At 38.9% G+C, this 72,089-nt stretch overlaps 1 protein-coding gene across 2 annotated transcripts; it reads right to left on the reverse strand.

The window, feature by feature from the left end:
- Positions 1 to 328: 328 nt before the first annotated feature.
- Positions 329 to 33,451, reverse strand: LOC140787396 (uncharacterized). 2 transcript variants are annotated; one of them, XM_073136293.1, is made up of 14 exons: positions 33,268 to 33,451; positions 33,058 to 33,133; positions 32,666 to 32,966; positions 31,131 to 31,320; positions 30,992 to 31,041; positions 27,775 to 27,867; positions 27,607 to 27,695; positions 27,370 to 27,448; positions 16,088 to 16,170; positions 4,516 to 4,594; positions 3,713 to 4,433; positions 2,482 to 2,574; positions 867 to 1,455; positions 329 to 711 (listed from the first exon to the last, which is right to left on the reverse strand). In XM_073136293.1, the coding sequence occupies exons 2-14, from the start codon at positions 33,087 to 33,089 to the stop codon at positions 570 to 572; spliced, it is 2,541 nt and encodes an 846-aa protein (XP_072992394.1). In that variant the 5' UTR covers positions 33,090 to 33,133; positions 33,268 to 33,451; the 3' UTR covers positions 329 to 569. The 2 variants fall into 2 exon arrangements, with proteins under 2 accessions (XP_072992394.1, XP_072992393.1); XM_073136292.1 differs by having other exon boundaries at positions 33,214 to 33,332.
- Positions 33,452 to 72,089: the final 38,638 nt, after the last annotated feature.

Raw genomic sequence — 72,089 nt, forward strand, 5'->3', positions numbered from 1 at the left:
CAGAGTTGAACCATGCAGCAATAATTAAAGCCAATAGCTGTTGCTTGCTCTGAGCGTAAGAGTACACTGATATTCTCAACACAAAATAGTAGAAAACCCAATAAGGAACACTCCGACCAGACCAGCATACGATTACTTCAACCAGCCAAGGATGAAAAATCTCGAATAAAAGGAATTTATGAGTCGACCTCGATTCAATTTTGTTCTGTTGAACAGATTTCCTAGAGAATATATTCAGATAAAACTGCAAATTCCAGTACATTTTATGGGATTCCGACCGTCGAGATGCACAGATTCAAGAGTATTAAAAGCCTCGGGCAATGCTGACTGGAATAAATCGGTCAAAAAGATATTATTCCCAGAAAAAATAATGACAGATTATACAATTTAATAGTGGTAACAGCAGTGGCCTCCCGGTGATAAAGAGCTTGTTTGGATTAAGAGGCCAATTAAACAAACAGGACTCTGATCAGCTTAAATCAAATAGCTGCAGATCCATGTAACCGTTAAACTTCCAGAGGTCCAATTAAAGTGAAAATGTCAAAGATAAAAAGTGTAGCACAATGGTTTCATGTCCTTGCCCTATTATGTCTTTGAGAGATAAAACGTATTCCTTGCTTCCCGAGCTCCAGGGTCGTAGATCTTCCATCATCTAAATGAACTGACAAAGATGAAGTGCCTTGAATGATATCAGAAACCATTCCTTGATGCCTGCGCGAGGATATAGCAGTAAGCAAATTTGTCTGACATAATTTAGGTAGGCAAAAATCTTCAGTTTAAGCCATTCTTCTTGAATCATTTCTTGCAAGTTGTGAAAAGTAGATCAAACTAGAAGTATCACAAGAATGCCATGGAGACAAACTCACCAAGAACTGTCAGATGATAGACGGACTTCAACTCTTTTTCCAATTGCATCCCTACCCAGCTTCTGCAGTATCCAGTTAGCATCCATTGCTTCATCGATTGTATTTTCTTGATGATGCTTTGTAAAATTTTCATCTTCAGAACTACCCATTTTCTCCGTGGACGGCCTCTTTCTCTTTGATCTTTGCCCTTTGACAGAGTTCTCTACTCCTGAAGGAGCCCAGGAGCTTGGCTGTTCAAAATATGGATTTTTAAATTTCAGCTTCAGCAATGGCTTCGGGTTGGAGGCAGAAAGTAATGAAGGTTTGCCATCACTATTATTTCGTACATCAGCATATGCATCCACAAATTGTTTATTTTGGACAATCTCATTTCTTGCAGTCCCTTTCCCCACAGTTTCTGCAGTTGGGTCAAACTTGTTGTTCCTTTTTCCAGCTATAGGACTTCTGCATGCCTCTGTAAGTCCACTTTCCTCAGCATAGCCAACATTGCTCTTCTGTTGCATGTCAGATGCCTTACCGGGCTTTACGTCATCATTTTTGTTCCCATGCCTTGAAAATCTTATATAGCTTTTACTGTCAATTTTAGCTCCTGAAATGAAGAAAATATTAGGTACACCAAACTTGCAGTCAAGGAATGTCTCCAACAACAGTAAGAAAACACTGTTATGATCTTAACATATCCAACTCATGTTAATCAAATACCATAAGTAGCATTCTGTCAGCAAACAACGGCAGCATCAAGCAACAACCAAAACTAAGCTCCAAAAAAAAAATATCCAAAGGACCTTCTTCCCCAAGTTAAAATATTAGGTACACCAAACTTGCAGTCAAGGAATGTCTCCAACAACAGTAAGAAAACATTGTTACGATCTTAACATATCCAACTCATGTTAATCAAATACCATAAGTAGCATTCAGTCAGCAAACAATGGCAGCATCAAGCAACAACCAAAACTAAGCTCCAAAAAATAATATCTAAAAAAGAACCTTCTTCCCCAATCGAAAACACTGAGAGGCCTTTAGTCTTCTTTTTTTCTGAAGAAGAAGAAAAGGCTAAGGATTGCTCAGTTTCATTAGAAGCATGACACCTTGAGAACACATAATGTCTAAAACACAGCAGAACAGAGCCACACCAACCAACATGCCCCTTAAATCCAAACTAAAGCAACATACACCTGACCACACCTGACCACCATATCTAAAGCGGCCCCCATAAAACAAACCAAGTTTAAAGCGAAAAACCACAGTATTATCAACATATCAAAACACCAGTACACCCAGAGATTAAGTAATTAACCAAACAATGATCAAAGCATTGCCATCTTCTCCCACAGCTACAGGCTTTCTACTAAATCAAAGAAGCCATATACAAGAATGAATGGACAGACCAGGCCGCATAAGACTAATGGAATGGAAGAAGTGATTCGTTAATGGCAAGGGAGAAATTGCCAAATCACAATACTTATTCCGGATGCTCAATACCAGAGGACAGAAGACCCATTCCTGACGACAGATGAAAACATATTCCATCTTCCCCTTGTAAAATTAGTCACTATGTTTCAGCACTCAAGAACATCGAGGGCTTAAAGATGGAATTAATCAGTACAAATAATACCTTTGCTATAACCAGATTTGGTGATTCCACTATGATCTCCATGCATGAAGTTCTCGCCATCTTTTGTCTTCTTCTGCAGCGTGTCTTCACTACCTGTTTTCAATCATCAGAATGGATAAGCTAATTGGTGGTGAGTGGTGACAAACCAAACATGTAAGCTACATTCTACTCCATGAATCTTATTAACCTTGTAAGGAAAGAGCAGATGATACAGCTTGAAAGAAAATGAGAAGTAGCAAGAAAGCTAACAAAAATAGAAAATCAAAATTGACTCAGCAAGTGTCAGATACAATGTATGCAAGTGTAAAAACATATGTCTAAAAATATATGCCTACAAGGATATTATGTTTGTATATATGTGTGTATATATATATTAAATCAAAATTTCTAGCAATCCTGATACAAAACATAAATCCACATTCAGAAAACCAGAAGATCGGGCTCTAGACAACCACATCAAGTACAGTCTTTCTTTGACCAAGATGTTAAAGGGAAAAACTTTTAGTAAGTCCATCTACCAAGGATGTAAAATATCATTGAAACCACAATAGACTAACTCATGAAGCACAAAATGATGAAGTATAAAAATAAGATCAAGGAGAAGGAGATAAAAAGAAAAGATAACCGCGGAGGTTGAGGGTGCTGAACTTCCATATTTCGAATAGGAACCAGAGAATTACTCTTTAATGGAGTTAAGACACTTCAGTGTACCATAATGCTGTAAGAGCTTACGGAACTGATTAATTTAGTCTATACATGGTGGTACTAACCATATAACAATTTCTTATGCTCAAATTAAATTCAAAAGGAAATTTTCTGGTAAAAGATATCCAATTGTTGTCACAAAACTCATGAGGTTTTCTGTCACTAAAGAAAAGTTGGGCAAAAATAATATAACAAGCCAGTAGTTAAAAGTTGAACTGTGAAAAGCATAGTTTCACAATATTCCCAGTGTCCCCATTTCTCAGTAATATCTCAGTAGATCTACAGAGATCCTGAGCTGCATTAATTCTTAAAGCCGTCAGTGTAGAGGAGGAGGTGAGTACTGAAAAAGTAAAGCTGATTAAATATCAGACGGTGGACTAAAATAAACTTGCATAAACGTACACCTGGACAAAAACCATTTAAAATCACACAAACTTGAAATACAGTAAACTACATGATAATGTATCCATATGATATTGACAGAATCATGATGACAGGATTAGCTAAGAGATGAAAAGGTGGATACCATGGCAGGAAGCTAGGTCCTGATCTCTTTGACAGCTTGATGTTTCAGACCTTGGAGAGCCAGAAACATTCTTATTTCTTGAACCAATATGTATAACCAATTTGGTACCTCTCATAGTTTCACTTTTTGTCACATTTTCTCCAGCATATTCTCTTAAATGCGAATTTGGTAGTTTGGCACCTTTTATTTTGACTTTGGGCACCACATGAACTCTGTTTGCAGTACTTTCCTTGGCAACAGTGACATACTTTGTGTCCATTTGATTAACACCAGATATCACATCCATCCCAGGACTTCTAGTTCTTGGAGATGATAACATCTCTGGTCCATCATTTCTAGGTGAAGTCATGTCAGAAATCTTTTGATCTATGAAACTGTCCTCTAGTGATCTTGCTTCATGTCGTTTTTCCAGATATATCTCTTCATTTTCAACAAGAAATTTGGTTTGATACCCTTTCTTCTTTAAACTGTTCTTTCCAGATTCTTTGATATTCTTCGATTGTTTATCATTAATACCTTTAACAGAAAATTTTAGGGTCTTGCCATTATCATTCTTTAGTATGATCGGGCCAATTTGTTCATCATCTGAGGAGGGAGAAGCAGAAATTTCTTCTTCCTGGGATGGCAATCCAGCAGCAGCCCTTAAGCTTGTAATTAGATCACAATCAGCTATATCTTTTCTCTTCCAAAGCTCCCGAACTGCATCTTCTGTGTCATGAACCTAATAATAATAAAACATTTCTAATTGATCATAAAATATGGCAGAAAGAGCTCAAAAGCACAACTAGAAAAGAATATAATACCTGATAACAATCGCCACGACATGCAGCACATCTATACTGTAGGTTTTGATCAGCTTGGAACTGCTGATATTTCTCATCACTGCATAAGATGTGGAATCAGAATTCTTGAAAATATTGCCTACTCAGATTTATTTATGTGATGAAAGATATATGTTCCATTAACAGAGAGGAAAAATAAAATAATAAGATGATAATAACATATATATGGAACACCAAAAAGCAATATTGAAAAGAAGAAAAGGAAAATTGCTGTTAAGACTTTTTCTTGGTAGAAAAGAATAAATATATTACCACAAAAAGAGGGGCGCAAAAAAAAAAAAAAATCATATCCCTATACACAAATTCTAAATTTTCCGATGGAACAGACTCCACCCAAGTAGAAGCAAAATCCTGCTCCTGCGCTAGGTGGGAGATGTCCACCTAGGGCAGCTTGGTTACCATCCCTAATAGCAGTGAGAGGAGACAGAATTGAAAAAAGAAAGGAGATAGGAGATGTCCAGAAATGAATGATGGCATCTCCAAGAAATTGATTAGTCTTTCGAATTTTGATAAGACAGAGAGTCGGACTAAATCGTAATAGAAGTGAAGTTGCATGTCCCTAGCTTTGAGAAACGCAAAACAGACCGCTTCGGCTTTAACATGCAACAGATCAAAAGCCACCAAAGCAGTTGCTCCTACTAGAACAGAGATTCCATCAAAATCCTGAGAGAGAAAGCCGGCCCCAGCAGAACCATTGGAAGTAGCAATGGCACCACCACTATTGATCAAGATTGTCTCAGCGGCGAAGCCTTCCATCTACAAACAAGGCTCGCCAGCCAGGAAGGCGAAGGCTGTCGGACCAAAATGCAGACCCGCCTCCTCATTAAGAACAACAGTTTTGAACACTAGTTGATTGATGGTGCATGATTTTCGCTTAAAATTCCTATTGTTACGGCTCCACAAGTGCCACACACCAAGGTTCCGAAACTCGATATTGAGATCGGCAATTAGAAAAAACAGCATGTATCAATTGCATCGGTTGTGTCAGCTGCTCATATTGGATCGGACTATTTTTAATTATGGAACACAGTATATAATGAAAGATATATGTTCCATTAATAGGGAGGAAAAATAAAATATTAAGATGATAAAAACATATATATGGAACACCAAAAAGCAATATTGGAAAAGAAGAAAAGGAAAAAGGTTGTTAAGACTTTTTCTTGGTAGAAAAGAATGAATATTTTACCACAAAAGAGAGGCAAAAAAAAAAAAAAAAAAAAAAAAAAAAAATTTCCACCCAAGTAGAAGCAAAATCTTGCTCCTGCGCCAAGTGGGAGATGTCCACCTAGGGCAGCTTGGTTAGCCTCCCTAATAGCAGTGAGAGGAGACAGAATTGAGAAAAGAATCCACAAATGAATGATGACATCTCCAAGAAATTGATTGGTCTTTCAAATTTTCATAAGACAGAGAATCGGACTAAATCGTAATAGAAGTGAAGTTGCCCGTCCCTAGCTTTGAGAAGCGCAAAACAGACCTCTTCGACTTTAATATGCAACAGATCAAAAGCCATCAAAGCGATTGCTCCTACTAGAACAAAGATTCCATCAAAATCTTGAGAGAGAAAGCCAGCCCCAGCAGAACCATTGGAAGTAGCAATGGCACCACCGCTATTGATCAAGATTGTCTTGGCGGCGGAGCCTTCCATCTACAAACAAGGCTTGCCAGCAGAGAAGGCGAAGGCTGTCGAACCAAAATGCAAACTGCCTCCTCAGCAAGAACAACAGTTTTGAACACTAGTTGGTTGATGGTGCATGATTTTCGCTTAAAATTCCTATTGTTACGACTCTACAAGTGCCACACACAAAAGTTTTGAAACTCGATATTGAGATCGGCAATTAGAAAAAACAGTATGTATCGATTGTATCCGTCGCGTCAGCTGCCCATATTGGATTGGACTATTTTTAATTAAGTAAAATTTTAAATATTATTTGAAATGCAAAAATATTTCAAAACATTTATAAAACATAATAGAAAAATAAGAAAATAAAAATTAATCACATATGAAACCTAAAACCTAAAGAAATAATTTACTTAAAACTATAATGAATTTTGACTTGAATTTGACAAATTTTTATATTAACAAATTACTACTATGAAACAACAGTGAAGAGAGAACTTTCTTCATGTTGTTCTATAGCAATAAAAAAAGAGTTAAAAAGTTAGTGAGAAAGAGAAATGAGAAAAAAAACTCACCAAAGTTCCCCTAAGTGTCGAGTAGTTGAAAGGGCTCATCAAATAAACCGCCGAATGAGCAGTGTAAGGGTGAGAGGAGAGTGAGAGGAGAGTAAAAAGTTAAAGAAAAAGGTAGTTAAGGACATTAATTACCTAACAAGCCAAGATACGAATATAGAATACGTCAAATTCGTAAAAGTAGGATACGAAAACGACATGGGTACGCAAATAAATAAATAATATATTTTCTATCTATTGTCAACCAATATAACATATGATAAAGAATGATTACATTTAGGGTTGTAAATGAGCTTAGCCCGAGCAAGCCGGCTCCAGCTCAAACTCAAGCTCAAGCTCGGCTCAAAATTAATTTCGAGCCTACTAACTCGGCTCGGCTCAACTTGAGACTAAGTTAGGCCGAGCCCAAGTCAAGCTTAAATTAAGCCTATTATCGAGTCCTATTCAAGTCGAGCAGGATCAAGTAGACTGAGCCCAAGTTCAAGAATTTGTTGCTCTAGCAAAATGACTTGGTCGGCGTCATATCGCCAAAGTTGGGTGGATGACTTGAGCTAGGTGATCGAGTGAATATAGTCATCTGTCGGTTATCTCACCGCCCTCCAAGAACTCCAGCTCAACATCAACTAGGTCTCTAGCATGATGACTCCCGAACTTGCTGAATGCAGTAACCTGACCGACCTTGAGCTCAACAACAATTAGATCTACAGTGCCATCCTAGCAAAGCTCGGCTGATGGGCCTTCAATTAGATCACCGCCACGAGAGCTGTCGCACCACGGGTGCAATCCAGGCATTGCTCAAAATTATCACTTATCACTACCTCTCATTCATCATCAAATACTTCTATAGCGGAGAACTAGATGGAGCAAAAGAAGAGGCTGCCACAATTTTAACCTACTAAGCCACCAACTCATGCTTGTCAGCAACTTCCATAGCATAGAATTCTTTAGGGTTGATAACCAAATTTCTATTACCCAACCAATTACGCATAGAGACCGAGGAAACAAGGGTATATAGAGACACTGTGCTCAGCCTCAATCGACTAGTGGGTAGAGAGAAACGGTCCAAACCCCACACCACAGGAAAGTAAAGAGGAAGCCACAGACTAGGAGGATAGGAAAAACCCATGGGTTTGGTGAGCGGGGATCCCCGAGGAGTAAGGGACAAGAGGTACTCCCACACCTAAATACAAGCAAGGGAACGACGAGAATGGGACACCTCAAGCTTACCCACCTCTAGGTTGGTAGTGATCTGCTTCCCCATCTCAACAAGATTAGGAGTCGATCGAGACATTGGAACGAACAACAATGAGAGCTTTAGGCCTAGTAGCCGAAGTTGGGGGAGAAGATCAAGGCAATAGAAGGGATGGCATAAGCCCGAGATCTTCAACGAAGCTCGAGGGATATCAAGGTCCATAGTCTACCCTGTAAATAGAGTAGTCATCCTAACACATCACCTCAAAACTATTAGTCTCCATACCCAAACGATTGGGATTGTAGGGCTGTACACCTCCCGTCATCAGAAGTCTACCCATAAGGTGGGCTGACCTCAAAGATAGGATTGGTGCCTTCCGGGTATAAGCAACCTTAGAATTCACCTTAGTATGTTTCATCTCCTACTTACTTTGAAATCTCATCCTGATTATCCACCTCCAAATTCCCTTTCCTCATCACGCGCATGGCACATAAAGCAGGAGGAGTGGAGAAATCAAAGATGCCAAGTTCGCCACATGGCTTACCAGTCCATGCGCATAAGGTCAGACAAGCCATTGATGCTAGATGTCTCTAACAACTAGCATGGGAAACGAGTCCCCGGTCCTGTGCCAGCCAAGGCAACACCCTACCCGACTGTACCCATTCGACCACAAACCCCATGACAGCAATCCCTGGTTACCCGAAGCCACAGGCCAAACTAATAGTTATCACCAATGGGCTCCTCACCCATTGCCCTCACCTCCCTTTCAAGAAGAGTCGACCCATCAAGTCATAATTTTGCCAATTCTGTCGCAAACAAAGCAAAACTCTAAGAGATCCTTATACAAGAATCTTATTAGCTCCCGTCGATGCTCAATACCATGAGACCTTGCTTTAGTGGCTTAGCGAGATCAAGATCAATGCATGTTCTAGCATACCTGCTCCTAGCACTCGATGTCGTGGTATCATGCACTCAAAGTGGACAACCCAAACGAGCAGCAATATCAGCCAAGATCTCCAGCCTCCAGTATTCCGACAGTAAGTCCATGAACCTCACCCATATCAACGCACACCAGATGACCTCCAATGAAGGCCGGAAGTCAGGCTTCCAAGAAATCAGATTTAGAACCTGACCTCTAATGATCTACAGCCCCTCTGTTAACACCCAAATCATGTCCTCCTTAAGTTCAACAGAAAAAGGTAAAACCTATTATCCACATCCGAGGCAAGAAAATGACTAGAGGTCAGCCATATTTTGGAAGGAATACCCCTAAAGGAACCCTCACAGGTTTCACTAGAAATTTACCGTAAAGCCCAAACAGCCATTCTTTCCTACTACTTTGCAGAAAATCGAGATCAACTTCCACCCAGTCTTCAGAGTCAGCGAAGATCAAATCCAGAATATCTTGCGAGATGGTCGTCGGCCTCCTGAGCCTACACTTTAGATTAGCAGGGCTGTTACCCCATGCCACTTGAGCCCACAAACCAGGCACGAGAACTGTAGTAGCCGGTTGCTTGCCAGAGGGGACAATAGCAAGAGGAGCCTGCCCCTGTCCCCCACAGGGTCAAGAGGGCTCGAGTGATGGGTGGGTGAAGCCGACACCTCGATCACCGATTAGAACAGAAGATCGACAATCAGAGGAATTGCCAACACAATTGCTAGAGCAAACTCCTAATCACAATGACTGTTAAGACTTTGAAGTGGGCAATTAATCAATTTTGCCAATTGAACCAGAAGAACTCACACTAAAAACTTTTAACACTTTGAAGTAAAGTAAAGCAATTATGTGATCACTTCTCAGAACCATACCATTAGTATAAATGGTCTAAGATCAGACATCTATAAATCTTTGAAAAGCTCAGGTGCAAATATCTTTTAAAGAATAAAGTATGATAATTAAATTAATCATGGAGTAAACATAGAGTAGGATAGTGTCAGTCTACTGAATCATGAATTGACCTCATGGAAAAGAAGAATAAACTAAGCTAGTAGTCATGTTTAAATTGGATGAACAAGAATAGTTTGGATAGAATAAATTCTATGAACTTACAGCACATCAAGACATTTATGAAACAACAAAAACTGAGAGTATGTCTATAAGATACGAATGCCATTAAGAGATGAATTAATCATTTTCTCAGAAGTTTAATGCTCCTATTTCGGCTCATGTGAAGTCATTTAGTATCCCTTGCTGAAAAGGGTTGACTCCTAATAGATCCAACCATGTATTCTCAAGTGTAGAGCATATAAGAGAAAGAACACTGTCGTCCAAACACAAAATCAATAAGTTGTTTAAGTAGTCTACTGATATAGGAAAAAATGATTGTAGATAGTGAAGACCAACCATTCAAGTAGAAGAGGGTGCCTTCTTCCTCTTAGTTAATGACTCTAGACACAGATAAAATGTATCTCACAGCTCTTGAAAATGAAAATGTATGTAATACTAGGCCAACATAATATAGAATACAGAATAGCCGCAATCGTTCCACCCTCATTCTCTGTTAATTCAAGCTCAAGAAATAGACTCAATAGGGACTAATTCTTAAAATGTAGTCCGATATGGTTTGGACTTGACCAAACCGCCTCATGCTGAATCTGATGGGATTAAATCCTAGTTATCTTTTATTTTATTTTGCAATATATTATTGTAATTGCACTTTGGTCCTTATGTTTTAGTTAATTGCTTGTTTGCATAAGTCAAGTTGGGTTAGTCTGTTGGGTTAGCCAAACAGACTAGAGACTGGTAGCCACCTATGAAACATTGTAGTGTGTGATGTTTGAAAGGTAGAAAGATGGCAGGGCAACACACCAGCCCCCCGCCTCGCTAAGCTAAAATATGCCTACGAAAGGTGGCTAGCTGCCTAGGCGAGCCAGCGCTTCAGCTTGCCGAATCGAGATGCAGATAGTAAGTGAGCGGTCGGGTTTTATAGTGGATCCGGTATAATAACTAACATATATAAAATAAAAAAGCCAACATCAGCTCGCTACTCTGTCTCTCTCTCTCTCTCTCTCTCTCTCTCACTACACACAGGCAAACCCTAGAACAAAAAATCCTTCCACGGTCAGTGGCAGCGAAGGCAGTGACCAGTCACTCCCATAGTAAAGGCGGTGAGCAGGATCTTGTGGCAATCTCTCTCCCACTCTCTCAGTCTCTCCCATAACGGTATTCCTCTCTCTTCTCTCTCTCTCTCTTTCACTCATAGTTTCTCTCTCTCACTCTTCCATTCTCCCACTTCCTTATGGGTTTATTGTTTTTCCAAGCTTAAATGTTCCCAATTTCCCCTAGCTTAATTGTTCAATTACTCTTAATCTGCTACGGTAAGTAGCTATAGGAATTAATTAGAAATTTAGAGGAGTTAATTGCTAATTGGTTTATGAATTATTGAATTAAGATTACTGATGTATAGTTTTTTTTCACTATCTTGCATTATTAATTAGGTGAATTACTAATTGCTAGCTAAATAAGTATATAATTTCTGATTAGAGGATTTTGAAATGTGATTTATGTGAATAAACTAGAGTTAGTAATCAGTTATGAATAATCAACAATTACTTTTTTTATCAATTACTGTCTCCCTATTATATAGAGTAAGTAATCTTAGTTTTAAAATGGGAGTAATTACTAACTAGTTACTGATGGAGGAAGTAAAAGTGAAAATTGTAGAACAATAATTACTAATTAGTTATTGGTTACTGTTTTACTAATTTTACTTTTTAGTTGGGAGGAACTGAGGAATTCCTAATTCTGTACAATAATTTTAGTTTTTTAAATGCGATTTAATTGGAGGAATTAAAAATATGAAATGTGAATTATGTTTGTTCTTTTGCCCAATTTCATTCACAAATAGTCAGATATGGCCACTAATTCCTCTCTAACAGTAGTTGTGGCTGGGTCAACATTATCTTTTTTTTTTTTACTTGTTGGCTCTAATGATCTAGGGTAGCAATATGAATATCTTCCAATTAAAAATGATGCTAACATGGTGAAATACATATTTTGTGGGAAGATCACAAATAGATAAATTAATAGATTCAAGAAACATATTGTACATATTAAAGGTGATGTTGTCCCTTGCCCAAAAGAGACAAAAAAAAATCATTATAGAGTCTATAGGGGGGAACAAAAAGATAAAGGAGGATAAATCAAAAGATAAAGGAGGATAAATCAAAAGAGAAAGAAGAATTAAGAGTAGAAGTAAATATATTTAAAGAAAAGAAAGATCAAGAAATTTTAGATATTAAAAGTAAAAGATCAAAGAGTATAGGTCATTTAGACAAATATATCTTTCTTAATCCAAAAAATGCAATTAGAGAGTAGGGGAAGATGGCACAAACAAATATAAAAGATACTTTTGCAAAAAAATAAAGAAATAGAGTGCTAATGCACTTAGCTCATTAGATTTATAAGTGTGGCATTCCCTTTAATGTTGTTATTAATAAATCATTTCATACTTTGATTGAAGCAGTTGGTCAATATGGTTTGGGTTCAAGCCGACGTCTATGCATGAGTCGTGTTAGCCACTTTTGACAAAGCAAATGGCCAAAACAAATGATGATTTAGAGAAACATAGAGATGCATGGAAGATTTGGAGAACCATAGAGCTACATGGAAGATAAATGGTTAATTTTAGCTGACGCTTAGATAGATCGAAGAAAAAGAAGCATTATAAAATTATGTGCCAATTGAGCTGAAGGTTAATTTTCTATGTTCAATTCCTTGTTCTAAAGATTCATATATAGATGAATACATTCATAATATTATTGTTGAGGGTATCAAGGAAGTGGAGAGAAAAATGTGCTTTAAGTTGTGACTAATAATATTGCTGCTAATTTAATAGCCACACAGTTGCTAAAAAAAAAATATCCCCGTATATACTGGCCATCTTGTGCCGCCCACTATATAGATTCGATGTTGCAGATAATATCAAAGGAAGGAAAGATTAAAGGTTCAATTTAATGTGGGAAGGAAATCAATTGTATTTATTTGTGGACATCACAGGACATTTGAGTTTAATGCGTTCATTCACACAAATAAAAAAGATCATGAGACCCGGGGTAACAAGATTTATCACTTCATTTCTTACATTGTAGAGTCCTTTGGAGAAGAAAGAGTAATTAAGGCTTATATTTACTTCCAATGAATTTTTAAATTATAAATGGTCAAAATCTACGAAAGGAAATAGGGTTTATTATACTATTCTCAATAACCAATTTTGAAGACAAATGTCATTAGCAGTTAAAGTGTTCATTCCTTTAGTGAAGTTCTTTCGAGTTGTTGAGGGTGAAAAAAAGCCACCAATGGGATTCATATATAGTGGGTTTGATACGAACTGGTTTGACTTGATTCGAATAAGTTTCTGAACAAAAATTTGTACGGGACTTTGAAAGAGTTTTCGGTAGATTTAGTCGTTGGATCGATATGAAATTTGATAGGTTGTAGCCCTAGAAGAGATCTTTCTAATGAATTTAATTTTCCGTAGATTTGATAGCTAAATTAGAAGATATCTTCAGAAAAGTGGATAAAGGTCGGAGGATCAGCTCTGATACCAATGTTACTGAGCAAATCTGGACCGATTCGAATATATAAGAAAATTAAGAAAATTTAGATAGTGGTAGTCTCACGAGATAGGTATCTAATGGCTCTGAGATGATACTGGCTATGAGTTGGAGATAGAATTAGGGTTTCTAACTTAGATCTACTTCTAGGAAAATAAACGGCTATGATTAACTTACTTCTACTCCTATATTATCTTACTCTTACTCATAGATTATCTTACTCTTATTTCTAAGATAAACTCTAAGACTAAAATAATTTCTCAATGCTTGAATAATTAGATGAATAAACAAAAAAGCTCAACCCCTCTATATATAAAAGTTGGGTATAATGAGTACTACTTGGACTTAGCCCTAAATGTTTATACGATTTGAAATAAATTCTCAATGCTTGGATAATTAGGTGAATAAACAAAAAAGCTCAGTCCCTTTATATATAGAGTACAATGAGTCCTACTCAGACTTAGCCCTAAAAGTTTATTTGACTCGAACTAGAACTTGCCTTAAAGACTAATATAACTTAATTGGACTTACCTTAATGATTTACATGACTTAATTGAACTTACCTTAATGGTTTACATGACTTAATTGAACTTACCTTAGTGGCTTACATGACTTAACTAAACTTGCCTTAAGGGCTTACATAAGCATATATCAATTAAAAGATAAATAGACTCAATTTATCGAGCCTAATTTCGTATGACACGATCTGATCTGACCCTGTTCGCATTAGGGTACAAGGAGGATTGAGCTATAAACAAAGCTATGGAGACGATTTCACTTGATCTACCGGAACCCAGGCTAGAACTAACTGAACCACCTGAACTATCACTTTAAGGACAAAGTAAATGGAAGCGTAGTAGATTGATGTGATATGGGTCAGGTCAGATCACCTCATGGAATATTGGACTCACTAGGTCGAGTCGATTAGCCTAGTTCAATTGAAATTTTATTTTAGTCATGAGTCAATTTCTATTCAGCTTTTTATGACTAAAGTTGTGTAATTAATTGGTTGGATCTTGTTTAATTAACTTGTTAGGTTAAGTAGGGTTAGCCTCCTTTAAATAATGTGGTGCACAACCAAATCGAGTTATCGAAAATTGAATTAAGTTTCATCTCTTATCTCTCTCCCCTGCTTGCTCTCCTCTGTAACCCTAGCCGAATTCCCTCAAATTCTAGCTACCGCCACCTTGGCTGTCGGCTAGCCCCTCCACCCCTTCGTCTGATGATCACCCTAGTCATTTAGGTTAACCAATTCTCTCCACCCTCTTCTTGCTCGCAAATCTACTAGCAATCACTAAAGCTTTAAAATGATATTGTAATAGAGTTTAATTTGAAACTCAAAATATTAGTAAAACATTAAAACCTTATTCAACTATTATTTTACAAATAATTTGGATCTTTACAAGGCTTTCAAGTTATATGTTTAATTCATTATCAAATAAACAAAACCTTAAAAGTATCATGAGGGATTGGATAATCATATATACATATAAAGTATATGTTTTATATCATCTTTTAACAAATGATCAAGAAATGTATTGGAGTCGTATCCACCATTTCGGAGTTGTATCAGCATCGCATCAGAAAATTAAAATTATTTTTTTAATTCAAATACTCTTCCAGTCGCATCCAATATTTATGGAGCCATATTGATATCGTATCGGTATCCGATATGTATCGAATATTGGTACAGATAGGCAAACGAAGTATCCATAAAACCTGCTGGTAGCATATACATGTGTAGACGGACATTTACAAACAAATGTCAAATCCTCAAAAGCATGGTTCGAATTATCAACCGATCCCATTATTTCTTGGCCATTTCGGCAATACATATAGGTATCAGTCCTTAACGATCCGAAACTAACGTTGCAGCAAAGTTTTCCTTTGGTTTCAACCTAGTATTGACCATATCAGTCCAATATTGGTTGATACATATCAGTTGTATCAGCCGAAAATACAAACCTTTCAATTTTCTTCTATGCGAGCTATACGTGGAATGCACCAAAAGTTGCATCCAACCTAAATACAACTTGACGTAAAATGTTAACACCCCTATGCTCACTTCTATTGCAAAGGTGGTGATTAGCCTCATCAATAAGAGGCTACCTATCACCTCTATTGTAGAGTTGATGATGGCACTGTGCACATGTATTTACTAAATTCATCAGAAATTCAATATTTGTTCTTAGTATTTTTCAATCTTTGTATTACATCATTACCATCTTATGTGAATAATCTAAATTTTCTTATCTTTGTTTTCCTCAACTTCTAAGATTTTTCTAAATTTTGTATTATTTTGAGAATTTACGTAGTTAAATTATATTTCAAAACTGAAACGGTCAATATAGCGGCTGAAAGGCCGACGTGTATCATTTTCTCTGACGACCAAATACCAATACTTCGAATTTTGCTCCACACGACATAAAAATATACGGATATACACATTAAAGGAGAATTAGTAAACTTGCAAATTGACCAATATATGGATATACGCATCAAGGAAGAAATAACTAAAAAATCACAGTAGAAATAAAGATGGATAGTCACACATTCCTCCATAATGAGAATGCGAGGAAGAAATTGACAAACCTGATGCCATCACACTCGCAATGCACCCATCTTTCACAGACATCACAGCAAACCATTGGTCTTATTTCAGAATCTCTATAAACCTACAAAAGGAAGGAAGTAACATTTCAAATATATAGAAATACAACAATTAAAATTGCATATAAAAAACTGAAACCAGAGGACATGAAGGCAAAGGATTTGTGAGACATATATATATATATATAGAACAATACAAGTTCAGCTGTGCAATTTTATAGAAGAACATCAAAAGCCAACTTCAGTGAAATGTATTCTTGCCACTACAACTGTGATTACTTTTATCTTCAGGTCTAACATACAAGTCTGCCACAAGAATAAAAAACAGAGAAATTTTGGTACAAAGTTTAACAGAATCAGAAAGTTGAAATTTGAAAACCTTGACAAGTAGAATGCCAAAGCAAGAGAGAAGAAGAAGAAAGAGAACTTCAAGCCTCCAAGGAATCCATGACTTGTATGGAAATGAATGACATTATAGGATAGTCTTATCAATGTGGTCTCCAGATACGTATTTCATTTGTAGGAGGATCCGCCACATACACACCTTTCCAAAGCAACTATTTGACCTTGAAAAATGCTAGTTCAAGTCAAGGTAGGGGTTGCTAGTGTTGAGCTCATGGTGATATGATCCAAGTCTGATTTGAGTCCAAGTAAGAAATTCCAGTCTACGCAGCTCCAATTCATAAAATATTCATGCAATGTCCAAATAATATGAAACCAGATGGATTAGATCGGTGACATTATGATCTACAACTTTCATATTTAAACTTTCTTTATTTTTGGATTCTATTTGGGACAAAACAGAATTACAATTCGAGAAAAGGTTGGAAAACAACTAAGATAGGTTTAATTATTTGTTTCATATTTGGTTTAGGACTCTTTTATTGTATTCTCCAAAAATAGGGTTTCATGGCTTTATATCTTAGGTATGCTTATTGAATGAATTTATCTTCCTCAATCTCTCTATCTATCCTCTCTCTAACTATTTTTATCATTTAGTAAGTCCTCTTTCCTTACCACCCTCTACTCTTAGCAATTTTCTCTTTCCCTATGTGATATAAATCTAGTATGAATATAATGTCTTGGAAAACAATCGACCCAAACAAGTAACTAAAATAAAATATAGTAAGTAATAACTGATAATAAGTTAATTGATTAAAAGGATCACTACTAGATGGAAGGAGAGAAAACTACTCAGATAAGACAGTAGCTTCCTCAACTCTCAAATAGGTATGTCGATAGTAGAAAGGCCTAAAATATGGTATAAAGAAAGTTTTTAGAGTTTAGATTTACCAATAAATGGAATAGTAGTGCTTTTACATTAAAACCAAGTCCTATTCACGTCCGGCTACTCAAATATTTTCTTTCACTACTGGAATCTTCTGGACAGCAACAGTAACCAACGAAAAGTAAAAATTGAAGAAGGAGAGAGATTTAGAGAGAAAGTAGAAGAGATTAAAGAAGAATCTTAAGATGGAGTAGGAGAAAAGGAGAGAAAGGGAGAGAAGAAAAAGACAGCAAAGGAGAAAGTGAGAGATCTCAAATAAATCATATTCCAAATCGTTCCTTATTTCTCATGCAATAACCCTTAAATAGGTTAACAACTTTGATTCTAGCTGATTCTAATAGGAACTTATTTCCTAATAGGACTCTAATTGATCATCTTACTTAAATTGACTAATCCAATTTAGGTAATAAATCAATGTGCACATCCCCCATATATAAGCTTACCATAACTATCAATTGAGATTCTAATAGAAATTCATTTCCTAATAGAATCCTAATTAATTAGGTCTTACCTAAATTGACTAATCCAATCTAGGTAATAACTTAATGGGAACATCTCCCGCATATAGACTTACCATACCTATCAATTGACTAATTCAATTGATTATTTAAATTAAAAATCAACTCAACAAATTAAATGTGAAAATAAGTTAAGCCTAATTAGCTCAATTAGACTAAAATTGGATTCAAGCAATTTTATTTTGGTCAAATTTAAGATGATGTCCACATTTGATACGATCTCCCCTTGGGCTAAGGTTTAATCTATCCCGTTTCTGAAAGTTGTAGTCGTTGGATCAACATAAAATTTTGATATGTTGTAGCTCTGGAAAAAAAACTTTCCAATGAATCTAATTTCAGGGAAATCGAACGGCAGGATCTGGAGATAACGTCAAATAAATAGACGAACGTCAAGGAGTCCGTCTATGGATCCGTGGATGAAGGCACAAGATCCTAGGAAGGTTATGGTAATGATAGGCTGATGTTAATAGGGTGGCACCGGTGAGTAAGTGGTGGTAGTGGGATTATGGATGATGAAAGGGTAAGACGAGAGTAGATAAATTTGAAGAAGGGGGAGAAGTGGGTCGCCCTAAGGGACTAGGGTGAGTGGCCGGTCGAGAGAGGCTAGAAGCGGCGGAGCCGGAGAATGAGAGAACGAGAGAGAAGAAGATTAGGGCAAAACTCAATTCATTCAATAATGACTCCTTGGTTGCCATCCACACGTTTAGAGGCTAACCAAACAATTCAAAAATGGCAATTATTAACCCTAGAAAAAGTGGATTTTTGCTAAAGCATTTGAACGAGGTCGATCGCGTTTGAACACACTAAAAGCGTTCACTGTCTATGTGAACCTGATGCAGGCGTTCAAATGCGGCGTTCGAATGCGCCCGATCACATTCGAACACATATTTCGCGTTCTTTGGTTTTCTGAACCTGATACAGGCGTTCGCAAGCGCATTCAAACGCACCCCACCCGCATTCGAATGCAACCTACAGAAAACTTATTTTTCTCTAAAATAAAACACTAAAACAAGAATAAAAAACTTATTTTTCTCTGTCGGTGGGCTTACCTGGCCACTAAATTAACACTTCTGTCTTCAATCTGGATCCATGGCATCTTCTTCTACAGCCTAAGACTCAGACCGATTCAACTGGGCTATCCTCCTCCATTAGTTCAGGTAATGCCGATCCCACCACATGATTAGGCCCGATCTGGGCCTTCAATGCCGACACATGAAAAATCGGATGGATCCGGGTTCCTTCAGGTAGGCCCAACCAGTAAGCTACTGGTCCGAGTCGTTGTAGCACTAAATACGGTCCATAGTACTTGTGACCCAGCTTTTGGTTCAAAATCGGCCTCAATGTGGATTGCCGATATGATTGAGCTCGAACGAACACCAATTGATCCACCTCAAACTCTCACTCACGTCGGCCCTTGTCATGAATCTTCTTCATGCGGTTTTGGGCTGATGCTAGGTGAATCTTGAGCCATCTCAAGGTTTCATCTCGGTCCGCAAGTTCAAAGTCGAGTTCGGTCCGATTCGCTGTCGCGAGTCTATCATAGGCACGCAAGACAAGGGGAGTGCGCTCATAAACCACCTCAAAGGGAGTCATGCTAATGCTAGAGTAATGAGCTGTATTGTAAGACCACTCAGCCTATGGAAAGAATTTGACCCAATCCTTTGGTCAGTCCGCCACAAAGCAACACAAGTATTGCTCTAGTCTGCGATTCACCACCTTGATTTGGCCATTTGTCTCGGGGTGAAAAGCTGAACTAAGGTTGACTCGAGTTCCTTGCAATCTAAAAAACTCATACCAAAACTCGCTGATGAAGTTGCAATCCCGGTCTGACACGATCGTCCTAGGCATCCCATGCAAGCGAGCCACTTCCCTAACAAAAATTTTAGCAACCTTTTTCGTTAATAACGAGTGCGTCAAAGCTATGAAGTGAGCATATTTGCTCAATCTATTCACCACGACAAACCATGGTTTCCAGTTTCGGCTAATCTCGAGTGGAATCGGCCGAAACAGATCGGGATCCCAATCCTAACCGAAATCAGTCGGTTTGCTGGTTTCGGCTGGGGTTTCTGCAGTTCCGACCCGGATCCGACCCGGGGGACATCAATAATTGATGTCCCCACCCCCCACCTGCCTCTCTCCCTTTTCTCTCTTTTCTTTCTTTCTCTCTTTTCTTTCTTTTTCTCTTTCTCACGGGTCTCTTACTCTCTTTCTCACCGGCGACTGAGTAGTGAGTAGATAGATCTCTGGTGACCTCGACCTCCGGCGACGTTTTCCGATGAAGATTCGACGACCTCAATCTCCGACGACCTTGGATAAGTTTTTTTTTAAGTTTTTCTTTTTTCATTGTGCAGCAACTGCACCTGCAGCAGGTGCTGCTGCACACCAACACCTGCAGTAGCACAACCTGCAGTAGGTGTTGCTGCGCACCTGCTGCAACTATTGCAGCAGCTACTGCTGCAGCAGACTGCTCTGCTGCTCAGAGAAGCAGCAGCAGCAGCAACAGCTTCTCTGCAGCAGCAGCACCACCTGGTGCTGCTTATGCAGTTATGCCTCATAAATTTTAAATTATTTCTATTTTATTTTAATTTTTGTTTATGTTTTTTAGTTGTAGAGTTAAAATATCAATGGCTCCAAAAGAGAAGTCATAATACCGACATTAAGTGGCAACATTGCATCACTATTGGGCAAGATAAAAGATGTGTTAAATGCAACTGGTGTGAAAAGGAAATGAGTGGTGGTGTCAGCCGTTTGAAAGAATATTTAGCTGAAAGATAAGGAAATGTAGCACCTTGCACTCAAGTGTCATTGGGAGTTAGAAAGCAGATGTTAGCTCATTTAATTGGCAAAAAGAAGGATAAACAATCTGCACAACAAATAAAGTGAATGGTTTGTGAAGAATTGATGCATAATCCTGTACACATTGATGATGATAGCAGTGAGCAAAGTAAGGAAGATGAGGAGGAGAGACAAATGAGGAGGGCAATGAAAGAAAATAAAAATATGCATAAAGAAAAGGAAGAGATGAGAAGAAGCACTGGTGGTAACTTTCAAAAATCTAGATTAGTTAATATACGAGAAAGAGAATATAAGGGCAACAGTTCTACCTATAGGACTACTGGTGTTACAACATAGTCTGAAAATATTGGACCAATGGATATATATTTTCAGAAAAAAAAGGGTCATACACAGACTTCCATCAAGACAGCTCTCAAAGGAATTAAAAATGCAAAGAAACACATTGGTAGGGCTATCTCTAAATTTTTCTTCTACAACCATATTCCTTTCAATGTAGCTGATAGTCCTTACTATCACACTATGGTAGATGCTATACAATCAGTAGGGCCTGGTGTTCCCCCTTCTAGTTCAAATGATATTGCTACTAAATATTTTGACTCAGAGATAGATGAACTTCATACTTATATTGAGACATTTAAACGGTATTGGGATGAATTTAGTTGTACACTGATGTATGATGGGTAAAGTACACAAAACAGAAGAAATATAATTAATTTTTTAGTGTACTCTGGCATGGGGACAATATTTTTGAAGTTGGTGAATGCTACTACTCATTTTAAAAATACAGATTATATTTGTCACTTGATGAATAAGGTGGTACAAGAAATCGATGAAAAAAAAGTAGTCCAAGTGGTTACTAATAATGGGACAAATTATAAAGCTACTGAAAATTTACTGATGATTAAAAGACTTCATTTATATTGGACGCCATGTGCTGCACATTGTATTGATCTGATGTTAGAGGAAAGTCAAAGAGGGCCTCCTTTAAGGTTCTAAGCCTTAAAGCCCTCACATCGGCTTATATGTTTCCCCGTAGCCCGGAGATAAAGGTAATGCAAAGTTGTTTATCAATCCATGAAGGTTGCCAACGACTATTTATCCTCTCAAATTCTTCTTGGTATGCCCCAATCGTGGTCCTTTGCACAGTCTTTGAGAAGAGAGCATCGAAGTCTTTATACCCGGACGCTCCAAATTGCCATGTGATATCGGTGCAGAAATCAGCCCAACTTTCAATCATATCATGGGCATTGGCTGCCCGAAACCAATGAAATGCCGCATCTTCAAGGTAGAAGCTCGTAAGCATCACCTTATATTCTTCTATTGTACCTTAGTACGCGAAAAATTGTTCTGCCCTATACAACCAATCGATCGAGTCACCACCTTTAAACTTAGGAAATTCGAGACGCACAATTCGCCACGGATACCGTTGTCTCGGTCTAGATCATATCCAAGCCCTTGTCTAACCTGAGGAGGATGCACCATGAATGATTGATGATCCCTCCTTCGGTTTCTATTATCTCGACGCAGTTCCAATTCGTATTGCCCTGCCCATGGGTCTAGATCTCCAAGATGATCTTTATTTAGGTTTACTCGTTGAACGAGCTCACCCATAACTTGGCCTGGTAGAACCATCATTGCTTATATCTGCCCATAGGGTTATGGCAGCAGAGGTTCTTGCTGGTGCAGATTCCGAACCAATGGCGGCGGATTCATGGTGGTAGACTCGCATCAGGGGGTCGTTGGTGCATTTTCGATCGCCATAGCTTCTCTTGTCGCCCGTATTTCCCGCATCATCTCCATCTTCATTTGATTATTGATGGCCATCTATTCGAAAAGAAACCCAATCATGGCTTAAACGCTAAGTTCTTCCGTATTCGGGTTCAGTCAGGCAGTTCTGCGGATGGAAGTTCCCGCAGCCGTTTCCCCCTCCTCTATTGGAGAAATCTCGTGCACCTCGCTTCACCGTGCAGCCATGGCTCTGGTTGTCGTGTCCGAGAAATGATAGCTCTAATACCACTCTTGATAAAATCTCCCCTTAGGCTAAGGTTTGATCTATCCCATTTTCAGATCTGGACAGGATCGGGCACGAAACTTTGGAAAAGGATTCGAAAGTTGTTAGCTGTCGGATTAATGTGAAATTTTGATATGTTGTAGCCTTGGAAAAGAGCTTTCCAACGGATCTAATTTTAAGGAAATCGGACGGTGGGATCTAGAGATATCATTAGATAAATAAACGAACGTCAGAGAGTCCGTCTATAGATCCATAGATGAAGGCACAAGATCCTAGATGGGTTACGGTGATGATAGACCAGTGGTAATAGGGTGGCACCGATGAGTAAGTGGTGATGGTGGGACTATGAATGATGGAAGGGTTAGGGCAAGGGTAGATAGATTTGAAGAAGGGGGAGGAATGAGCTGCCCCTAAAGGACTAGGGTGAGTAGCCGGTCGAGAGAGGCTAGAAGCAGCGAAGCTGGGGAATGAGGGAACGAGAGAGAAGAAGATTAGGGCAAAACTCAATTCATTCAATAATGACTCCTTGGTTGTCATCCACACCTTTAGAGGCTAACTAAACAATTGACAAATGGCAATTATTAACCCTAGGAATAGTGGATTTTCGCCAACCACGTTCAAACGCACTAAAAGCGTTCTCTGTCGATGCGAATCTAATACAGGCGTTCGAATGCATATTTTGTGTTCTCTGTTTTTGTGAACCTGATGTAGGCGTTCGCAAGCGGGTTCGAACGCATTCACCCGTGTTCGAACGGGACCTACTGAAAAACTTATTTTTCTCTGAAAGAAAACACTAAAACAAGAATAAAAGACGCCCCTAAAGTGTATTCATACTTGAGACGATATAGATGAAGTCCGAATCGTATCAACATCACTGTGACAGTACTCTTTCTCACCGTGCGCAATCCTAGCAAAGTTATTACCTACGCTCCACCATCATCTACACTAACCCTTAGCCCTAATTTATCTACCATCTATACTAGATATAAATTCTAGATTCAATGTGCACCACTTTCAATCATACAATAATAGCTCTATTTGCTATCTCAGACTGATTTAATCGTAATTCTTAGTCCGTCATATCAATTTAGTATCAGAGTTCAAGTAGCTCTAAGCCAGTTCACAACTATTTGGTATCAGAGCTCAAGTACCCCAAGTTGATCCGTAACATGTGGAGAAGATGGGAGATGGCTCCAAGGGTGAAGGCACCAAGACCAACAAAAGGAACGGTTTTGAGAGCATTCTACCACTTTTTGGCAAATCTCATTGAAAACCCAATTTACCGCCTATGTGCCCTTAGCTTCTCTAGAACCCGCTCTCTAGGGCCCAAGGTTGAGATCTTCTCACGCAGACCCAATTCTTTAGAATCCTGCAGCATCAATTCCGTCCCACAAAAATCAACGTTTACTCTACAAGTTCCAACTTTCAAAGAAAGTTGAAATCAGGCTCCCTTCAACATATGTAGAGCTTTCCTTGATAATAAGAGTATCATACAAATTCATTTGAAATCTTTGCAGCTGCTCAAAACAATCTATATATATCATCGACTACCATATTATGTATATCCATATTTTGGTCTCCAGCATGATTATATGATCTTATCTAGAGATAATTTTAGTCGAGCATATTTTATCATTAATGTGAGTAAACCGATCTTGAATATGAATATGTTGATGATATATAGAGATGAATAGAGATGGCTATACTATTATGACTTTATATCGAGATGATCTATAGCATGAGTATGCATGTGATAGACTAGCAGGAGTATGCATGTATTAAATATATGATTGGAGATTTTATCACATCATATATTTCCTTTGACTCTTCTTCCACTTAAATTCCTGATATACACGACTTATTATATTACTGGAAAAAATACATATGATCTATCATTTAGAAGGAAAGCATGAAATCTGATAGATATGATAGTTAGTAGAAAGCATGAGGATACCCGAGTGGGCGCGAGAATTAGGGCGTGTCTGGAGATGATTGATCGCTCAACATAATTGCAATCTTGTAGCTTTACATCCGATGTCAATAGTCTGTGTGCGCAGCAGACATTCGGACACATGTCGTTTGCTAGGACATATGTGGCGAGTTATCCTCATGTGGCTTCTATCAGTTAGTTGGGTACCCGGGTTTGGATGATAATGATACCTTTAACGGTTGGCAAAGTATGCTCTGAGCCTTCGAGCTAGATTATGAGATCGAGTACCGGATGTTGACTATACATAGTGGTCCAGTATGATGATATTCAGATATGACATTAATGACTTAGATGTTGAAAAATGAATATAATTTTATTATCATCTGATATACTTGATTATCATGTAGTCAATATGCATCATATGTGGTTGCATTTAATATTATAGCATAGTCATAGTTGGCATGCATCATATGTGTCATATTTGAGAGAGAGTTATGATAATGGTATGATATGAAGGTTTGTTTATATATTATCGAGAATTATATACTTTGATCAGTTATGGCATAATATCTACATTTCATTTATATAGTATTAAGGATACATTCATATACTCATTCATAGCATAATGTTTCTATGTGATTCTTATTATCCAATACATAATTTACTCTCTGTTTCTATTCACTGAGCTTTTTGCTCACGACTCTCTTTATTTATTTTCTAACCCCCGCTCAATCAGATATTATGGTACGTGATAGCGACTTGAGATATCCTAAAAAAATATTTTAGAGTAAAGATAAGGTGAGTTATAGACGTGAGATAAAATAAAAGATAGTTTATCTAGAAATTAAGTTATATTATTATTTGATATTTGTACTTTTTTGTATTAGACGATGATTTATATAATACAAATCGAATTATATTGTACTCGTGTGTTAGTGGTTTTAGTTGTATCTTAATAATTTGTCGTGACCTATGTGAGCCTTACCAGATCATATAGTGATCTAATGTATATTATTGTGGACTTGAATATTAATATGTTAACAGGTTTATTTGGTTAATAGTATAATTTATTTGGTGATAGATTATGTGAGCATAGATAATTAACAGGTTTTATTTGATAATATCATGATTATATGAGCACAGGAGTATATATGTTCGTGACGAGCCCCACCCGACCAAACCTTTCGCGTGCACCAAACGTGTCATGTGGGCGTGTGGGCGTGCACGTGCCCATGCCGGGCAAGGGCGTTACAACATTATTTCAACCAAATTCGTAAAAGTCGATATGAACAAGATTGTGTCCATGTTGGAGTAGGTAACACCACAAAATGACCACAAGTTTCAAGGACTTCTAGGGTTGAAAATTTACTACTACAAGTTCGTGCAACATTATGACGATATAGTAGCCCTGACTACTGCAAGTTCGTACAATATTATGACGATATAGTAGCTGTGCTAATAAAGTTCTCGCAAAAGGATGGGTTTCGATAGTCAATCAAGTCTGTGAAAGGCATTTGATGCATTGAAGAAAGCAATGGCAACATTTGTCTTGGCTCTTCCAGATAGGGTTTATTGAAGGGCCATTTATAAGCTCCTATAGATTGTGAAGAACTTGGTGATTGCACACAATCGAATGAAAGTTTAGCAAAATAATCATCGTTGAGAGCTAGAGTTTCAAGTGGGAGACTGGGTATATCTAAAGTTGCAGCCATATCGGCAGACATCAATGCAAGTTGAGTTGGCAATGCGGTTTATGGGCCTTTTGAGGCAATTGAGCGGGTTGGACTTGTAGCATACAATCTGTGCATTCCGGACGAGGCATGCATTCACTTAGTGTTCCATATGTCCTTACTTAAGCAAGTAGTCACTGAAGCGTGTAATGTACCACAATTACTGAAGATTGTTGAGAATAGGAAACTTGTTTTGGAATTGAAGGGGATTTTGGATATTCACTAAAGTGAAGGGGTTTCTTGGCGGATAAGGCATTGGTCCATAAGGAAGGACTACGTGAGAGGCTTTTAAGGAGATGAAGCTAAGGTTTCTACATCTGAACCTAGAGGAGAAGGTTCGTCTTCAAGGAGAGGGGACTGATAGGAGTAGAGGTCTAGTTGCTCCGTTCTAGTTAACCTATCAGAGAAGGCAATTCAGATGTCGTGCAGGGTGTGGCGACATGCATAGGGGATGACTAGGAGTTACTTAGTTATGGGAGATTAATCTAATTAATATGTCTTTGAGTCAATCCTTAGTGAATGAATCTCTAGCTGATTTACTTAGTTTGGGTTAACTCCCTGAGAAGTTGGGTCAAACAGGGCTTATTATAAAAGGAGTTACTCAGTTACTTTGGCAAGCAATAAAAAAATTTCCTCCTCCATCTCTTCTCTCTTGGTCGGCTGAACTAGCCAAGGGACTAGGATTTTCCTATTTCTTCTTTCTATCCATTAAATTGCTGCAGCATTAACTGATAGATATGTCAGGTCAGAACCTATCATTCTCCTTTAGGTTATTAATAACAAACCAGCAAATTACAGATTTTAAATTATAAATTATTTGATACTGCAAGGATGTGGAACAATGCTTCAAAAAGCATATCAAAACATAATAAGCTGAAAGAGCAACAAAGTACATTTTAGGCTGAAATTGTATGAGCTATCATTCTCATCATTATGGCACCACAAAGTAGCAACCAACAAATCACAAAAGGCTTAAAGAAAAAGAATATACCTTCAAACAAACTGGGCAATAATTTCCTTTGACAAACAGCCTTCCACAAGCATCACAACAGGTATATCCTAAAAACCACCTGTAAACCATGTTTTGTCAGCAATATTCATGGCACTGGCCTCATATTTACGTGATTCAACAAGATGAAGTTAACATCTCACGAACTCCAAAGCTTTGGAATTCTGCCTACAATTATTCTTGATTAGAGAGATCATGCTTGAGGGCCAAAAGTAGCACCTTGTGCTAAGTCCACTCCCAGGAACACTGGATCCGCAGCTGTGGCATCTAGTATGTTTTGGACACAAGTATGGCCCATGACTAACATTCTGCAAGGTAATTAAGGTAAAGTAAAGTTGATAAGTTACTTGTAGAAAACCCATTGACAGAAACCATATTGAAATATACCTTGTGAGGAGGCTGTTGACAATAACAATGATAAGCGCCATCACACCTTTTGCAAAACATTAACTTATTGGGATCACCAGTTCTTCGGCAAACCTAAATGATCGAAAGCAGCTAAACAATTTGAAGCCACCAAACTAATACAAGACAATGGTTATACAGCAAACAGGCATATTGAAGAGCTTCTAGCAATTTGTGCTCATTTGTTTTACACTAACTGTTACAACTTACAAGTAGCAAGATAGAGCAATACAGTAACCAAATCAATAATAAGATTGGCATACTACCAATAACAGCAGAACTATCTTTCTTATAAAGTTCAACATGAGTGATTTTTGCTATGTTTATGGAAGTCAGCAGAGAATCTTAGAATATTAGCAAAGTTAAAATTCAACTATTATGAGATTGTTTCATAACTTCATTTATGGTAATCCAATCCTGTTGCAATCAATATGCCGATCCCTGTTAGGGATAACCACAATCAATTTTTGTACTATATTTGAGAATATAATCATATATATCAAATCTGAACATATAATTATCAGAAGCATCAATTATAGTTTCACATCATATATCAATGCCAGATAGCATAAAAAACAAAATAGTGTAAATGACAATGTTCCAGCAAAATTTAGTCCCCGTACCATGTAACCACAATTAGCACTAAATGGCACCACAATATAGGATCTCACATAGGCACAATAGGCACAAAAGGATGGCAATTAAGATTCAGGAATATTGTTTATAGGCAAATTCAATGCTGGTTAGATAGATTCAACAAAGAAACAGCAAGAAACAAGAAAGTAATGGACAAAAGAACAGGTAAATTGCATAGCAATAAAGAGTCAGTGAAGAGTAAATTATAAAGACTATGAATAGCGCATACATAAAAGCACGCATAAAAAAAAGAAACCAAACTTCAATGAGGAAGGAAAACAAACAGAGGAGCCCTGTACTTCAGTACTAGGCTCTCAAACAAGTCACATCAGGCCAGCTCCTTTTATATATTCTTTATCACTTTCAAGAACAGAGTCCAACTATTGGGTAATAATGAAGAACTGCTGTAGAAGAGTGAAAGGGGATAGTGCACAAGGAAGAAAAACCAGAGATAGGTTCTAGTATTCACTATGCTATTCACACGAATAGTAACAGTACATATCAAGGAATAGTAAGAAGCAAACAGTAAATTCCCTTTGAAGGACCACATGCAAACAAATTTCTTTTCATCCTTATATAGTGCATAAAATGTCTTGCATAGCACCTTAGTCAAGCCAACAACAGAAAATATTGAATAACCATAATCTCCTTTAATAGAGACTCCTGTCAGAAATAAGATTCTGAGGATTCATATGTTGCCTTAGATTGAAAGCTGCATAACATAATCCAATAGGATTAGGGGAATCAAACTCGATCAGAGTTCTTGCCGGAGCCAATTCTATTATTTTAAAAAAGGTAGGTCTCCTAGTTGTGCCAAGTTGGGTTAGGTAAGACTCAAATCTAATTCAAAACCAACGGTTACGCATCTCTCTCTCTCTCTCCCCTTAGTCATCCGTACCTTTGTCTCCTTTTGAACGACTCACTTCCTAGTCATTTGCACAACATTGTGTCATGTTTTGCTGGTTGTGTTACACAAGTACCAAATGACCGCCAATAGACCTAGTGCTAGTCCTAATTACATCATTAGAATAAACAAGTCTTGACTAATTACCACTCTACCATCAAACAACAGGCAAACTTTTATGACTACCACTCTACCATCAAAGAACCGGCAACCTTCTATGACTAAATACCACTCTAACACCAAATTTCATAAGTTCTTCCTTCCAACTTCCTAGAGAATATAAATTTTCCTATTGCTTTCCAAGAAACTTATATAACGCCAATTGATTAAAAGAACGTCCACCTTATCATTGGTTGGTTAAGCTCATGTGACAAGAATGAAAAATGAGCAAATGTTTATATTCAATAGTGTAAGGAGTTCTTTTTCCTTCTATGGCAAAAAAAAGAGTAAAAGAGAAGAAAGATGATCTTGAGTCTAAATAAAGGCAACTAAATCCAAAATTTGAGGCATATATTCAAAGTCGCTACTCCACAAGCATGTTGGTCATTAAGTGACAGAGGAAATAGGCCTTCAATCTCTAGATCAATGTTTTAAAAAGCGGCCGCGGGTGGCAAGTGGTCACCCCACCGCCTAGCGCCTAGGCGGATGACAAGACGGTCTAGCATTTTTAATATAAATAAATAAATAGTATATACAGAAATTTTAATAGTGCACTAAACCAAAACACTAAATAACATAATCACATTGGCTAATTGCTTATTAGTGATAACTGAATAACTGAGATATCTATTTACTAACTCTAGTTTATTCACATGAATCACATTTCAAAATCCTCTAATCAGAAATTATATACTTAAATAGCAGGCAATTAGTAATTCCCCCAATTAATAATGCATGACAGTGAAAAAAAATCCCTTCTCTATAATCTTAATTCAATAATTCATAAAGCAATTAGCAATTAACTCCTCTAAATTGGTTAGTTTTATTAAACCCGATCCGTTATAAAACCCGACCCGCTCACTAATAACCGCATCTCGACTTGGCGGGCCGAAGCGCTAGCTCGCCAAGTCAGGCCAGGCGGCCCACCTAGCACTATTTAGCGCCTAGGCATCTCGCCAAGGCGCTTGGCCGCCTTTTGCCGACGCCTTTCAACATGGCGGGGCGGCTGGTGCACCGCCCCGCCATGGCGGCCGCCTTTTCCGCTTTTCAAAACAGTGCTCTAGATATTTACTTCCAAACTAAACTCATTGATCCTAGAACTAGTAATTTGAAATTTAAGATGATTTTCTTCTGAATATCCTGTATCAAATATTTATCTATCAATATCCATTGTCAACATGTCTCAGATATCTTTCCCCCTCATGGAACCCAGAAGATACTACTAATGACCGTTGTACGTATGGAAAGGAATAAGTTATTGATAGTATTACATATCAGTAGTAGGGCATGCCCTCAGAAAAGAAATAGCAACTTCATTAAAGTATTCAGACTTTACAGAGAACCAATATTCCAACCAAACAGTTTGAGATTCATCCTAAGTTGTTTATCCCACTAAAAGAGGATTTTGCATATTTTATTTTATATGCATCTTCCATATTTCTTCTTTCTCAGTACAGGACAAATTTGTATGATGGAGAATAGAGCATAAAGAGAACTAACCTCACAGATGCGGCAAGATGGACAAGACCATAAATTCCAATGAAAAAGATCTACAAAGAAAGAAACATCAGCAAAAAAATGTGCAAAAAAAAAAAAAAGAAAAGTAGAAAAGAATTGCAAAATTTACAGATATTTAAACCTCTATATTCAGCCCAACTTTTCAAGCAGCTCTTATGGTACTTCTTGCTGCATGTCTTGCATGAAAGCATTTTAATAGCTTTGCTACTTCCTTCATCTTCTCCGGAAAAACATATACGGCAGATAACCTTGACAGCGGAAAATCCTTGATCTTCTCCAGCATGACAGCCAGCTGCCTCTCTTATTACCTCCTGGCAAAAGCAAGCATCTTTGTTGACTTCTTTTCTACACCATGGAATAATTGATCAAATAAATATAATAATAAGAGCATTCAAAAAAAAACCTAGCAAACTGTAAGTACATGCAAATTATAATATGTCCTCGACTATTTTGGTCAAATTGAATCATGAAGTCAAACCGTCAGGAAATTGAATATTTCTCCTGTCACATCTAAACATGTGTCTAGTTCTTTTCAAACCAGCACAGTCCATGAAGTTTTGTGGTTAAATGCTCTTATGGCATCTCTCGGGTAGATAAATAACTATACTGATTTCCAGGCATTTAAACTGCATAAATATTAAATTAGTCCAACTCCAACTGATCTGATGATAGGTAGAATATTTTCCATGAAAGTCTGATCTAGAAATTGTGGAGCTTTACCAACATTGAGAGACGTATTCCATGGAGAGCCTAGATTTTCATCAGAATAGTGGATGTCAGATCAGGCACAAAAATTAGAAAGATGAGCAATGAAAAGGAATTATATTTATTATTCTTTAATGCACACGAATCCCAGATGTAGTAGCCAGTTAGCCGACCCCTCATTCTCATTATCATATATGCCTCCAATCACAGTCATTCAATCCAATCAAACAGCTCCATAATGAAAAAAAAAAAAAGAAGAAAAGAAAACAAGGAAACCAAATATAAAAGGCTATTGTTTATGTCCCACATTAGAGAAGAAAAAAGAAGTGAGGAGAGAGACATCCAAATGATCTTTCTCCTCTTATCTCTTCATCTACAAGATCCACTATCAAACAAAGCTTTGATCCCAACACCAACAACAAGCAAAATTAGAGACGCACATGCACACGCGCACACACACATCCTAAAAGAGTTGGTTTCGGTTGAAGCCAATTATAGCATTCCAATATTTTTCTTTTTGGTTTCCACCTGTTTTGGATCAGGGTTGGCCAAAACCAGTCCATATTGGCCAATACAAATTGGGTTCATCTGATTTTACAAACATACGACCTCAGCACAAACGCATACATGAGATCTGTTTAAGTTTAATCAATATAATGGCAAAAACCATATTTTCAACCAACAGAGAAATATGGCTTACTAAAATCCTTCACTCACGTAAGCAGTCATCTAACGTATCAAGTAATATTAGCATCCTAAAAGGATCAAAAGATCTTGAACGAGTCCTACTACAAGAAAATAATTCTGCACTAAAACGATTACATCAACGCCATATATCACCCAAATCAAAAAGAAGAAAACCGATCCATGAATGAAAGAATTCTTTTCCACAATCATCTAGCACAAACCATCAAAAATCAAGGCAAGTAATGCGAGAAACATAGCAATTACCGCAGAGGCCCCCGTCTCCATCCTCCGGGCATAGTCCTCGGCGGCCATGGCCTGCCGCTGCATCGCCGCACGCCTAGCCTCCTCCCCATCGTCCGCTGGCGCCGTCAACAGCGGTGCCTGTGGTGGCGCCACCCGCGGAACCTCCACCTGCACAGTGGCAACGGCGGCGCCTCCATCCCTCAAAATCCACGGATCGCTCAAGAACTCCTCGAGCGCCTCGATCTCCTCCCAGAACTCCTTCCTCGCCTTCCCGTTTCGCAAACCCGAGGGAAACCCTAGCTCGCAGTAGCATACGCGCCGACTACCAACCAAAAGGAGAGATTAGAGACATATAAGCATACAAACTCTAGAGAGAGATGTAGAGAGAGAGAGAGAGAGAGAGAGGCAGAGACCAAGTGATGGGGCAAGCGACGTGAAAGGCCATCGGATCTGGAGGGGGAAAGAAGGGGTTTAGCGGGGGATTTGGTCCTGTGATCGATTTGAAAAAAATTAAGACAGGAAATTAGATAAAAATAATACGGAGAATAGGAATTAGGAATAATAATTACAATAAGGGCGGAATAAAGAGGGGGATTATTGGAAAAGGGGAGGGAACCACGAACGAAGGGGTGGGAGCGGTAGGGAAAGACGGCGTAACGGCTTTACACGTGAGGTTGGGGTTGAGATTGGAAGTTGTGAAGTCGATCCGGGTATAATTCAGATTTGGGCTTTTCCCAAATCAGGACATGGATGGGCGCGCGCGCACTCTCAAATCTAAATTCTTATGTTTGCACTTCGCTCATCCACGTCCGGGGCATTCACACAGACGAGTTTTTTAAGCCTTTTCCATATACTACCTACCCTTTGGCAATGTACTATTTACAAAATTATATAAAAGTGAAATTCGGCAAACATCCTCCTGTAAATTCGGCGAAGCCCATCACGCACAGATATGTTTGTACACGCATAATTTATCACCAAATAAATCATACTATTAATCTAAACAAACATGTTAACATATGAATATTCAAGTCCACAATAATATACACTAGACCACAAAATATATTATGAGATCATCAAGTTAAACATGTTAACAAATCCATATATATCAACAACAACCATACTAGACAGCTATATAATCTGGTTGGGCCCACACAGGCCATGACAAAACATCAATACACAACTTATAACCACTGACACACAAGTATACTATAATTCGACTTGTATTATACAAATCATCATCTATACAAAGGATTATAAGTATTAAATAATGATACAACTCAATATTTAGGTAAACTATCTTCTATACCATCCCATGTCTATAGCTCACCTTATCATTCTAAAAGATCTTCTTAGGATAACTCAAGTCGCTATCACGTACCACATATCTGAGCGAGTTAGAAAAAAATAAATAAATAGAGAGTCATGAGCAAAAGGCTTATTGAATAGACCTTATCCGAAATCAGTGATGTCAAACAAAGAGTAAATCATGTAATAGATAATATAAATCACATAGGTGCAGGCGTTCACAAGCGCATTCAAACGCACTCCATCCGCGTTTGAACGTGGCGTTCGAACGTGCCTAATAGCGTTCGAGCACACATTTCGCCTTTTCTGTTTTTGCGAACATGACGCAGGCATTCACAAGCGCGTTCGAACGCACTCCATCCGCGTTCAAACACGACATAGAGAAAACTTATTTTTCTATGAAATAAATACTAAACAAAGAATAAAAGACACCCCTAAAGTGTATCCTTGCTCGAGACGTCATCGGTGAAATCCGAATCATATCAATCCACCACGCTTCCATACACCTTGTCCTCAAGGTGACTCGAATCAAACTTGCTGTGTTTGGTGGGACATCCTCAGTCGAGCTTGGATACGTGTACTCCTACTGGCCCAAGGTGGAATTCAGGTCCGCCTACATTGAGTCCACTTGGTCTCGGGTGGTCGAACCAATTGACTCAATATCAGTTCAGCAATAGAAATCTGGTGCATCTGATTACGCTCGGGATGTCGAGTTAGATGTAGTTGGTGGATCCAGATTAGGTCCTCCTAGTGACTCAAGGTAGGTTCAATTAGCCGAACTGACTGTTGGTTGTGCTTATAATCGTTCTACCCACTCCATGGATTAGGATCCAAGTCAAATGTATCTTGGTATAAGCAAACTCGACTTAATTCAAGTAAAGGGTTTTTGATCATATCCCTTATTTGACTTAACTGAGTCCCCAAGTCTAGAGATAACTCACACTTGACTTGACCCCTTTGGCTCTTAGGACCAACCCAGCTCCATGTCTAGCAACTCAACCTGATCAAGACCAACCATGTAGCCATCTTGAAATTCTAACCACTTAGGGTTTTCAAAAAAAATTGAAATCCCTAATATTTCTCCCATAATTCCATCTCCATCAACTGTTGCCATAGGAGTTGCCTTGGCACGTGGCAGCCTTGGCTAAGTAGTGACCACCTCCAGTAGTTGCTTTGGTAAGGTTCCCGACAGTGTGACGGCAGTCGGCAGCGATGAAAGGCCAAAGTTGGCCCAAAAAATGAAATCTTCATCTCCTTCTTCACTTTCTTATCGCAGCCACGGCAAGGAGCCTTCGGCCGTCTGGAATATGAAAATAGCTGCCAGTGAGGTCCCTCTTAGGGTGGCGGCGGTTGACTGTTGTGGAAGGCTGAGGTTAACAAAAACAAAATCTTCATCTCCTTCTTCTTCATTTAGTTGTAGCCATGGCAGGAAGCTTTCGACCATCTGGGTGAGAAAAGCTACAGCCCACGAGGCCTTTACGGGGCTGTTAGTGGCCGGTGCTGCCGTGGGTGGAAGATTGCAACCTTCTTCTTCGAGTTGTAGCTCGTCGGGGAGTTGCAACGTTATCGCCGGTGACGACGCTATTGCGATTGTTTGTCGATTGACCGAGGAGAATGGTGGAAGGTCACTGGAGGCCATATGCGATTTCTTCCTGATTGCTGACTCGCCGTGGTTGCAAACGGAGGTGGTGTAAGACGGCCCAAGTGCCAAAACTCGCGGTTCCGAATCATCTCCCTCACCACTGATGAGGATTCCTAATGAGGGATATCCAGTGGCCATGCGTGGTCTTCTTCCATTCAATAGTGGTTCGCACGGTTGTCGACTCATCGAAGAACTCCGTTCTAACGTCGAAAGAACATTTCCAACCGTCGAGCTCACCGGAGGAAATTGCTGCCTTGAAGCTGGACTCTTCGTCGTTTATGTAGGGATCAGGAAAGGTGCGGCTAGCCTTTCATAGTTTGTCGGTGAGGTCTTCGGTGCATGGGAAGATGTGGAGGTTATGGGGGCTGCTACAATGGCTGAGGATCCCATTGTAGCCGGTGGCGGTTCGTTGCAGCTGACCATGGGTCGGGGTGTAGAAGCTCGATCTTGCTGGTTAGCCAAACTCTCCTCTATTTTTGTGGGGAAAGGGGAGGCCGTGGAGGATGTTGGGTATGTTGTGGAGGGCTCCCCATGCTGCCTTGCAATTGCCATGCTTGTTGAAGAAGGTTTCGGCCACACCACTATAGCGTCGGTCGATCTCCAGCTAAAGTCACAACTTGTGACCTTATTTGATGTTAGTGTCTGTCTATATGGTGAAGGGTCATATTCGTATGCCGGTGTCCGTCACCGTGATGCCTCCTTCTGGTGGTGTTTCGGGGGTTGAACACAACCCATCTCGCCTTGTCGGTATACGCATACGCGGTGGTGGCCTTGCTGTAAGGCACCTGCGTCTAGGGAGACCACACATGACATTCACATAAAGATTTTGGTCTCATCCCACTATACAACTTGAGTCTTGGTGTTCCATAAGAAAAGGTATCCTCTCTTATCGTCGATCAAGACCTTCCAAGGCTTCGGCAGGTTCGGATCGATCATATCTCGGGCTTTTTGGATAAGCCGACGTCCTTGACATTGGTGCGTTCCCTATCGCCATAGCTTGTCTTGTCGCCCATACTTCCCACATCATCTCCATCATCATCTGGTTATTAATGGCCATTTGCTCGGAAAGAGACCCAATCATGGCTTGAACACTAGGCTCTTCAGTATTTAGATTTGGTCGGGCGGTTCCGCGGGTGGAAGTTCCCGCAGTCATCTCCCCTTCCTCTATTGGGGAGATCTCTTCCTCCTTATTTTACCGTGCAGCCATAGCTTTGGTGGTTGTCATCGAAAGTGCGTGTCCGAGAAATGGTGGCTCTGATACAAGTTTGATACAATCTCCCCTTAGGCCAAGGTTCAATCTCTTCTGATTTTCAGATCTCAACTAGATCTGTCATGGAACTTTGTAAATAGATTCCGAACGATGGCGCCGTTGGATTGATGTGAAAGTTTGATATGTTGTAGCTCTAGAAAAGAACTTTCCAATAAATCAAGTTTCAGGTGAATCGAATATAGGGATCTCGATATATCGTCCAATCAGTGAACGAATATCAGGGGGTTTGATTAGGATCCGTGGATAGAGGCACGAGATCCTAGATGATGGTGGTTGGTGGTGGACCAACGTTAATGGGGTGGCACCAGTCAAAAGTGGTGGTGGAAGGGTTATGGTTGATGGAAGGGTTAGGGCAAGTGTTGGATAGATTGGAGGAAGTGGGAGGAGAGGGCCACCCCTAAGGGACTTGGTGATTGGTCAGTTGAGGGAGGTTAAAAGCGGCGTCGCCGAGGATCGAGAGAATGAAAGCGAAGAAGACGAAGGAGGCAAGGCAAAAACTCAATTCATCAATAATCATTCTATGATTTCCATCTACACCTTTAGATGCTAACCAAATAATTCAAAAATGACAGGTTATTAATCCTAAAACGTAGATTTTCGCCGATCGCGTTTGAACGCGCCCGATCTTGTTTGAACGCACATTTTGCGTTCTCTGTATTTGCGAACCTGATGCAGGCATTCACAAGCGCGTTCGAACGCACTCCATCTGCATTCAAACGTGGCGTTCGAATGCACCCGATAGCGTTCAAACGCATATTTCGCGTTCTTTGTTTTTGCAAACCTAATGCATGCATTCACAAGCACATTCAAACGCACTCATCCGCGTTCAAACGCGACTTACAAAAAACTTATTTTTCTATGAAATAAATACTAAAACAAGAATAAAAGACACCCTTAAAGTGTATCTATGCTCGAGACGTCATGTGTGAAGTCCGAATCGTATCACATGTCATAACTGATCAAAGTATACAATTCTCGATAATGTAAAAACGATCTCCATGCATGTCATACCATCATCATAACTCACTTTCAAATATGATACATATGATGCATGTCGACCATGACCATGCTATGATATGAAATACAACCACATATGATGCATATTGACCACTCAATAATCAGGAATGTTAGATGATAATGAAATCATATGCATTTCTCAACATCTCAATTATAATAACCCAGAAAAAATAAATAAAATAAAAATATAATAATAATAATAATATATAAATTAAATTAAAAAAAGACAAAAAGAAAGAAAATTTTTTTTTTGTGTTACATGGCACGAGCTCGTAGCATGCAGACTGCGGGCGCACATTAAGGGCGCCACGTACGCCCACAACCGCTGGCTCAGCTAACCGGGCCAGGCCAGCTGGTTGCAATGGGCCCCGTCGCCCCGTAGCTGCCGCCCTTCCCTTCCTTCACCGCCTCTCTCTCCTTCTAAATCTCTCTCCCTATTTTTCGGTCTCTCTCTCTCTCTCTTTGATGTCGGCCTGCTGCTGTCGCCATCGCTACCACTGTCGTGCACCCTCCTCACTGCCTATCTCTCCCTATAGCTCTCTCTCTCACTCTCTCTCATCCTCCTCTCTCTCTCTCTCTCTCTCAAGCTCTCTCTTTCTCTCCTTCTCTTACCGACGCCGGCCTACCGCCATCGTTGCCACCGCCACCACCAACGCCGAGGTGAGCCTCCCTCCCTTCCTTTCTCTTCTTCTTCTTCTTCTCCTCTACTTCTTCCTCTCGTCGATCTAACTTCTTCTCTGACAATAAGGAACCTATCTAAATCACTTGTTTTATTTAGTTAATCTAAATTAGATTTTTAGTTTAATTTTTCAAGAATAGATATATTTAGTAACATGGTTATTAGATAAGTGTAATTAGTGTAATTTCAGTTAATTATAATTATAAATATCTGTACATAAATATATTTTTAACTTCATATATTTTTATTAGATTAATACATATCTTTATAATTAGGTATATATATATATATGTACAACTTATTATACATTATTATGCATGTAATAAAATAGTAGGCTTACTTAATGTTTATATTACATGATTAAGTAAAGATTACTTTATATGCAACTCTTAATTTGTTTAGTAAGGGTAGTAGTGACAAAATAATTAAAGTATAATTATAAATATTTTATAATATAGGTGCTTGTATTTTAAATTATATTATTGTACATGTAGCTCTTTTACATTTTTTTTAATCAAAAGAGATTGACTATTATATACTTAATATATTATTAGCAAACTATGGTTTTATAAATAAATCTATAATTAGAATAATAACATATTAATATTATTATAATTAAATATATGATATAGATCAAATTATTTAATAAAAATAAAAGAAGAAATTCTAAACCTAATAAATCATCATATGTTACATAAACGGGTCCCAATTGGATCAAAAACTAACTTTATATTACTTAAACATTTTCAATTCTCAATCTCCTTATTTGAGACCTCGTGGACCTTACTAGTGATTTTTGATGATTGATTGATAGATGGGAGGGATACGTGTATTGAGTATTCTGATCAGACGGTGAGTAGTCTTATCCCTTAAATGTCTTTCTCAAATTAGGATATATTATATAATTATGTATATGCATGTTTTGGCCTCCAGCATGATTAGATGACTTTATCTAGAGATGATTTCAGTCGAGCATATTTTATCATAGATTTGATTAGGCTGATCTGGGATATGAGTACATTAGTGATATATAGAGATAATTAGAGATGACTATACTGTTATGGTTTTAGATCGGGATGATCTCTACCATAGGTGTGCATGTGATAGACTAGTGGGAATATGCATGTGTTAGATACATGGTTGGAGTCTGCATTACACCATCTTTCTCTTGGCATCTTTACCACCTAAATTCCTGAGTTGCATGATCTGTTGCAGTATTGAATATATGCATATGATCTATCATGTATAGAAAATCATGAAAATTCATGTGTATGTGATGTGATGGCTAGAACGGTATCCGGTCCAGATTGATACTGGACATACTCTTAGCGTATAGTAGAGTATAATGATGACTGATGGTTATACTCTTAGCATATGACAGGGTACAACTATCATTGATATACTCTTAGCGTATGATAGGGTATGATTTTATTCTAAGATACTCTTAGCGTATGGTAGGGTATGATTTATCTCTAAAGATACTCTTAGCGTATGACAGGGTATGCTCTAAGCTTGTGGCATAATGTGTATCGAGTTTGGGGCAAGGTACCATAGTCCAATATGGTGGATGGTATTTAGGGTTGAGACGGATGATTATGATAGTGAAAGATATGTGGATTATATCTAGCTTTGACATATATAATTATCTAGTGGTTGACATGCATCATGCATCATCATTGATGTGACTAGTATCACTGGATCATAATTATTATACTCTATATGTGTTATATTGGGTGATGTTATATTGTAATTTCATCATTAAATATATTTTTGGTTGAGAATATTATATGCTCATTCATGATAATAGATTTTATTTATATATATGTCATTGAGGATACATATATACATGCTCATACATGGCATCATGCTTTTTTCTGATTCATATTATCCAGTACATGATTTACTCTCTATTTGGCATCACCGATTCGGGATAATGTCTATTCACTAAGCCTTTAGCTCATGACTCTCTTTATTTCTTTTCTAACCCCCTATATATTAGGGTACGTAGTAATGACTTGAGATATCCTTAGGAGAGCAATGATAAGGTGAGCTATAGATGCAAGTCGGTATAGATGATAGTTTATATAGAAATTGAGTTGTATATGTAACAACCCAATCCCAAAAAAAAAAAAAAAAAAAAACAAGTTACATGGCACGACGTGGCCGACCACAGTGTAGCCGGCCTCATGCCATGCAGCGCCGCCGCAGCCACCGCCAAGACCCCCCCCACACCGCCTCTCTTTCTCCCTCTACATCTCTCTTTCTCCCACACTCTCTTTCGGTCTTTCTCTCTCTCATCCTCCCCTCAATCTCTCTCTCTCTCTCTCAAACTTTCTCTCTCTTTTTCCTCGTGCTGCCGCCGGCCTGCCACCACCGGGGTAAGTTTCCCACTTTCCCTCTCCCTCCCCCCCCTCTCTCTCTCTCTCTCTCTAGCTCTCTTTCTCTTGCCTTGGGCTCGGGCTCGTCGGAGTCGAGCCGCCGGTGCCCTCCCCACCGGCCCGGGTCCGCAACCCCCTGCCTCACCTCCTCTCTTTCGTCTCTTCCTCTCCTCCTATTCTTCTTCTTCTTCTTCTTCTTCTTCCTTCTTTCTTTCTTTCTTTTTCTCCTTCTCTTTCTTTCTGCACAGTGCTGGGCTCTGTAGCAGATTTAATTATTTTATTTATGTTATTTATTTAGGTATTTTTCTTCTTAATTGATGCAAATAGATTATTTAGACATAAACTATTTTAATAATATTATATATTCTTCAATATAATTATTATTAATTATAATTTGTATAGCTAATGATTAATTAGGTATAAATATAGGTAATACTTATATTTATTATTTATATCCCTATTAGAGTAATATATAGATTTGTAAATTATAATTATCAAATTTATATACTATTATTCTTATGAGATACATTTTAAGTAATTCTAATAATCTATTATACATTATTATTTTATAACAAATAAAATACTAGGCTTATGTATTTATTTATTATTTTATAAAGTAGTGATTATATAGTTCTAATTAATCAAGATATAATTATAATTAGTTTTTTTAATCTATATTTATAGTTTTATTTTTAAAATCTAGCTAGTTATAAAGATAAGTAGAAATTCTAAAACCTACTAAATCATCTTATATTACATGAACGAATTTTAATTAGATGAACGACTAATTTCATGCTACTTAAATATTTTCAGACCCCAAATCCTCTTATTTGAGACCCCGTGGATCTTACTAGCGATGAGTTGTCATTCGGTTAATTGGCGGATACGAGGGATACATGGTTTGCGTCTTCTGATCAAGTGTGAGTAGTCTTATCCCCTAGACCACTTTCTCAAATTAGGTTATATTATATATTATGTATATGCATGTTTTGGCCTCCAGCATGATTATATGACTCTATCTAGAGATGATTGTAGTCGAGCATATTTTTATCATGCATAGAATTAGGCTGATCTTGGATATGAGTATGATGATGATAAATAGAGATGATTATACTATTATGACTTTTTGTCGGAGTGATTTCTAGTATGAGCGTGCATGTGATAGACTAGCAGGAGTATGCATGTGTTAGATACATAGTTGGAGTCTATATTACATCATTTTTCTCTTGATTTCTATTCCACCTAAATTCCTGTTATGCATTGACTTGCTATTGTACTCGATATATGCATATGATCTGTCATTTAGAAGGAAAACATGAAATGTGATTGATATGATAGTTGATAGAAAGCGTGGGGATACCCGAGTAGGTGCCAGGGTTAGGGGTGCTTGGAGTGATGATTATGGTCGCTGATATGCGATATCTCGTGGCCCATGTCCGAGGTCAGTTGAGTCTGTGCACACAGACAATCGAACAAATGCCATTCGCTAGGGCATATGTGGCGAGTTATCCTCACGAGGTTTCTATCAACTATGTGGGTGCCCGGTTTGGATGGATGTTGATACCCTAGTAGGTGGCGGGGTATGATTTTATTTGAGATACTCCTTGTGGATGGCAGAGTGTGCTCGGAGCCTTCGGGCATGATGCTGAGACTGGATACCGGGTGTTGACTATGCACAGTGGTCTAATATGATGATGACATATTACATATAGAGATGACATTGATGATTGAGATGTTGAGAAATGCATATAATTTTATTATCATCTGATTAACTGATTATCGAGTGGTCAATATATATCATATATGATTGCATTTGATATCATAGTATGGTCATGGTTGGCATGCATCATGTGTCATATTTGATAGAGAGTTATGATGATCATATGACATGGAGATTTGTTTACTCATGGTCGAGGATTATATACTTTTAACAGTTATAACATGTTATCTACTTTTTATTTATATATTATTGAGGATACATTCATATACTCATTCATGACATGATATCTTTCTAATTCATATTATCTAGTACATGATTTACTCTCTGTTTGGCATCACTGATTCGGGGTAAGGTCTATTCACTAAGTCTTTTGCTCATGATTCTTTATTTCTTTTCTAACCCCTCAAATTTGTGGTACGTGGTAGCGACCTGAGATATCTTGGGAAGATATTTTAGAGTGATAATGAGGTGAGCTATTGATGCGAGACGGTATAGAAGATAGTTTAACCAGACATTGAGTTGTATCGTTGTTTGTTATATTTGTACCTTATTGTATCAGATGATGATTTGTATAGTATTTGTCAGATTTTATAGCACTCGTGTATCAACTGTTTAGTTGTACCTTGATGGTTTGTTGTGGCCTGTGTGGGCCCTACCAGATTATATAGTGGTCTAGTGTATATTATTATGGACGTAGATATTCATATGTTAACAGATTTATTTGGTTGATAATATGATTTATTTGGCGATGGATTATGTGATCATGGATATGTTAGCATGTGTTATTTAATGATGTCATGATTGTATGTGCACAGGAGTGTATCTATGCGTGTCGGGCCCTGCCCGATCTATCGCGTGCGCCGCGCGTGCCGGGCGGGGGCGTTACAGTTCAGGTGGTATTAGAGCCTAGGTTTAATGATGATCTGGCAAACCATCAAGTATAGTAGTCGTCGATTTGGTTTAGGGTTACGCTAGTAGTCGATCTCGATGAGTTTGATATTAAGTGGTTGAGATAGAAATCTAGGTTGTAATGTTGAGATTATTACGTTTTGATACTTTGACGATATTGATAGAAATAATCATTGATGTTAGTATATTGAGAATTTATTTGAGCGACTAATGAATAAGAAGAGATATTACTAAATTATGCATTGATGTTATTGATATTGAGGTGTTATAGTTTGTGGAACCTAATATTGGATATATAGACTTATTCATATGTTATGATAAAGTGTAGAAATTTGTCAATATGTGGAGATATGTATTTTGTGCAAAAGGACTATTATCAGTAGATTGGAGGTTATTTTAGCAGATATAGCATATTTTGGATTCTTGATCTTTTATGGATATATGTGAGATTAGGAGATTGATGTAAAAGATATATGTGCAGAGAGACTATTCTAATCTTTATGAAAGTTATAAGTATGGATTGTGGATGGATGAGTAAGACATATGATGATTTTGTATAGTGGAAAAGAAATTGTGTTGTGATATAGGTGATTGTAGATTGTATATAGAAAATAATTTTCGAATGACTAGTATGATAAATTATGTTTGCAAGATATTTGTGTTAGTAGGTATGAAATTTTGATTGTATCAATAAGATGGGTGATTTAGTAGGGATATGTGTTTAACAATATTGTTAGAGGATTAATGTCTCGTTTAAATCTTTGAGTTGATTACCAAATGAGTAATGGGTATAGAAAATATGGCATGGATACAGTTATTGGATTGTGAATGATGTCAGTAGTTGAGAAGTAATGTATATCTTTCTGGATGACATGATAGTAGGTTTAGTTTAGAAGTTGTTGATTGTGTGAATTTGATTAGATAGAAATAATGATAATGAAATGAATTATATAAGGTGATGATAGTTGCTAAAGTTGATAGTCTCAGGATATATTCTGTATGACAGTGAAAATATATTATGGTTATTAGTTTAGTTTTGAACATTGATTTAGAGAATAAGAATATTATAGCCTAAAGATCGTGTATATTGGGTGAAGAATTTTAATTACAAGTATACATTCTTATTTTATTATGATTATTATGTGATAATAATGATGTTGTAGAAGGATGTTGAGGATACTATACGATTAAATTGTGCAGTATATATAGTGGACTTTGTATAGAGGATGTGATAGATATTTAAATTGAGACTCTTAAAGAAATATGATGTTTAAGTGATTTAATTAGGAATGAGATATGTTGGTATAGATGTTAAATTGAGATATTATGTGTTTTGACATGTTAGTTGTTTTGATGATACTAATTGGAGAGATAATTTGATAGAGTTATTCATAGAGCCTATAGACTTGATCATTTGTTATGACTGAGAGATGGTTTGGAAGTTGAACTAATTGCCTCATAGGACGATAATGAAAGGAATATAGAGGACTATGATATTTCATGTACAATATATCGATGGATGTTTATGATACTGCTAGAAGATAAATAGATAATGATGTATAGGAAAATGATTATATTAGCATTTGTTTAACCGTTGAGTTATATGCTCGATTATTACTAGAGGTTATTGAGCGATCGAGCCTTTTAGAATGATGAGATTGATCTTAATGATTGTAAAGACTTACATGTTTTACATTTAAGTCTTAAGATAAAGATATTTGATTGGGAGATAATAATTTCATAATTGGAATATAATGACTTCATGATTGGTTCCATTATAGTTTGTGAAAGCTTGATCTTTTAGTAAATTGCAAAGTTAAGGTTGCGAGAATGTTATAATTTATATTTTTGGATGTCTTCTGATCTATATGAATTAGTTAGTGCTAGTTATTTTATTAGCAGATCATAATAGCATTACTAATTCGGGAGATTAATCTTAGTAACTTTAGTTCATGTATAATGACGTTGTAGATTTGTCTAAGATATGTTTATGTATTCTTAAAGATCAAGTATGATGGATTAACAAATATTTGTGTGGCAATGGATTAATATTATGAATTGAATATTATACTCGTGTGTCAGTGATTATAAGTTGTACCTTGATGGTTTGTCGTGGCCTGTGTGGGCCGTGTTAGATTATGTAGTTGTCTAATATGGTTGTTGTGGATACAGATATGGATATGTTACAGGTTTATCTGATTGATAGTATGATTTACTTAGTTATGAATTATGTGAGCATGAATATGTTAGCAGGTTTTATTTAATGATGCCATGATTATATATGCACATGAGTGTATTTGTGCTTGACGGGCCCCGTCCGACCTGTCTCATGCGTCGCACGTGCTATGTGGGCGCGTGGGCGTGCATGTGCCCCGTGCGGGTGGGGGCATTACATCAATCATCAGTATAATCCCTGAATGTCATCATCATACTAGACTACTATGCACAGTCAACACCCGGTAGCCGATTTTATAATCCAACCCGAAGGCTTTAGAGCATACCCTGCCAACTATTAAGAGATCTTAATCATATAATCATACCTTACCAACCGTTAAGGGTATCATCATTTTCCAAACTCGAGTACCCAACTAGCTCATAGAAACTATATGAGGATAACTTGCCACATATGCCCTGGCGAACGACATGTGTCCGAATTTCTACTACGCACACAGACTATTGACCTCGAACATAAGGCCAATAGGATCGCGACTATGTCGAGCGATCAATTATTTCCAAGCATGCCCTAACCCTCGTGCCCACTTGGGTATCCTCATACTTTATATGAACTATCCTATCTATAATAACCCAAGTAGGGATTAAAAAATAAATAAATTTGGGCACGACGCGATCGGCCCCGCTGTGGTCGGCCTCGTGCCTAGCATGCACTGCATGCACAACATGTTGTGGCAGCGATGGGGGTGCCACACACCTCCACCGAGCCACGCCACTACATGCCGCGACGACGCGTGGAGGTGGGACCCGGCCCACTGGCCACTCCGTCGCCGCCGCGTGACCGGCTCCCTCTTTCTCTCTCTCTAATATTTTTCTCTCTTTTTTTCCTCACATTCTTCCAACCTCTTTTTCTCTCTAGCTCTCTCTCTCTTTCTCTCCATCTAGTGCACCAGCAGTCACTGGCTGCCGGAAAAGACGTCGTTGGCCCATCTGTCCGCTGATGAGCCTCTCTCTCCTTCTTACTCTTTCTCTTTGTTAGTTTCCTCTTGGAACCCCGGAGGTTTGAGCTGTCGGCGAGAGGCCGGCCGTTGAGTGGCCACCAGCGGCCGTACCCCTCCCCTACGGCCCAACCCCCTTTCCTTTCTTTCTCCTTCTTCTTCTTCTTCTTCTTCTTCTTCTTCTTCTTCTTCTTCTTCTTCTTCTTCTCCTACTATCCCCTCTCGGATTGCACCCTGCAAGAGGTGCTCGGCTCGGCCCAGCACGTGCTATGTTAAGGTGCTCGGCTGAGCCCAGCACTATGTAGAGTTTTATATATAATTATATATATATATATATATATATATATGCACATTATTTACTACTAATTATATTTATTTATGTTATTAATTATTCAATTACTTTAGTTAATTTAATGTATTTAATTTATATGAATTAAATATAATTATATCATAGTTAGTAAATAAATCTAATTATATCATGTTTAGCAAAATACCTGCAACATAAAATACTATTTTAATCCTAGGTAGGTAATAGTAATTATTAGGGTTATGTACGTATATTTTTACGTAATTATTTAAAGTAACTTAATTATTATTTTCTTAATTATTAAAGAGAATAATAGGCAGATAATTATATTTTTAAATACACTATTAAATAATATAATTATGGTAAATAAATAACAAAACAAATATAGAAATGAGGAGTACACATAATTACAACAAGAAATTATCTTTTAGACGGGTTAATTTTAATGAATAGAAAGACTGACATTATTTGTTATAAATAATTTCAGATCCTGACCCCGCTGTTCAAGATCCTTTGGACTTAGCTATCGAGGCTTGATCGTTGTCGTAGCAACGTGAACGAGTGGTTGTTTGGTATTTGCAGCGGTGGTGAGTAGTCTTATCCCCTAGACACCTTTCTCAAATTATAATATATTATATATTATGTACTTGCATATTTTGGCCTCCACCATGATTATATGACTTTATTTAGAGATGATTACAGTCGAGCATATTTTTATCATGCATGTAATTAGGCTGATCTTGGATATAAGTATGATGATGATAAATAGGGATGATGAGAGATGATTATACTGTTATAATGTTATGTCCAGTTGATCTGTAGCACGAGTATGCATGTAATAGATTAGCATGAGTATGCATGTGTTGACTACATGATCGGAGACTACATTGCATTATTTTTTTTTTAATTTCTATTCTATCTAAATTCCTATTATGCATTGACTTGTTATTGTACTGGATATATGCACATCATCTGTCATTTAGAAGGAAAGCATGAAATGTGATTGATAGGATAGTTGATAGAAAGCGTGAGGATTCCAGAGTGGGCGCGAGGGTTAGGACGCGCCTGGTGGATGATTGATCACTCGACATAGTCGCGATCCTGTGGCCTTACGTCCGAGGTCATTAGTCTGTGTGCGCAGCAGACATTCGGACACATACCGTTCGAATATGTGGCGAGTTATCCTCACGAGGTTTCTATCAGCTAGAAGGGTACCCGATCTGGATGGTTGTTGATACCCTTAGCGGATAACAGGATATGATTATATTTGAGATACTCCATGCGGATGGCAGAGTATGCTTTGAACCTCCGGGCATGATGTTGAGACCGGGTATCGGGTGTTAACTGTGCATAGTGGTCTAGTATGATGATGACATATAGAGATAATATTAATGACTGAGATGTTGAAAACTACATATGATTTTATTCTCATCTGAATACCTAATTATCAAATAGTCAATTTACATCATATATGGTTGCATTTGATATCATAGCATGGTTATAGACGGCATGCATCATGTAACAACCAAAAAAAAAATATTTCTTCACTACATGGCACGACAGCCTCGTGCCATGCAGTGGCAGCTGGGAAGGGCCCCACGCGCCCCAAGCCCCTGGCCCGCCAACCTGGCCAGGCCAGCTGGCGCGGTGGGCCCCCGTCGCCGCCGCCGTAGCCTCCCTCCCCACCGTCTCTCTCCCTTTTCTTTCTCTCTCTCTCTCTCTCTGTTTCGGGCTCTCTCTCAATTCTCTCTCTTTCTCTCTCTCTCGAACACTCTTTCTCTCTATCTCTATCCGCTACCGTCGTCGGCCTACCGCTACCGCTACCGCCGCTACCTCCACTAACGCCGGTGAGCCTCCCTCCTTCTCTCTATCTCTCTTTCTCTCTCTCTCTGGTAACAACCCAATCTTTAAAAAAAATTATGGGCACGACGCGACCGGCCACACTATGGCTAGCCTCGTGCCCATGCAAGCTGCTCATGGTGGGGCGCCACGCGGCCGCGGCCGCTGCTGTAGCCAACCGGCTGCGGCCAGCTAGCCGCGGTCGGCCTCGGCGCCGCCTTCTCTCTCTCTCTCTCGGCCACCCTCTCACTCTACTCTCTCTCTATACCGACACCTTCCCTGGAGCCGCCGCCACCGCCGGTGAGACCTCTCACTCCCTCTCTCTCTCTCTCTTGCCCGAGATTGGGCTCATCCGAGCCGAGCCGCCGGCGAGAGGCCTAGGGCCGAGCCCAGCACTTATGGCAGATTTAATTAATTTATTAATTAATTATTTTATTTATGTTATTTATTTAGGTATTTTTCTTCTTAATTAATGCAAATAGATTATTTAGACATTAACTATTTTAATAATATTATATATTCTTCAATATAATTTTATTAATGATAATTTTATAATTAATGATTAATTAGGTATAAATAAAGGAAATACTTATATTTATTTATTTATTTATATATCTATTAGATTAATAGATAGATTTGTAAATTATAATTATTAGATTTATATTCTAATACCCTCATCATATATATTTTAAGTATTTCTATTAATTTTATGATTATTCTGCAACAAATAAAATACTAAGCTTATTTAGTTATTTATTTATTATTTTATCGAGTAAATACTACATTGTCCCTAATTAATCAAGATAGTGTATGAATTATAAAATTAATTATAATTAGACCTTGTCTATACTTATTTAGCCTTTTATTTTATTTTATAATTATATATTTAGAAATACTCTCAATAAAAGGAAACAAGTCTCTTCTCCTTATGTTATAATTAACATTTTATAATAATAATAAAATTATAATATTTGAATCGTATCTATATTATAGACCTAGGTATATAATCAAAAATAAAGAAAAGTGATTTTAAACCTAATAAACCTTTATATTTTAACTGAATTAATTCTAATTAAATAAACGGCTAACATCATACTACTTAAATATTTCAGATCTTGAACCCCCTTATTTGAGACCCCGTGGACTTTACTAGCAATGAGTGTCACTCGGTTAACTGACGGACGTGAGAGATACGTGATTTGTGTCTTCTGATCGGATAGTGAGTAGTCTTATTCCCTAGACGCCTTTATCAAATTAGGTTATATTATATATTATGTACATGCATGTTTTGGCCTCCAGCATGATTATATGACTTTACCTATTGATAATTACAGTCGAGCATATTTTATCATGCATTTGATTAGGCGATCCTGAGATATGAGTACATTGGTGATATATAGAAATGATTATACTGTTATGGTTTTATGTTGAGATGATCTCTATCATGAGTATGCATATGATAGACTAGCAAAAGTATACATGTGTTAGATACATGGTTAGAGTCGGCATTGCATTATTTTTCTCTCGGCTTCTTTACCACTTAAATTCCTGAGTTGCATGATCTGTTGTCGTACTGGATATATATGCATATGATTTATCATGTATAGGAAATCATAAAAGTACGTGTGTATGTGATGTGATATGATATGATGTGATGGCTAGAACGGTATCTGGTTCGGACTGGTACTAGGCATACTCTTAGCGTATGACAAAGTATGGTGATGGCTAATGGTTGTACTCTTAGCGTATGACAGGGTATGATTTATCCGTAGAAATACCCTTAGCGTATGGTAGGGTATGATTACTTTCTTCTAAGATACCCTTAGCGTATGGCAGGGTATGATTTATCCACAGAGATACCCTTAGCGTATGGTAGGGTATGATTTATCTACAGAGATACTCTTAGCGTATGACAGGGTATGCTCTGAGCTTGTGACATGATGTGTATCGAGTTTAGGGTCGGATACTGTAGTCCAACATGGTGGATGATATTCAGAGTTGAGACGGATGATTGTGATAGTGAGAGATATGTGCATTATATCTGGCTCTAACATATACGATTATCTAATGGTTGGCATGCATCATGCATCATCATTAATGTGACTAGTATCATTGGATCATAATTGTTATACATGATATGTCGTTATATTCGGTGATGTTATATGATAATTTCATCATGTGATATATTTTTGGTTGAGGATATAATATGCTCATTCATGAGAATTGATTTCATTCATATATATATCATTGAGGATATATATATATATATATGTTCATACATGGCATCAGGCTGCTTTCTAATTCATATTATCCAGTAAATGATTTACTCTCTATTTGGCATCACTAATTCGGGGTAAAATTTATTCACTGAGCCTTTTGCTCATGACTCTCTTTTTTTCTTTTCTAACCCTCTCAGATATGTAGTACGTGATAGCGACTTGAGATATCTTGAGAAGATATTTTAGAACGATGATGAGGTGAACTATAGATGCGAGATGGTATAGATGATAGTTTAACCAGATATTGAGTTGTACTAGTAATTGATATTTGTAGTCTTTTGTATTAGACGATGATTTTGATATTACAAGTCGAATCATAGTGTACTCTTTTATTAGTTATTTTAGTTATATCTTAATGGTTTGTTGTGGCCTGTGTGGGTCCTGCTAGATGATGTAGTGGTCTAATGTATATTATTGTGGATTGGGATATTCATATGTTAACAAGTTTATTTGGTTAATAGTATAATTTATTTGATAATGTCATGATTATATATGCACAAGAGTCTATTTGTGCGTGACGGGCCCTGCCCGACTTGTCGCGTGCCCCGCGCGTGCCATGTGGCCGCGTGGGCGTGCACGTGCCCGTGCCGGGTGGGGGCATTACACTCTCCCTCTCTCTCTATCTCTCTTTCTCTCTTGGTCGACTTCCTCTCGGGATCGCCGGAGGATTGAGCCGTTGGTGAGAGGTCGACCGCTGAGTGGCCACCAGCGGTCGCACCCCTCCCCCACGGCCCAACCCTCTTCTTCCTCCTCCTTTCTTCTTCTTCTTCTTCTTCTTCTTCTTCTTCTTCTTCTTCTTCTTCTTCTTCTCCTCCTCCTCCTCCTCCTCCTCCTCCTCCTTTCCTTCTTTCCTCTGCATCTTGCAAGTGGTGCTGGGCTCGGCCTAGCACCCTACTGCGCATAGGTGTTGGGCTCGACCCAGCACTTGCTATCTTTTTGCCGAGTTAATTTTAATGAATAGAAAGACTGACATTATTTGTTATAAATAATTTCAGATCCTAACCCCCCTATTCAAGACCCTATGGACCTAGCTATCAAGGCTTGATCGTTATCGTAGCAACATGAACGAGTGGTTGTTTGGTATTTGCAGTGGTGGTGAGTAGTCTTATCCTCTAGACGCCTTTCTCAAATTAGGTTATATTATATATTATGTACATGCATGTTTTGGCCTCTAGCATGATTATATGACTTTATTTAGAGATGATTACAGTCGAGCATATTTTTATCATGCATAGAATTAGGCTGATCTTGGAGATGAGTATGGTGATAATAAATAGAGATGATTAGAGATGATTATACTGTTATGACTTTGTGTCAGAGTGATTTCTAGTATGAGTGTTCATGTGAAAGACTAGCAGGAGTATGCATGTGTTAGATACGTGGTTGGAGTCTACATTGCATCATTTTTCTCTTAATTGCTGTTCCACCTAAATTTCTATTATGCATTGACTCGTTATCATACTGTATATGTGCATGTGATTTGGCATTTAGAAGGAAAGCATGAAATGTGATTGATAGGATAGTTGGTAGAAAGCGTGAGGATACCCGAGTAGGCGCCAGGGTTAGGGGTGCCTAAAGTGATGATTATGGTCACTGATATGCGATATCTCATGGCCCATGTCTGAGGTCAGCTGAGTTTGTACGCACAGACTATTAGACACATGTCGTTCGCTAGGGCATATGTGGCGAGTTATGCTCACGAGGTTTCTATCAACTATGTGGGTGCCCGGTCTGGATGGATGTTGATACCCTAGCAGGTGGCGGGGTATGATTGTATTTGAGATACTCTTATGGGTCGCGGAGTATGCTCTGAGCCTTCGGACATGATGTTGAGACCGGGTACCGGGTGTTGACTGTGCACAATGGTCTAGTATGATGATATTGTACCGAGATGTCGGTGATGATCGTGATGTTGAGAAATGCATATGATTTTATTTTCATCTGATTACCTGATTATTGAGTGGTCAATATATATCATATATAGTTGCATTTGATGCCATAGCATTGTCATGGTCGGCATGCACCATGTGTCATATTTGAGAGAGTTATGATGATAGTATAACGTGGTGACATATTTATTCAGTGTCAAGGATTATACGTTTTTATTAGTTATGACATGTTATCTATTTTTCACTTATATATTATTGAGGATGCATTCATATACTCATTCATGACATGATGCTCTTTCTGATTCATATTATGCAGTACATGATTTACTTTCTGTTTGGCTTCACTAATTCGGGGTAAGGTTTATTCACTGAGCCTTTAGCTCATGACTCTCTTTGTTTTCTCTTTTTAACAACCCAGGTGAACGAGTGGAGTATGATACTCCTTTAGAAGCCTTGCCGGTGAGTGAGGAGTAGAGTGGTTAGTGTTATATGCTAGATAAATTATTTTATCTGATGTATTAGTGAACATCCTCTAAAGTGTGTATGCATCCTTGTCTTATATTTTAGCATATGACTTTGTATTTGTATAATTATGTATATACCACCGTTGTGTATATATAGTTGTGAAAAGTCTTGATGATATGTTGTGGCCTATGTGGAGCCCAAGTAGGGTTATCTGTATGCTATTGACAGTTAGACTTGAGTTATTCTTACTTTAGATGTCGTGGATAAAATTATGATGTTGATACAGGTTTAATTGATTGTCAGTAGCTAACCAAATGGTCAGGTGCCATGCACGTGTTTAGAGTTCGGGTGTTATGATGATACTATGACATGGAGATTTATTTATTCATTGTCGAGGATTATATGTTTTTATCAATTATGACATGTTATCTACATTTCAATTATATATTATTGAGGTTATATTCATACTCTCATTCATAACATGATGCTTTTTCTGATTCATATTATCTAGTACATGATTTACTCTTTGTTTGGCTTCATTGATTCGGGTAAGGTCTATTCACTCAGCCTTTAGCTCTTGACTCTCTTTGTTATCTTCTTTCCAAAATCCCAGGTGAACGAGTGGAGTAGAATACTCCCTTAGAGATCTTACTAGTGGGTGAAGAGTAGTGTGTGGTTATGTGCTAGATGTGTTATCTTATTTGACGTATTAGTGAATATTCTCCAAAGTGTGTCTTTATCCTTATTTTATATTCTAGTAGGTGACTTTGTACTTGTATAATTATGTGTATACCTCCATTGTATATATGTTGTGGTGAAAAGCTCTTGATGATGTGTTGTGGCCTATGTGGGGCCCAAGTAGGGTTATCCGTGTACTGTTGACAATTAGACTTGTGTTATTCTTAGTCTAGATGTTGTGGATAAATTTATGATGTTGATACAGGTTTATTTGATTGTTAGTACCTAACCAAATAGTCAGGTGCCACGCACGTGCCATGTGGGCTTGTGCCATGCACGTGTTTAGGCTTGTGGGTGTTACACTATCAATCAGATTTCATGCTTTCCTTCTAAATAACAAATCACATGCATTTTATCTAGTACTATAATGATATGATCTCCCCATAAGCTAGGGTTCGATCTCTTCCAATTCTCTGATCTGGACTGGATCTGCCACGGAACTTTTAAATAAGATCCCGAAAGATGCCGCCGTCAGATCAATGTGAAATTTGGATATATTGTAGCCCTATGGTGGATGACATCGGTTACTTATCCTCTCGAATTCTTCTTGGTATGCCCCAACCGTGGTCTTTTGTATTTGAGAGGAGAGCATCAAAGTCTTCATACCTCGACGCTCAAAATCGCCGCTTGATATCAGCATAAAATTTAGCCTAAGTATCAATAGCCTCATTGGCATTGGCTGCTCCAAACCAATGAAGCGCCACATCCTCAAGGTGGAAGCTTGCAAGCGTCACCTTGTATTCTTCTGCCATACCTTGGTATGCGAAGAATTGTTCCGCCCTATACAACCAATCGATCGGATCGACACCTTTGAACTTAGGGAATTCAAGACACATAGTTTGGCCACGGATGCCATTGTCTCATTTCGGATCATGTCCAAGTCCTTGTCTAACCAGAGGAGGATGCACCATGAATGGTTGATGATCCCTCCTTCGGTTTTGATTCACTCGCCGTGGTTCTGGATCGTATTGACCCGCCCACGGATCTTGATCTCCAATGTGGTCTCCATAGTGGTTCGCTCGTCGGATGGGTTCACTTGCAACTGGGCCTGGTATAACGATCCTTGCTTGTCTCTACCCATAGGGTGGTGGCAGCAGCGACTCTTGTGGTTGCAAAGGCTGAACTAGTGGCGGTGGGTTCATAGGTGTGGACTCGCGTCGTGGGGTCAATGGTGCGTTCCCGTTCGCCATGGCTTCCCTTGTTGCCCGTAATTCCCGCATCATCTTCATCATCATCTAGTTGTTGATGGCCATTTTTTTGGACAGAGACCCTAACACGGCTTGAACACTAGGTTTTTCCGTATTCTGATTAGATCGGGTGGTTCCGTGGGTGGATGTCCCTACAACCGTTTCCCCCTCATCTTTTGGGAGAATCTCTTCTTCATCTTCTCGCTGTGCAGCTCTGGATCTGGTGGTCATCATAGGAAGCGCTTGTCCGAGGAACGGTGGCTCTGATACCAAACTGGATACGATCTCCCCTTAGGCTAAGGTTCGATCTCTTCCAATTCTCTGATCTGAATTGGATCTAGCACGGAACTTTGAAATAAGATCCTGAAAGATGTCATCGTCAGATTGACATGAAATTTGGATATATTGTAGCCCAACAAATTAAGTTTCAAGCAAATCAGATGTGGGGATCTCGAGATATCGTCCGATTAGTGGACGAATGTTAGGGTTGTCTATTTAGGATCCGTGGATGGAGGCACGAGATCCTAGGATGATGGTAGTTGGAGGTGGACCGGCATTTGTGGGGTGGCACCGGTGAAAAGTGGTGATGGAAAGGTTATGGTTGGTGGAAGGGTTAGGGCAAGTGTTAGATATATTAGAAGAAGGGGAAGGAGAGGGCCACCCCTAAGGGTCTAGGGTGATTGGCCGGTTGAGGGAGGTTAGAAGCGGCGTCGCCGGGGATTGAGAGAACGAGAGCGAAGAAGACGAATGAGGCAAGGCAAAACTCAATTCTTCAATAATAATCTTTTGGTTGCCATCCACATCCCTTTTAGAGGCTAACCAAACAATTCAAAATTAACCCTAAACAATATAATTTCACCCGACCGCATTCAAACGCACCAAGTTTGCTCTTCTCTAGATTTGCGAACGCGATGCATGAGTTCACAGTGCATTCGAATGGGGCGTTTGAACGCACAATGCACATTCTCACAACCTATTCACAACCGCGATCACAACCGCGATCACAACCGCGATCACAACCGCGTTCGAACTCACTCCACTCGTGTTCAAACGCGACTTACAGAAAACTTATTTTCTTAAAAATTAAACATTAAAATAAGAAACAAAGACACTCCTAAAGTGAATCCGTGCTCGAGACGACAACAGTGATATCCGAATCGTATCAATCCACCACGCTTCCGCAACCTTGTCCTCAAGGTTTGAAATTTGGGAAGCGATCTTTGAACTCTGACTCAAGCTCCTCCATGGTATGATCTTCTGCATTGGTTCCCCATATATTTGAAAATAGAGGAAATGTTGGTGCTGAAAAAAAGGCAAGCTCACTTGTGTCCGGTTGGCGCGAAAGGGCATCGGTCGCCCGATTCTCGATCCCCTTTTTCTAGACTAATTCGTAGTCATACCCAAATAGTTTCGTAACCCACCGTTGTTGGGCTGGGGTGTGCACACGTTGCTCCATGAAGTAGGGTAAGCTATGCTGGTTCGTGCGGAGAGTAAACCGTTGGCTAATCAAGTAGGATCGCCATTTGGTGACGGCGTGTAGAATCGCTAGCATTTCACTCTCGTAGGTGGATAGCTGTTGCGACTGATCGCTAGCAAAGTATGCAGGGTCTCAATAAGGGGTTCGGGGTCTGAAAAATATTTAAGTAATATTAGTTAGTTGTTTATCTAATTAGAATTAGTTCAAATAGAATATTAAAGTTTATTAGGCTTAGAACCACTTCTTTTATTTTGTACATAACTAGATCCACATCATAGGTACAATAAAAATACTATAATTAAACTATTATTATAAAATGTTAGTTATAATATAAGGAGAAAGATTTGTTTCTTTTTATATAAAATATTCTAAATATATAATAATTATAAAATAAAAGCTAAATAATTATATATAACATATAAGTATAGACAAGATCTATTTTATAATAACTTTTATAATTCTTACCCTATCTTGATTAATCAGAAATTATATAATATTTACTTAATTATATAAAATAAATAAATAAATAAGACTAGTATCTTATTTTGCACAGGATAGTATATAATAAATTGTTAAAACTACTTAAAATGTATATATTATGAATATTAGTACATAAATCTAATAATTATAATTTATAAAACTATCTATTAATCTAATAGAAATATAAATAATTAAATAAATAAATATAAGTATTACCTATATTTATGTGTAATAGTTTATAACCTAATTAATCATTAACTATACTAATTATAATTAATGATAATCATATTGAAGAATATATATCACTATTAAAATAATTAATATCTAGATAATCTATTTGCACTAATTAAGAAAAGAAATATCTAAATAAATAACATAAATGAAATAAAAAAAACAACACTGCTAAGAGTGTTGGGCCGTTGTAGAAAGAGAATGAGAAGAAGGAGAAGAAGCTGAGGAAGAAGATGAATAAAGGAAGAAGAAGAAGAAGAAGAAGAAGAAGAAGAAGAAGAAGAAGAAGAAGAAGAGAAGAGAAAAACAAAGGAAGGAGGGGCGCCGGGCCAGCGGCCACTCTCTCACCAACGACTTAGCTCAAGTGAGAGAAACAGAGAAATAGAGAAAGAGATAGAGATAGGGAGAGAGAGAAGGAAGAGGAGGAAGGAGGAGGATCACCAGCGGTAACACGGCGGCAGCGATGGCGGGTCGACGGTAGTAGTAGTGAGTGAGTGAGAGAGAGGGAGTGTTTGAGGGACAGAGGAGAGTGAGAGTGAGAGAGAGAGAGAGAGAGAGAGGAGAGAAGAAAAGGAGAGAGAGAGGCGGTGGGGAAGAGGGGGAACGATGGTGGCTACGCTGGGGCCCACCATGCCAGCTAGCTCGGTCAGGTTGGCCGGGCCGACAGCTGGGGGCGTGTGGCACCCTCAGCCTGCCCGTAGCTGCATGGCATGAGGCCGGCCACGTTGTGGCCGTCCTCGTCGTGCCATGCACCAAATTTTTTTTTAAAGATAGGTTGTTACAATCAATGTCGTCATGATATAGAACTTTCACATTCAAAGTTTCTTCAAATTCAAACTATATTTGCATCGAAATAAACAACTATTTCGAGGAAGATAAGACTGGTTTGGCTAAGTTTGTTAGTTTGTTTATTATTTAGTTTAGGGTTAGCCTTTATACATATGTAGAGTGCAACCCTAATTGAGTAATGAATGATTGAATCGAGATTCATTACATTGCCTCTAGCTCTAGCTCTCAATTTCATCCCTCGTTGCAGTTCTTAATTTAGGGGCATAGTGAAACCGCTTCAATATGTATCAATTTCTATTTATATTTTAGGTAAATAAAATAGTTTCTGGTAGGTGCATTCAAACGCAAATGGATGGCGTTTGAACGCGGTCATTCGGACGCCTTATTCATGTTCACACATATAGAGGACATATTTTGGCCATTCTAACGCCTGATCTCGCATTTGCACATGCAGAAAATGCGTTTTGGCCGTTTGAACGCAATTGGGGTGCGTTCAAATGCACGATGAGAAAGTTGAGTTGTAATAAGGCTTGTTTAAGGTTAAGTTGAGTTGTAATAGGATTTGTTTAGAGATTTTGGATATTTTGCTAGCCTCTATATATGTGGAAGAGCAGCCTCTATTGATCATTGATCATTGAAATTGGTTTTCATCTAGGCTTGAGCCATTTTCTCCCTTGCCCTTCCTTCTTGATATCCAACCCAAGTTCTCATCTATGGCTGAGGTTAATCCTCCATTGCTTCTCTCTCCTCTCTCTAGCAACTAGCCATACCTAGAAGCTCCCTTCTCCCCCCTCATCTAGTTCTAAACACTAATCCATCCATGATACCATAATTATCTTCTATAACCCTAACCACATATTCCACGTCCATCCCACTATATCATGACCTTTTGTCACTATTTTCCATGTAACTTTCAATCTACTAATCCAATCATCATGATTCTAGTTGCGTTGGATTCCTAACTCATAGAAGAACAACATATTCAAATATGAGATCAATCCAACAATTAGCTCAATCTTAGTTACCTTCGCAAGTTTCTTGCTGATTTTTTTTCTAAATTATCAATTCGGATAGAAACTCATCTTCACTAAAAGCAACCATAGCAAGTTGCTATTAGAGCAAGCTTTTCTTGGCATGCATCCGTAATGACATCAACATCTAGATCTATGGCAGCACGAAGAAGAGAAGAAGAAGGGGAGACATCCATGCACAAGAGAGCAGAATTCTACAAATCCTACATCGGGCAATGAAGGGCAAGAAGTCCATGTGCACACAACATTTCCTCATACATTTACCATTGTTAACCTAAATATAGAGATGCTATCAAGGTCCATTGAAGCATTGGGACAAACCTTCTCCACCATCATTGCCCAAATTATCAGAACCTTGAGTCAAACGATGGCGCAACAAAACGTCGGGTTATTGCGGGTGATCCGAGAATGGTCAAATCAAGGACCAAAAGTACCCAGGGTCTTCCACCGATACGATCTTCTCTTTGGGGCTAAGGCTCTGATACCAGCTTGATACGATCTGGCACGGAACTTTGAAATTAGATCCCAAAATATGCTGTCGTCGGATCGACGTGAGATTTTGATATGTTTTAGGTCCGGTAAAAGAGCTTTCCAACAAATCTAGTTACAGGCGAATCGGAGTTGGGGATCTCGAGATATCGTTCGTTTAGTGGACGAACGTCAGGATGCTCTGTTTTGGATTCGTGGATGGAGGCACGAGGTCCTGGGTAATGGTGGATGGTGGTGGACCGGCGTTAATGTGGTGGCACCGGTGAAAAGTGATGGTGGAACGGTTGTGGTTGATGGAAGGATTAGGGCAAGTGTTGGATAGATTGGACGAAGGGGGAGAAGAGGGCCACCCCTAAGGGACTAGGGTGATTAGCCGGACGAGGGAGGTTAGAAGCAGCGTCGCCGGGGATTGAGAGAACGGGAGCGAAGAAGACGAAGGAGGCAAGACAAAACTCAATCTCAATAATCAATCATGATTTTGGTTGCCCTACACATCCTTTTATAGGCTAACCAACAACTCACATTAACCCTAAAACACAATTTTCGCCGACCGCGTTCGAACTCGCCCGACCGCATTCGAACGCACCGAATTAGCTCTTCTGGATTTGCGAACGCGATGCAGGCGTTCGAACGCGTGATCGAACGCGCTTGTCGGTATTTGCGAACGCGATGCAGGCGTTCACAGTGCGTTCGAACGCACCGCGTTTGAACGCACAGTACATTCTCTTCTCCACGTTCACAACCCCGTTCACAAACCGCGTTCGAACTCACTCCACCCGCGTTCGAACGCGACTTACAGAAAACTTATTTTAATGGAAATTAAACACTAAAACATGAAATAAAAACACTCCTAAAGTGAATCCATGCTCGAGACGACGTCGGTGAAGTCCAAATCGTATCACCACCCACAAAACCCCTATGATGGTTCCACTGATCGACCAAGGACCATGGAGGGAAACCACGCTAGAACTGAGGAAAGTGGAGCCACGCTGGGGAGCGCGGTTTGTCGAGAAAGAAGACGATGATTCCTGGATTAAGAGGGAAGAGGAAGAAGATAACATCGTGATTGCAACGAGAGGGCGCCATAGAGAGATGGCATGGCCAAAGGAGCATCCTCCCCCGATTAGGACAAGAGCTTGCTTCAATCCAAACCATGATTCTGGTATCCATGGGCGAATGGTGCGGTTGGAATTCCCCAAATCCAAAGGAGGTGACCCGCTGAAGTGGCTTTACTGTGTCTTGCAATTTTTTGACTTCCATGGCACCGAAGAAGATCAAAAGGTGCTTGTTGCATCTTTTCATTTGGAGGACGTGGCATTACGGTGGTATTGCTCGGCGACGATGCATAGAGGTATAGCAACTTGGGAAGAGTTTTACCATTTGATCTACAAATGGTTTGGATCATCAGGGTAGTGATACGATCATGGATCGGGGCGTCCGTAGAACGTATCGAATCCAACCATCGATTCTTGGATATGGTGGATGATTGTGGAGGATTAGGGATGAATGGTGGAGATGGAATGGCTATGAATGGTAGATGAAATATGATGGAAGGGAATAAGGAAGATATGGAAGGATATTTAAGGAAATATAGGAAAGAATTCGAAATAGATGATGATTGAGGTCTAATTTGGATCTAAATATAGCTGTATCTTCTAGACTGATTTACCGATGATCTGACTATTGGATACTTATCAAATTTGGATGGAAGATAGATCTCTGAGTCATATGGAATGGGGTCGTGGGATCTGGAGCAATATGTGGATTTCTAGATTTCAATGTTTTACTAAATACTCCGCTGGATCAGAATAGATCTAGAGGTGGATATTTGATACGATCACGCCTCTGGCTATGGAGCTCTTATACCAGCTTGATACGATCTCTCCTTTGGGGCTAAAGATCGATCTCTTCCGATTCTCAGATCTAGACTAGATCTTGCACGGAACTTTGAAATAAGATCCCGAAATATGCCGCCATTGGATCGATGTGAAATTTTTATTTATTGTATCCCTAGAAAAGAGCTTTCCAACAAATCAAGTTTCAGGCGAATCGGAGTTGTGGATCTCGAGATATCGTCTGTTTAGTGGACGAACATCAGGATGCTCTGTTTTGGATTCGTGGATGGAGGCACGAGATCCTAGGTAATGATGGTTGGTGAAGGACCGACGTTAATGGGCTGGAACCGGTGAAAAAGTGGTGGTGGATGGGTTATGGTTGATGGAAAGGTTAGGGCAAGTGTTGGATAGATTGGAAGAAGGGGGAGAAGAGGGCCACCCCTAAGGGACTAGGGTGATTAGCCGGAGGAGGGAGGTTAGAAGCGGCGTCGCCGGGGATTGAGAGAACGGGAGCGAAGAAGACGAAGGAGGCAAGGCAAAACTCAATCTCAATAATCAATAATCAATTTGGTTGCCTACCACATCCTTTTATAGGCTAACCAACAACTCAAATTAACCCTAAAAACACAATTTTCGTCGACCGCGTTCGAACTCGCCCGACCGCATTCGAACGCACCGAGTTCGCTCTTCAAGATTTGCAAACGCGATGCAGGCGTTCGAACGCGCGATCGAATGTGCCTGTCGGTATTTACAAACGCGATGCAGGCATTCGAACGCGCGATCGAACGCACCTGTCGGTATTTACGAACGCGATGCAGGCGTTCACAGTGCGTTCGGACGCACCACGTTCGAACGCACAGTACATTCTCTTCACCACGTTCACAACCCCGTTCACAAACCGCGTTCGAACTCACTCCACCCGCGTTCAAACACGACTTACAGAAAACTTATTTTAATGGAAATTAAACACTAAAACATGAAATAAAAACACTCCTAAAGTGAATCCATGCTCGAGACGACGTCGGTAAAGTCTGAATCATATCAATATTTGGAGATAAATTTTAATCAATCTAACCGTCCAAAATATCTGATATTATGGTTAGTTGTTCTCCTGGAAGTCGGGGATCCAACGAAATCAAAATCAGGTCGATCAGATGAGTAGATCAAGAGTTATGGTGAAAGTATTGACCGAATGTCAAATGGTTGCGAGATGGACATGAAAGGTGGAGCCTACGGATAGACGGGATGGAGGTCGTCAATGGATGGTGGAAGGCCTATCGGCATGGGGAAGACCTTAGGACGTGGAGGAGATGAATGAGATGGTGTGGGCTAGATCGGGGTGGTGCGCAAGACAGAGAAGATGAGGGAGAAGGGAATTGGCTCTCAGGGTCGAGAGGGAACGACTAGTCGAATACGGGGGAGAGGGACATAACTATGATGAGTCAAGTCCTAAACTGATAGAAGAGAGAGAAGTAGGCTGAAGCCAAAAGTTTCATAATAATTCATCCATGATCCTCAAGTGAAGATCATCCCTCCTATTTATAAGAGGGATATACAAGTGGGCTTAGCCCATTACCCAATATGGGGCTAAACTAAAGCAAATATAATAAGTAAATAAGCAAATAGAGTGGATAACTGTATTGAGCCTAGCTCAATACCCTTTGAATGGACCAATTGGCCTAAAGCCTATCTTCTAGACAGACCCAGCTCACCCGGATCAGTAGGAGGATTTTGATGCTTTGTTGAAGAAGATGGTATAGAAGACAACAGTGAGGGCTTACCAAGAAGAATTCGAACGGGTGTCTAGTCGTTGTGTACCACCTTGGACGAACCAACAACTCAAAGCCACCTTTATTGCTGGGTCGAGTAAAGAAGTTTAGGCTGATGTTCGTGCCTTGCATTCACTAAACCTGGGGCAAACAGTGGAGATGCTGTACTATGGTCCGTACTGAGTGCTATAACGAATCGGTCTAGTAGCTTACCTGTTGGACCTACTTGAGGGAACCAGAATACATCCGGTCTTCTATGTATCGGCATTAAAGGCCCAGATCGGGCCTAACCCTATGGTGGGTTCGGCCTTGCCCGAACCAATGGAGGAAGATGGCCCCACTGATCCGGTCCAAGTCTTAGGCCGAAGGAGAAGACGCCGTGGATCTAGATTGGAGATCGAAGTGCTGATCGAGTGGCTGGGCAAGCCAACTGACAAGTCTACATGGGAGCTAGAGTCAGATATCATGGATCAATTCCCAAATTTCAAACCTTGAGGATAAGGTTGCGGAAGCGTGGTGGATTGATACGATTCGGACTTCACCGATGTCGTCTCGAGCACGGATACTCCTTAGGGGTGTTTTTGTTTCTTGTTTTAATGTTTAATTCCTAAGAAAATAAGTTTTTTATAAGTCGCATTCGAACGCGGGTGGAGTGAGTTCGAATGCGGTTGTGAATGCGGTTGTGAACGCCTACATCACGTCCAGAGAGTGTGAATTGTAAATTTGAACGCTGCGTTTGAACGCGCTGTGAACGCTTGTATCGCGTTCGCAAATCTAGAGAAGTGGGAAACAGGTGCGTTTGGTCGCGTGTTCGAACACCTGCATCGCGTTCGCAAATCCAGAGAAGAGCGAACTAGGTGCGTTTGAATGCGAGCGGGTGCGTTCAAACGCGGTCGACGATAATGTACTATTTAGGGTTAATTTTGAATTGTTGGTTTGCCTCTAAATGTGTGGATGGCAACCATGGAGTCATTATTGAAGAATTGAGTTTTGCCTTACCTCTTTCGTCTTCTTCGCTCTCGATCTCTCGATCCCCGGCGACGCCGCTTTTAACCTCCCTCGACCGGCCAATCACCCTAGTCCCTTAGGGGTGGCCCTCTCCTCCCCCTTCTTCCAATCTATCCAACACTTGCCCTAACCTCTCCATCACCCATAACCCTTACACCACCACTTTTCACCAGTGCCACCCCATTAACGTCGGTCCACCACCATCCACCATCATTTAGGATCTCGTACCTCGATCCACGAATCCTGATTAGACCCCCTGATGTTCGTGCACTAATCGGACGATATCTCAAGATCTCTATATCTGATTCACCTGAAACTTATTCATTCGGAAGCTCTTTTCTAGGGCTACAACATATCTAAATTTCACGTCAATCCGATGGCAGCATCTTTTGAGATCTATTTACAAAGTTCCATGCCAGATCTAGCCTATATCTGAGAATTGGTAGAGATCGAACCTTAGCCAAAATGGAGAGATTGTATCACAAAAATTACAAACATTCCAATCCTGCTGGGATAATGCCTTGTCGGTTGTGTAGGAGAACATTGAAGTAGAGCAGTGTATTTCTACTTCCCTCAGGTATCATGGAGCCAAATCTCACCACCTTCACCAACCATATTTTCTAATCCAATAACTATAGGAGTTCACGCTGAAGCTTCTGCATAGGATCGAATTGCCCAAAATCAAAGGGTGTAGTAGCCATGTAGAGATCAGGAATCTCCAGCATGGCATGGCCTGATTTTAGAAGCGATAACTATTGAATCGTTTTCTAGTTTGGCGAATTCAGTTATGGAAGGTGTGGCCCCTCTATCCGAGGACCACTCTTCAGATATTACTCTCATTTGGACCAGACATAATGTACTACCTTGGCTGAATATTCCAGGTCTCGTTAATTGACCACATGTTTAATGTGATTCCTCTTCTCTCTGTAAATTATATACTTATATTGTTCATTAAAAATATAAATATAGAGTGTCTTTTTATCGTAAATATAGTAACAACTTTCATTAATGATATATTAACAACTTTCGAAACTATATTAATAATTTTTGAAATTATATTAACAACTTTCATAAATATATAAACAAATTTTGTAGTTATATAACAACGTTCGCAAATATAATAACCACTTGCCTTAAAATAGCTAATCCTAATAATATATTTCACATATATAATAACAACTTTCGTAATTATATAACAACATTCGCAAATGTAATAATAAATTTTGCAAATATATAAACAAATTTCGTAGTTATATACATAATAAACTTGCCTTAAAATGGCTAGTCATAATAACATATTTTGCAAATATAATAACTTTCGTAGTTATATAACAACGTTCGCAAATATAATAACAAATTTTATAAATATATAAATAAATTTTGTAGTTATATACATAATAACAACTTGCCTTAAAATGGCTAGTCATAATAACGTATTTTGCAAATATAATAATAACTTTCGTAGTTATACAACAATGTTTGCAAACATAATAACAACTTTCCTTAAAACGACTAGTTATAATAACATATTTCATAAATATAACAATAGTTTTTGCAAATATATGGATAAATTTTATAGTTATATAACAACGTTCGCAAATATAATAACAACTTACCTTAAAACGGCTAGTCATAATAATATATTTCGCAAATATAATAATAACTTTCATAAATATATGGACAAATTTCGTAGTTAATAATAACGTTTGCAAATACAATAACAACATATTAATGACATGTTATTAATTTTCAAAACTATATTGACAATTATCACAAATATGATAATAATTTTCTTTGTAGCTTGTAAATATCTAGGGTTCCATAGATAATTGTAATGAATGCCCTTCTAGTTCTTTATTTCAACCACCAAAAGATGCCAATGGTTGCAAGTGTGAAGAGGGATAAACCAGAACTTTGCATTATTAAGTTCTGAAGGATAATTTTTAGTCATTCCAACAACCATTGTCATTTTGCATTTGAACCCCTTGATAAAGAAATGTCGATAAAAATATTGTAACAACCTAGCCTATATTAATAAAAAAAATTGTAGTGCGTGGCACGACGTGGCCGACCACAGCATGTCTGGCCTCGTATCATGCATCAACTAGTAGGCTAAGGGCGCCATGCGCTCCAGCTGTCGGCCCGGCCAACCTAGTAGGGCTAGCTAGCGCAGTGGGCCCCGCTGTCGCCACAGCAGCCGCTAAGCCCCCCTCCACCGCCTCTCTCTCTCTTTAAATATCTCTCTAGTCTCTCTCTCTCTCTATCATTTTCTCCTCCTGATTAACCTCTCTCTCTCTATCCTTAGACCGCTAGCCTACTACCGTCACCACCGTCCCCACCTACACGGACACCGGTGAGCCTCCTCCCTCCTCTCTCTCTCTCTCTCGTTCTCTCTCTCTTTCTCTCTCTCTTTCTTTCTTGGGTTCATCAGAATCGAGCCACCGGCGAGAGGCCGATCGCTGGCTGGCCAACAGCGATCGAGCCCATCCTTGTCGACCCGGCTCTCCTTCCCCTCATCTCCTTCAAGTCCCTCCTCTTCTTTCTACAATAGTGCTGGGCTCGACCCAATACTACTGGCAATGCTTTTATATATTTTATTTTATTTTTGTTTATTTAATTATTTATGTATTTCTTTCTTAATTAATACAAATAGGTTATTTAGATATTAATAATTATAAATAATAATATATATTCTTTAGTATGATTATTATTAATTATAATTAGTATACTTAATGATTATACTGTTATAAACTATTACACATAAAATATATGTAATACTTAAATTATTTATATACATATATTCATTAATATGTATATTATTAATTATAATTAGTAAAACTAAATGATTAACTATGTTTTATATTGTTACATATAAATATTGGTTTACTTAATATATATATATATATATTGTGTGTGTGTGTGTGTTTTGTTAGACTAATAAATAGTTTTCTTATTTATAATCATGAGATTTATAGATATATCCTAATATTCATAATATATATATACATTTTAAGTAATTCTAACAATTTATTATATACTATTGTGTGTAGAATAAGATACTAGTCTTATTAATTAATTAATTTATTATTTTGTATAATTAAGTAAAGACTATATAGTTCTTGATAAATCAAGATAGTGTAAGAATTATAAATTAATTATAAATAATTATAAATTAATTATCAAGATATAGTTATTTAGCCTTTTATTTTATTTGATAAGTACATATTTAGAATATTTTTACATAAAAAGAAACGGACCTCTCCTCTATATTACAATTAGCATTTTATGATAATTATAGTATTTGAATCATACCTATAACGTGGATCTAGTTGTAACGCCCCTGCCCGGCACGAGCACGTGCCCGCCCACACGCCCACACGTCACGTGCAGCTCACACGATAGGACGGGTGGGCCCGTCACGCACAGATATACTCCTGTGCACATATAATCATGGCATCATCAAATAAAACTTGTTAACATATCCATGATCATATAAACCAACACCAAGTAAATCATACTATCAACCAAATAATCATGTTAATATATGAATATCCACAATATGACACACTTAGTTAGGATCTTTTCTTATTGCATTAGGTGTTTATTTTTATTAAAATAAAATTCCTGTTGGTCGCGTTCGAACGCAGGTGGAGTCGCGTTTGAATGCCCTTGTAAACGCCCGCGTTCGAACGTCTGTGTCGTGTTCGCAAATCCAAAGAAGGGGCTTTTTGAGTATGTCCGAACAAATCGGGCGTATTCGAACGCGATTGACGGGAATCCTCTAAAATTAGGGTTTCATATTGTTTTAGGACTTGTTGGCTAGCCTCATAAATATGTGGATGGAAACCAACTTCATAATGCAATTGGATTCTTGATTTCTGGCCTCCTATCTTCTCTCTAGACTCCTCCCTCCTCCCTCTTCACCGTCCTTCCACATCTACCGTTGGCAAGGTTTCTCCTCGCTTCTAATCTCCCTCGACTGTCGACTACCAGAGAATATTTTACGAATATTCTCCCACGGTTGCGTGAACTGCTTCCTATAATAAATTCAGATCTTAAGGAATTGTTCCGTAGCCGATCTTTTGGTTTCAGATCTCATCATTTGGTACAAGAACCTATCCTTTGGTATTAGAGCCTATCAATTTGGTACCAGAGCCTATCAATTTGGTATTAGAGCAGGCGAACCTCAGACCTTCATTAATGGTTGAAACTAGGAAGATGACATCAACAAGCAGACCTATGGAGAGCACACCGACAAGGGAGGACTCAATGCATGATGATCCTAACCGTGAGGCTGATTCCTTTGGAGCGACCACGGCAAGACCGAGTCAACCAACATCTATGGGTTCAAATATGGATGAACTTAGGGGCATGTTCCAAACATATTTGCATAGAGTTGACAATATGCAAAAGGATCACAATGAATATAAGGAATATGTCCTGAATCGATTGGGTTCATCATCTCCTCGACGACGAATGGAGTTTCAAGAAGGACCAGCGGTGGGACCCCACAGGTCCAGGTGCGTTATATGAGTGTCAATGATCTCCTCCTACCTATGCCTTCACATCATCCCCCACCTCCAGGTGCGCTTCGTCGATGAGGAGGATTGACACTTTGAGGATGAGGTTGAGCCCTATGGAGATGGTGATGGACGTGCTCGAGGATTTAGAGAAGGTGATCAACATGCACAATAGTTTAGACCTAAACTAAGGATCTTTCGCGAACCTGACAATGCTATTTGAGGGAGAACCGTACGTTTGGACTTTCCAAAATTCCAAGGCGGTGATCCAACGGATTGGGTATTTCAAGTTGAACAATATTTTGATTGTCAAGGTACAGCAGAAGATGCAAAAGTCTAGATGGTAAGCTTTCACCTCTAAGGAATGACATTGCATTGGTATAGATCGATAATTTATGGTGGTGGATTTATTGGATGGGCTAATTTTTGTAAGAGGATTACACGCAGATTTGGGACAGCGACATATAAAGATTTTGCTGCCACATTAAGCAAGATGGTTCAAAAGACTACCGTATTGGAGTACCAAGCTGAGTTTGAAAGAGTTAGTAGTCGTTGTGAGCCACCGTGGCTCAAACGTACATTGATGAATATATTTATTTCAGAGCTGCGAGAGGAGATACAAGCGAATGTTCGTGCTCTATGTCCTACTACTCTTGAGGAGGCCTTTGAGAAGGCCATGAGGATAGAACAAAAGCATAGGGCTTTAAGGATGGCAGCGATTTGCACCTAGAACGCCGGCTGGAAATTCTGCAGTTTCAAAAATAGCGGCTGCGACTACTAGATCACGACCACCTTTGAGACCTTCTTTCGATGTTAGAGGAGGCACAAAACCCCCCGTTCAAACTCTCACACCTGCTCAGGTGGAGGAGCGAAGAGCGAAGAGCTTTTGCTTTTGATGTGATGAGCGTTTCACCCCCGGTTATCGATGTTCTAAACCGATCGAGAGTGTGATGCTTATCGATGGTCCTGAGGAGGATGATGAGATTGATGATGATGGAGAGTGTCCAGAGGAGACCCATGAGGAGGCCGTTGTGGAGGGCGTTGAGGAAGATATCCAAGCTGAAATATCAATGCATGCATATTCGGGTACTTCCGCGCCGAGGATGTTATGGGTAGACAGACTCGTTAGAAAGCATTGTGTGCACATCCTCATCAATTCGAGGAGTACACACAACTTTCTAGACGAGAGGTTAGTGAGGAGATTGGGTTTGGATGCCGAACCGACTATGGGGTTTGACGTTGCTATTGAATACGGCACGAAGCTTAGGGCGGAGAGCTTGTGTCGCCGGGTCAGTACACGGGTTCAAGGACATGACATCATTGTGGACTTGTATCCATTGGCGTTGCGAGGAGTGGACATCATCCTTGGTGCTCAGTGGTTATAAATTTTGGGACTCGTCACATTTGATTTCCAAAGCATGTGGATGAAATATAAACAAGGAAACAAATATGTGCGGCTTGATGGTGTTCGGTCTTCACCGATTCCTGCGATGTAGCCTATGGTGGGACTGCCTTGTGCGTATGATTTGGCCTATCTTCTTCAGTTAGGACTAGCAAGAGATGAGCCTCAAACGAGTTCAAGTATTACCATTGAATTGTCTAATTTATTAGACAATTTTTTTGGACTGTTTGAGGAGTTTTAGGAGTTGCCACCGAGGAGAGCGGCGGACCATCACATAGAGATTGTACCAGGGGTTGCACCGGCGAACGTGAGGCCATATCGGTATCCACATGTGTAAAATGAAGTTATCTCAAAGATGGTAGTTGAGATGTTGGAGCAAGGCCTCATACAACCAAGTCATAGCTCATACTCATCCCCCGTGCTTTTGGAGCAAAAAAAGGACGGAACATGGCATTTTTGTGTAGACTATTGAACACTAAATGTTATTGCCGTCAAGAACCGATATCCTATTCCGGTTATCAAGGAGTTGTTGGACGAGCTTGCAGGAGCGACTATATGTAGTAAGCTTGACTTGAGGGCTGAGTATCATCAAATTAGAGTTCACCCGGCGGATGTGCACAAAACTGCATTTCGCACTCCGGACGGGCATTACGAGTTCCGAGTGATGCCTTTTGGTCTCGCCAATACTCCAGCTACCTTCCAAGGTGTAACGCCCCCGCCCGGCACAGCACGTGCACGCCCACGCGCCCACACGGCAAGCGCGACGCACGCGACAGGTCGGGCGGGGCCCGTCACACACAGATAATCATGACATCATCAAATAAAACCTGTTAACCTATCCATGATCACATAATCCATCACCAAATACATCATACTATCAACCAAATAAACTTGTTAACATATGAATATCCAAGTACACAATAATGTACACTAGACCGCTACATAATCTAGCAGGACCTGCATAGGCCACAACAAACCATCAAGATACAACTAAAATAACTAATACAAGAGTACACTATGATTCGACCTGTATTATACAAATCATTGCTTAATACAAAAGAGTACAAATATCAAATACTAGTACAACTCAATTTCTATATAAACTATCATCTATACCATCCCACATCTATAGCTCACCTCATCATCGCTCTAAAATATTTTCTCAAGTCGCTATCACGTACCACATATCTGAGGGGGTTAGAAAAGAAATAAAGAGAGTCATGAGCAAAAGACTTAGTGAATAGACCTTACCCCGAATCAGTGATGTCAAACAGAGAGTAAATCATGTACTGAATAATATGAATCAGAAAGCACCATCATGTCATGAATGAGTATATGAATGTATCCTCAGTAATACATAAATGAAAAATAGATAATATGTCATACTGATAAAAGTATACAATCCTCGATAATGAATAAACAAAGCTCCATGTCATATGATCATCATAACTCTCTATCAAATATGACACATGATGCATGCCGACCATCAAATATGACACATGATGCATGCCGACCATGGCCATGCTATGATATCAAATTCAACCATATATGATGTATATTGACCACTCAAAAATCAGGTACATCAGATAAAAATGAAATCATATGCATTTCTCAACA

Source organism: Typha latifolia, chromosome 4, assembly GCF_019914945.1.
Source record: "Typha latifolia isolate L0001 chromosome 4, TyphaL0001v2, whole genome shotgun sequence".
Lineage (NCBI taxonomy): Eukaryota > Viridiplantae > Streptophyta > Magnoliopsida > Poales > Typhaceae > Typha > Typha latifolia.

Coding starts and splice junctions, on each gene's coding strand:
- LOC140787396 (XM_073136293.1), bottom strand. CDS start 33,089: ATGGCCTTTCACGTCGCTTGCCCCATCACTTG. Junction 2,575..3,712: donor GGACCTAGCTTCCTGCCATG/GTATCCACCTTT, acceptor GATTGAAAACAG/GTAGTGAAGACACGCTGCAG. Junction 1,456..2,481: donor CAAATCTGGTTATAGCAAAG/GTATTATTTGTA, acceptor TCTTCATTTCAG/GAGCTAAAATTGACAGTAAA.